At 35.6% G+C, this 72,089-nt stretch overlaps 2 long non-coding RNA genes across 2 annotated transcripts; one reads left to right on the forward strand and one right to left on the reverse strand.

Annotated features, from left to right (window-relative positions):
• Window positions 1-1,960: 1,960 nt before the first annotated feature.
• LOC143534174 (uncharacterized) lies at window positions 1,961-14,664 on the reverse strand. The gene is made up of 2 exons (XR_013135487.1): window positions 14,625-14,664; window positions 1,961-2,287 (listed from the first exon to the last, which is right to left on the reverse strand). It is a non-coding gene; the product is annotated as an uncharacterized LOC143534174 (long non-coding RNA).
• Window positions 14,665-39,723: 25,059 nt separating this feature from the next.
• LOC143534175 (uncharacterized) lies at window positions 39,724-41,407 on the forward strand. Its single transcript, XR_013135488.1, has 3 exons — window positions 39,724-40,134; window positions 40,587-40,694; window positions 41,165-41,407. It is a non-coding gene; the product is annotated as an uncharacterized LOC143534175 (long non-coding RNA).
• Window positions 41,408-72,089: the final 30,682 nt, after the last annotated feature.

A 72,089-nucleotide genomic window follows, 5' to 3' on the forward strand; every position in this document is an offset into this window, starting at 1 on the left:
TATGTATGTATGTGTATGTATTGTACGGCATCCGATTAACTAGAACTCACTCAGCGTAGCTGACTTTTAGTATGCACGCAGGTGAGTAGAATGAGACAACTGGCTTGAGCGGACACATGGTGGGCGAATAGGAGACTGGCATCTGAAGACTCGAGATGTTTTAATGTAATTGACGTTTATTTTGAAAGACAAGAATGTTTAATTAAGGCAAGTTTTGGATTATTGTAACGTTTCATGAAAGTTTTTATATTCCGCGAAAGTTTTAATGAACTCTGATTTGTAAGAACTGTGTTTATGAGTAAATCCGACGCTAAAGTAAGGCTACCGGGTTCGGGGCCTTACATCATCTTCTCCGGTCACTATTCTGAAACAAGATCACGGATGGTTTCTAGGGTTTGGTTAATGATTTAAATTAATGTAATCCATTAAAATTAAATGAACGTTATAATAAAACTTAAGAATTTCTCTCAATTTGGTGACCTATGGTTTAATTTCTTAAACAAAGGTATTAGCTATTCAAATTGATGATTAATATATGCATGACTTATAATTCCGCATCCTACTTCCTATCAATTTCGAAATTAGATTGATGACTGATTGGAATCAACTTATTTAATATGAATTATGGTTTACGTTATAGATGAATAGCCTCCTTCTTATTGATTTCAACTTTTAATTGGCTTTGATTTGATCTTATAATTTTGAGTTCTGCTGAGGTTTTGGGGTGATTAATCTAGGTATGAGGATATGTCTATGTAGTCAAGTAAGATATTATTATTTTTTAAGAGTTTAGTTTGGCCAGATATGAATGTGTATAGGTTTAGTAAATTATTGTTTGGCGAAGATACATCTAGAAGTGGCAAAGGTGTTTGCACAACTTTAGCCATCTCAAATGCTATCACAAATCTTTTTGGTAGTTACTTAATTACACATTTTGTATTATCATCTTCTCCGGTCACTATTCTGAAACAAGATCACGGATGGTTTCTAGGGTTTGGTTAATGATATAAATTAATGTAATCCGTTAAAATTAAATGAACGTTATAATAAAACTAAACAATTTCTCTCAATTTGGTGACCTATGGTTTAATTTCTTAAACAAAGGTATTAGCTATTCAAATTGATGATTAATTTATGCATGACTTATATTTCCGCATCCTACTTCCTATCAATTTCGAAATTAGATTGATGACTGATTGGAATCGACTTATTTAATATGAATTATGGTTTAGGTTATAGATGAATAGCCTCCTTCTTATTTATTTAAGCTTTTAATGGCTTTGATTTAATCTTGTAATTTTGAGTTCTGCTGAGGTTTTGGGGTGATTAATCTAGGTATGAGGATATGTCTATGTAGTCGAGTAAGATATTATTATTTTATAAGAGTTTAGATTGTTTGGCAAGGGCTGAACCATTAAGAGGTCTGAATGATTAAGAGACTCTGAATCAGTAAGTGTTGCTTGTTTGAACCTCTAAATGGCTGTGCAGAATGACTATTTTACCCCTCTGAACTATATTAAACTGAATAAAAGATATCTGTTTAGTCAGAGCTATTAGTAACTATATTGAGTGACCAAACTTTCGTTATAACCAAACTTTGACTATAACCAACCAAAATACATCTTAAAAATAATTCACTGTTAGTGTGCATCAATTGTAAGAGTACTAATGGTAATCCGACTACTAATTAAAAAGCACACAAACAATATTCCTCAAGGTTTTTATGAACTTAAATAAACAATAAATAGTTTAGAACACACTTGATCAGTTAAAGTTAACAGTTGTTGCAGAGAACACCACATGCACATTCAATAACATTTGCTTTAGGATTGGGAATATCACATTCAAAACACCATATATGCTTTATAACATTTGCGTTAATGATGTGAAAATTTGGTCCCAAATTAGGTAATTAACAAAACCATTAAAATATCATAAGAATCCAACATCAGACATCCCATGAAACACATTTGTTAACTATTACATACAAAAGTTTTGGGTTTTCAAAAGCCATGATGTTGTTAAGTTCCTCTCTTTACAAAAAGACTTAACTACTAAATCATTCCTTCGGTATTCGAACATCAAAAGATAAGACTTGAACTTGAGCTGTTCATCTTCAAAAGTTATGTACCTTTGTTGGTTGATCCTTCAGTAGCTAGCATCTTTCCACTACATTGTTGACTTTGACTTTCTGAAGACAACACCCGTGTTCTACATTAGATCATAATTCATCTTTGTAACACCACATCATGAAGACTTTTCAGGGCATGCTCAAGCTTTTGAAGGCCTAATGTAACGATTCCGGCAAATTCAGGTATACCCTAGCCGGTATATACTATTTACATGTTATTTAATACTGAATATATGAATTATAATGTGTTTATACGAGTATATAAGATTCACAGTACGAATTATACTCGAATGTACAGCTAGTCGTATTGGAATTACGATTAACCGATGAACGGATATTGAAACCCGAACGAATCGGGGATTACATTATAGACGAAATATATGATGTTTATTAAAGTTTACGAAGTATTAAAGCTTCGGGATAAGTGAATTATAGCACAGAAAAAGGATTTCGATATAATGGTACGTCGGTGCGTTAAACGAAACCTTTAATATCAAACCAAGCAAGAGACGATCGATCAAGCCGAAAAAGATGCACAATTACCGACAATATGATGTGTTAAGTCAATAAATCTCATGGTTTAAGTTTTTAAAGTTTTTAAATCGGTTTTATATAAATTTCATTTTTAAGCCGAAAAACGACCGTTTTAGCCTCGTTTTAAGCCAAATTAAACGTTTAACCGAAAAACGAACTGAACCAGATTATCCACAACATTATCCGGATTACACAATCCGAATGTGTGGCCAAGATTTGAGGTGTGGGCCCCACCCCACACCAATACTAGGACCGATCGGTCCCCTTCACACACATTAACATTCCATTTTTCTTTTTTTCTATCACCACACTCCCAAAATCCTCTCAACCCTTTACACATTCAACCAAAAACCTTCGATTTTTAAGAAGATCCACAAGGTATAAACATGTTGTTATGGTTTAATCTTGGTTTTTAATTCCAAAATCCTGAGAAAATGAGGTTTCTAGTGAAAAATGGGTGAAAACCCGAGATGAAACCGATTCTTGCATGATCAAGTGATGTATACAAGTTATACAAGGGATCTTGGTCCAAGAAAGGAGTTAAAAGAGTCAAAAACGAATTTTTACGGTTAAAATCTTTGTTTTGATGTCTTAACCGAAACCATGAAAGAAATGGCTTGATTGTGGGTGTAACTTGCTTGGTGTGGTGTTGTTGTGCTTGTAGGTGTTGTATCTAGTTGCTAGCAAAGGCTAGAAAGCAAGATCTTTGCGATCTAAAGCTAGAAACACAAGGTAGTTCGGTTTTTCGTATGATTTGTATGATTTGGACAGATTGTGGTAGACTTAGAGTTGGGTCATGAAATTTCACAGAGATGATCTACACATGAAAATACGAGATCTGTGAAAATTTGGTAATTTTTGGATAAAGGATGAATATTTGGTGAATTTAATGCTCGGTTTTGGCTAAAAATGGTGAAAAATAGCTAAACATCATGAAAAATTCTGGAAAATTTCAGATAAGCTTTTTATAACATATAAAAGTCACACACAAAATTTCAGGTCCATTGGAGAAGTCTAAGGAGGCTTTTTGGTAAAAACAAGTTCTAGGGTTTTCTAGCTCGGTTTTGGTGAAAATGGCATGAAAAATGAGTTTTTGGTTCTGGAAAAATTACTGGGAACTATGTGGATGGCAGGGGTCATCCCAGAATAATTTAGGATTTTTCTAAGGTCTTTTGGTATTTTCGACATATTTGGTGTTTAAATGACGTTTAAAAATAGATAAATAAATGTTAAATATAAAAATTAATTCTGGAAATATTTTTATAAAATTCCTTACTGTCAAAAACTGATTTGTGCAAAATTTCAAGATCCGAGACTAAACGGATAATTATTTGTGCTAAACAGAACATAAAAACAAACTTTTAAAGCTTAAAACGCGTAAACCGGCAAATTCGCCTAAGCGAGCTGACTGGTGTATAAAAACCCTAAAAATGGACTATTTTCATGAAACTAAGTTAATCAAGTAAAAAATAAATCATCCGAAAGTAATTCGGATGATTTGGGTAATTTTACCCGATTTAGCAGTTTCCGGTATATTAAAGACGGAAACGGGCCCCGCGGCCAAACGGGGTGTCTAAACCGAGCTCTAATTTCACCACTTTAATTAAAATATCAGTAACAACTATTTTCGGGTCGTATGTGACCAAACTCATTTTTGAAAACATAAAGACGGATAACCGTGCTAGGCACGCAAAACGAGAAAACAAACTAATGGTAGTTTTGACTAAAGACCTCTAAGTGATATCACAATCTAAGTCCTGAGAAGTGTTTCGGGGTTAACATTGTCCCCGGATCGTGTACGGTACTGGGTTAACAGTGTCCCCAGACGTACCGGTTAACACGAATTTAAGTTATATTAATAGAAATTGTGTAGTAACGACTTAGGGATCGTATTACAGATCCGGACCGGTAGCCGCGCACAGTATTACATCTTTACTCACGAAAAGGTGAGTTTCACGAGCCCCTTTTTACTGAACTGTTTTAAATATTTTCCCGGGGCGGAAAGCATGTTTTTTATCAAAGTGTTTAAGTACATGCCGATCGCATGGAAATGAATGTATTTATATAATGTTTATTGTACGGGAATCGTACGGTAATGTATTAAGATGGTAATTGTCTGAGTTGCTAATATTGTAAGGCCCGAAACAGTGTTCTGGGTTAACAGTGTCCCCAGAGGTTATTAAATGTATTTCTGGGTTAACAGTGTCCCCAGAGGTTATTAAATGTGTTTCTGGGTTAACAGTGTCCCCAGAGGTTATTAAAAGTGTTTCTGGGTTAACAGTGTCCCCAGAGGTTACTAGATGTGTTTCTGGGTTAACAGAGGTTTCACTTGTAGGCTCAGCATAATTACATCGCTAATTTATGATTATTATAATGATTTGTCATGGTTTATTTAAATTAGTGAAACTCACCAACTATTCGTAGTTGACCCGTTTTCTTTACATGCTTTCTAGGTACACCCAAATTGGAATGAGTGATACGTGCTTGATGATGTGTGCTATTTTGTGGAAGCTTAAGGGTCTATATTTTGTATTAAACATGTTAACGTACTATCGGTAAAACTTATGTGATAACGCCTAGACGGTAATGAAACTCGGAACAATGTAATACGTTTAAATTAATGTAGTGGTGTTCTTCTTTATAAGCAATGCTGTTGATATCAGATGTGTCTGTTGCATCCCGTTTACGTTTCCGCTGCGGTTACGGGGTGTTACAGATTTTGGTATCAGAGCCATTGGTTATAAAGAATTAGGACATCTTTAAAAGATACCTAAAATATAACCAGTAGCTCAAGTGTTATAGGATCTGAATATCAACTAATAATTTATTGTGACAAGGTCTGGATGAACTTGGATGGACAAGTGAGTTATTATGGTCCGGAACATAATAACAGACTTGTCCGCACGAGGGAATTCAGGGGAAGTCACGGGGGACTTTAATAGGTAAAATTGGCAACATATGTGCAAATATATGATAATATTGTTATGTGGTCAAGTTGTATAAGTAACTGCATATTAATTTGATTATGATTTACACTATGGAAAGAACTATATGTTTGTTAACTTGTGTGCAGGTAAGAATGTCGAGAACTCCTAGTTTGTCGGTGGAGGAGGACCCGGAGGAATTCAGCTCCGGGAACTCTGGGAGCCTACGCGTATCATCCAGCTCTGAGCCTAGCGAGGCTAGTCGTAGGAGCTCTGGCCAGTCCTCCCCAGTCAGGATTGTCAGATCCCCTACCCCACCCGCACCACAGGCCATCCCTGTCCCTCCCGGATTCGGACCCCGCCTCACGGCGCGGATCAGTGTCCCTCATGTCCCACCTACCTCGCCTCCACCCAGACCTGCTACCCGCAGGGGCGAGTCCTCCCGCTCCCAGCCCGAGCCTGTGACTCCACCTGTGTGGGGTCTCCCTAGGCAGGAAAGGGACGCGGCGGCATGGCTTGGAGTGCTCACCGAGCAGGTGAATGAGCACTCCGCCGCCTTGACAGTGGGAGTGCAGAGGCGGATGTATCTGGGGGACTGCATACTGGACCACCAGTATGCGATTGCGCAGCTAAAGAGGGAGTGCTCATACTCCCAGTGGATGATCGGCCGGATGGAGACGCGGATCCGGGTTATGCTGGCTGTGATGGTGGTGTTGGTGGCTGTGTTGGTGGGGTTGGTATACCACCGTGTTTAGTGATGTTAGGATGGTAGAAGTCATGGACCGCTTTTTGATACTCTGTGTAAGCAGTTAAGTGGTGATGCTAACATAGAGTGAATCTTGTGTAGTTATAATACAACCACTGGCCCTTAGGGGGTCTCTTTTGGGGTATATCATTATAGATACTTTTGGGTATCATTCAAGCACTGACCCATTGCGGGTTATGTCGAGATGATGCCGACATAGGCCCTATGTATGAAAACTTAACTTATGTAATGATGACAGGAAAGTATGTGAACTGACATGGATGTAATATGTACTAATGTTTGTTAATGAATGGAATGTTTGTTGTGTTTTATGATTGGAACTTGTATTAATTATATGTATTTTCTTGATGATGTGTAGAATGGCACCAAAACGATCAGCTCAAATGTCGGAAGTAGATGTGAGCCGTTTGATTGCTCAACAGTTAGAGGCGGCGATACCGGATATAGTATCGCGCATCGCCGCCAGTATTAACAATTCGACCAATCCAACCCCTCCGAGTAATCAAACGACCACCAATAATGACGGGGAACAAAATGCTAATCCTACACTGAATGATAACACGATTCCGAGTAATGACGCACCGCCTAGGGTGGTCGTTACGGACAGTAATGGCCCTATACCAACTGTAGAGACGAACCGTACTGAACCGATTCCTGCATCCAGGGGATGTTCGATCAAAGACTTTATGTTGTGCAAACCTCTAGAGTTTAGCGGGTCTGAAGGACCAAATGGGTTGGTTAAGTGGATCGAGAAAATAGAATCAGTTGTGAACATCAGCAACTGCCCCGAGGACTGTGTTGTAAAGTACGCCACCTGCACATTCACGGACCATGCCTTGACATGGTGGAACACGATAGTGCAGACCCGGGGTCAGGCGGCGACAAACCGCATGACCTGGATAGAGCTTAAGGCTCTTGTACTGGAACATTTCTGCCCGAAAAACGAATTGCAGAAATTAGAAAATGAATTGTGGAACCTGGAGATGCAGGAGGCAGACCATTTGGGTTATACGAACCGGTTTAATGAGTTGTCGCGATTGGTACCATGGTTGGTCACCCCAGAGTCGAAGAGGGTTGAGCGTTATATTTGGGGGCTAACTCCAGTTGTAAGGAGTATAGTCAATTCTGGGGGACACCAGACGTATGAGGGTGCGGTGACGCAAGCTGGTATCGTTACGTATGATTTCGTAAGGAGCGGGTCACTGAAGGTGGCGGGAGAATCCGCTGGGGGAAAGCGGGGTACACATGACCATAGGATCCAGGAAAAGCAGCAAGGTAAACGTGCTAGGCCCGCTGCCCAGAACTACGCCATGACTAGTTCGGGCGGAAGGCAGGAACCGCAGACAAGGACGTTTCCTAGGTGTGGGAAATGCGGTAACCAACATGGAGGCGAGTGCAGGGTGGTAGTGTGCCATCGGTGTGGCAGGGAAGGGCACTCCGTACCGAGATGTAGGACAAACCTGAACAACCTGAACCGACAACCGCAACCTATCTGTGCGCAGCCATTTAGGACCCAACCAGCCCGACAACAAAACCCACAAGGAAATCAAGTGATGACCACCAGCCGTGCTTGCTTTGAATGCGGCAGCATAGAGCACTTCAAGAGAAACTGTCCGAAACTGAACCAGGGAGGAAATGGGCGGCAAACCGCGGGTCCGGCATCGTCGTCCAACCCGGCGCGAGGCCGAGCATTCGTGATGGGGGCGAACGAAGCACGCCAGGACCCCAGCGTTGTGACAGGTACATTCCTCATCTCTGATCATTACGCTTCTGTATTATTTGATACAGGCGCCGATAGAAGTTTTGTTTCTGTTAAATTCCTATCGATTGCAAACCTTCCAATTAGTGAAACCATAGAACCTTACACCGTAGAAGTCGCTAACGGTAAAACCATGATAGTTAATCAGATAGTTCGGAATTGCCCTTTTATTCTGAACGAACAATCCTTTCTGATTGACTTGTTACCGGTAGAATTGGGTAGTTTTGACGTGATAGTGGGAATGGATTGGTTAGCACGTAACAAGGTAGAAATAAACTGTGAAAAGAAAATCGTCAAGATCCAGGTGTCGGATGACGAAGAGGTATTAGTGCAGGGTGAGAAGTCGGGCAATATGATACCGTTTATATCCCACCTCAAGGTGTTAAAATATATACGCCAGGGATGCGTGGCGTATCTAGCGAGCTTGACGGCCACGAATCCTGAGGAAAAACGGGTGGACGATATCCCAGTGGTACGCGAATTTCCACAAGTTTTCCCAGAGGAACTTCCTGGATTACCGCCAACCCGACAGGTCGAATTCAGACTCGATCTATTACCTCAAGCTGGCCCTGTTGCTAAGGCACCCTACCGACTTGCACCATCAGAGATGCAAGAATTATCCAACCAGTTGCAAGAATTGTTGGATAAAGGATTTATACGTCCTAGTTATTCCCCGTGGGGTGCACCTGTACTATTCGTGAAAAAGAAGGACGGGAGCCTTAGAATGTGCATTGATTACAGGGAGTTGAACAAGTTAACAATCAAAAATAGGTATCCTCTTCCCCGAATTGATGACCTGTTCGACCAACTGCAAGGTGCGAGCTACTTCTCAAAAATTGATCTTAGATCGGGATACCATCAGGTTAGAATTCAGGAGGAGGATATCCCAAAAACCGCATTCCGGACTCGCTACGGCCATTACGAGTTCTTAGTTATGCCTTTTGGGCTAACAAATGCGCCAGCAGTGTTCATGGATCTCATGAATCGAGTCTGTAAACCCTACCTCGACAAATTCGTCATCGTGTTTATTGACGATATTTTGATATACTCGAAGAGTAAAGAAGAGCACGAGCAACACTTAAGATTAATTTTAGAGCTTCTTAATCAGGAGAAGTTGTGTGCAAAATTCTCCAAGTGTAACTTCTGGTTACAAGAAGTGCAATTCCTTGGTCACGTTATAAACCATCAAGGAATACACGTTGATCCAAGTAAGGTTGAAGCAGTTAAGAATTGGCAAGCGCCTAAATCGCCAAAGGAAATCCGCCAATTCTTAGGCTTAGCTGGATACTATCGTCGATTTATAGAGAACTTTTCCAGCATCGCCCAACCTTTAACCCTTCTGACCCAAAAGGATCGAAAGTATGAATGGGGTGAAGAGCAGGAAACGGCGTTTCAAACGCTAAAACAAAGATTGTGCCAAGCGCCGATCTTAAGTCTCCCCGACGGAGACGATGGTTTTGTCGTGTATTGTGACGCGTCCCGTAGAGGGTTAGGATGCGTGTTGATGCAGAATAATAAGGTCATAGCCTATGCTTCCCGACAGTTAAAAGTACACGAGAAAAATTACACTACTCATGACTTAGAACTGGGAGCGGTTATCTTCGCACTTAAAATCTGGAGACATTATCTCTACGGTACAAAGTGCACCATCTTCACCGATCATAAAAGTTTGCAACACATATTCGATCAGAAAGAACTGAATATGAGGCAAAGAAGATGGGTCGAGTTGTTAAGCGACTATGACTGTGACATCCGTTATCACCCCGGCAAGGCTAACGTCGTAGCCGATGCCTTGAGTAGGAAAGATCGAGTTAAACCATTGCGTGTGCGAGCGCTGGGGATGATAGTCCAGTCGAACCTTTCGGATTTGATTCGAGTCGCTCAACGCGAGGCGTTGAAAGAGGAACAAATGGAAAACGAGGGACTTTACGGCAATGAGAAGAATTTCGAACAGCGCGAGGACGAAATTCACTATTTCAAAAATCGGATTTGGATCCCGACCCCCCATGACCTTCGTGAATTAATCATGGACGAAGCGCATAAATCGAAATATTCCATACATCCGGGATCGGATAAGATGTACAAGGATGTGAAGGAGTTCTACTGGTGGCCGGGTATGAAAAAGGATATAGCCACATACGTCGGCAAGTGTACGACGTGTGCGAGGATTAAGGCGGAGCACCAGAAACCCTCGGGGATGTTACAACAACCGGAAATTCCCGAATGGAAATGGGAGCAAATCACGATGGATTTTGTGACACATCTCCCTAAGACGTCCCGTGGACACGATGCAATTTGGGTAATCGTGGATCGATTAACCAAGTCGGCACATTTTATTCCAATTAGAAATAATTATAACACCGAGAGACTTGCGCAGATTTATATAAATGAAATTGTGTCTCGTCATGGGATACCCATCTCCATCATCTCCGATCGAGATAGCCATTTCACCTCCAATCTTTGGCGAGCTGTACAAGAAGCGTTGGGAACGCGTATTGATCTAAGCACAGCTTACCACCCTCAGACCGACGGTCAGTCTGAGAGGACCATCCAAACACTGGAGGATTTGCTTCGTGCATGCGTACTAGATTTTAAGGGAAATTGGGATCAACATCTCCCACTCGTGGAATTTTCCTATAATAACAGTTACCATAGCAGTATAAAGGCAGCACCTTATGAAGCATTGTATGGACGGAAGTGCCGATCACCACTCTGTTGGACTGAAGTGGGCGACACACAGGTTATTAGATCAGATCTGGTCCAGGAAACGACCAGCAAAATCCTTGAAATTAAGAACAATCTGAAGGCCGCACGGGATCGGCAGAAGAGTTATGCCGATGCCCGTAGAAAACCGTTATCATTTGAGAAAGGTGATAAAGTGTATTTGAAAGTATCACCTTGGAAAGGAGTAGTCAGATTTGGAAAGGCGGGGAAGTTAGCCCCTAGATACATTGGACCATTCGACATTACTGCAAAAATCGGTCCTGTAGCATACCGATTAGAACTGCCTGATGAATTAAGTGCAGTTCACAACGTGTTTCATGTGTTGAACTTGAAAAGGTGTCTGTCGGATGAGACATCGGTGTTACCACTAGAGGGTGTCCAATTAAACGATAAGCTTAATTTCGTAGAGGAACCCATAGAAATAGTGGACGGGAAAATCAAGCAACTTAGACACAATAAGATCTCGTTGGTCAACGTTAGATGGAACTCGCAACGAGGCCCAGAATATACATGGGAACGAAAGGACGAATTTCGGAAGAAATACCCCCACCTATTTCCTCAAAAGGAAGTAGTTGACGCGTAAAATTTCGAGGACGAAATTTTTGTAACGGGGGGAGAATGTAACGATTCCGGCGAATTCAGGTATACCCTAGCCGGTATATACTATTTACATGTTATTTAATACTGAATATATGAATTATAATGTGTTTATACGAGTATATAAGATTCACAGTACGAATTATACTCGAATGTACAGCTAGTCGTATTGGAATTACGATTAACCGATGAACGGATATTGAAACCGAACGAATCGGGGATTACATTATAGACGAAATATATGATGTTTAGTAAAGTTTACGAAGTATTAAAGCTTCGGGATAAGTGAATTATAGCACAGAAAAAGGATTTCGATATAATGGTACGTCGGTGCGTTAAACGAAACCTTTAATATCAAACCAAGCAAGATACGATCGATCAAGCCGAAAAAGATGCACAATTACCGACAATATGATGTGTTAAGTCAATAAATGTCATGGTTTAAGTTTTTAAAGTTTTTAAATCGGTTTTATATAAATTTCATTTTTAAGCCGAAAAAACGACCGTTTTAGCCTCGTTTTAAGCCAAATTAAACGTTTAACCGAAAAACGAACTGAACCAGATTATCCACAACATTATCCGGATTACACAATCCGAATGTGTGGCCAAGATTTGAGGTGTGGGCCCCACCCCACACCAATACTAGGACCGATCGGTCCCCTTCACACACATTAACATTCCATTTTTCTTTTTTTCTATCACCACACTCCCAAAATCCTCTCAACCCTTTACACATTCAACCAAAAACCTTTGATTTTTAAGAAGATCCACAAGGTATAAACATGTTGTTATGGTTTAATCTTGGTTTTTAATTCCAAAATCCTGAGAAAATGAGGTTTCTAGTGAAAAATGGGTGAAAACCCGAGATGAAACCGATTCTTGCATGATCAAGTGATGTATACAAGTTATACAAGGGATCTTGGTCCAAGAAAGGAGTTAAAAGAGTCAAAAACGAATTTTTACGGTTAAAATCTTTGTTTTGATGTCTTAACCGAAACCATGAAAGAAATGGCTTGATTGTGGGTGTAACTTGCTTGGTGTGGTGTTGTTGTGCTTGTAGGTGTTGTATCTAGTTGCTAGCAAAGGCTAGAAAGCAAGATCTTTGCGATCTAAAGCTAGAAACACAAGGTAGTTCGGTTTTTCGTATGATTTGTATGATTTGGACAGATTGTGGTAGACTTAGAGTTGGGTCATGAAATTTCACAGAGATGATCTACACATGAAAATATGAGATCTGTGAAAATTTGGTAATTTTTGGATAAAGGATGAATATTTGGTGAATTTAATGCTCGGTTTTGGCTAAAAATGGTGAAAAATAGCTAAACATCATGAAAAATTCTGTAAAATTTTAGATAAGCTTTTTATAACATATAAAAGTCACACACAAAATTTCAGGTCCATTGGAGAAGTCTAAGGAGGCTTTTCGGTAAAACGAGTTCTAGGGTTTTCTAGCTCGGTTTTGGTGAAAATGGCATGAAAAATGAGTTTTTGGTTCTGAAAATATTACTGGGAACTATGTGGATGGCAGGGGTCATCCCAGAAAAATTTGGGATTTTTCTAAGGTCTTTTGGTATTTTCGACATATTTGGTGTTTAAATGACGTTTAAAAATAGATAAATAAATGTTAAATATAAAAATTAATTCTGAAAATATTTTTAAAAAATTCCTTACTGTCAAAAACTGATTTGTGCAAAATTTCAAGATCCGAGACTAAACGGATAATTATTTGTGCTAAACAGAACATAAAAACAAACTTTTAAAGCTTAAAACGCGTAAACCGGCAAATTCGCCTAAGCGAGCTGACTGGTGTATAAAAACCCTAAAAATGGACTATTTTCATGAAACTAAGTTAATCAAGTAAAAAATAAATCATCCGAAAGTAATTCGGATGATTTGGGTAATTTTACCCGATTTAGCAGTTTCCGGTATATTAAAGACGGAAACGGGCCCCGCGGCCAAACGGGGTGTCTAAACCGAGCTCTAATTTCACCACTTTAATTAAAATATCAGTAACAACTATTTTCGGGTCGTATGTGACCAAACTCATTTTTGAAAACATAAAGACGGATAACCGTGCTAGGCACGCAAAACGAGAAAACAAACTAATGGTAGTTTTGACTAAAGAACTCTAAGTGATATTACAATCTAAGTCCTGAGAAGTGTTTCGGGGTTAACATTGTCCCCGGATCGTGTACGGTACTGGGTTAACAGTGTCCCCAGACGTTCCGGTTAACACGAATTTAAGTTATATTAATAGAAATTGTGTAGTAACGACTTAGGGATCGTATTACAGATCCGGACCGGTAGCCGCGCACAGTATTACATCTTTACTCACGAAAAGGTGAGTTTCACGAGCCCCTTTTTACTGAACTGTTTTAAATATTTTCCTGGGGCGGAAAGCATGTTTTTTATCAAAGTGTTTAAGTACATGCCGATCGCATGGAAATGAATGTATTTATATAATGTTTATTGTACGGGAATCGTACGGTAATGTATTAAGATGGTAATTGTCTGAGTTGCTAATATTGTAAGGCCCGAAACAGTGTTCTGGGTTAACAGTGTCCATAGAGGTTATTAAATGTATTTCTGGGTTAACAGTGTCCCCAGAGGTTATTAAATGTGTTTCTGGGTTAACAGTGTCCCCAGAGGTTACTAAATGTGTTTCTGGGTTAACAGTGTCCCCAGAGGTTACTAAATGTGTTTCTGGGTTAACAGTGTCCCCAGAGGTTACTAAATGTGTTTCTGGGTTAACAGTGTCCCCAAAGGTTATTAGATGTGTTTCTGGGTTAACAGAGGTTTCACTTGTAGGCTCAGCATAATTACATCGCTAATTTATGATTATTATAATGATTTGTCATGGTTTATTTAAATTAGTGAAACTCACCAACTATTCGTAGTTGACCCGTTTTCTTTACATGCTTTCTAGGTACACCCAAATTGGAATGAGTGATACGTGCTTGATGATGTGTGCTATTTTGTGGAAGCTTAAGGGTCTATATTTTGTATTAAACATGTTAACGTACTATCGGTAAAACTTATGTGATAACGCCTAGACGGTAACGAAACTCGGAACAATGTAATACGTTTAAATTAATGTAGTGGTGTTCTTCTTTATAAGCAATGCTGTTGATATCAGATGTGTCTGTTGCATCCCGTTTACGTTTCCGCTGCGGTTACGGGGTGTTACACCTAAAGCGGATAGAAAAACGGGGGCCCTTCTAACAAATTATTGCAAATTTAGTCAGCAAACACAACAATAAGTTACATACATGCGTTCATGATATTTTTAGTTGCAAACAACATAATAAACTTATATTTTTAGACAACAAACTACAACCACAAATTTAACATACTAAATCACCATTGATGGCTAATATGAAATCATCATCACATTAGCAACTTATGCATGTTCAGTTATTCACACCACAACTAATTTTATCAATCTTCATACTAGTAGAATTCGTATATGACAAACCCATCCAAATAAACCGAACCTACCCTGCCCATTTTTGCAGAAGATTGCAGCCTAACTAAGGCTATCGTAGTCCCAACCCAATCCGTTGATTCCCAGGCCCATCCGCTGTACCCAATTCCAAAAAGATATAGGTTGACGATATGATTATTGCATCAATCTGTCATTACTTAAGCAGATGCAGATCACATAACAAGAGATAAAGGTATTGTTTGGTCTCGTAATATCGTTATAAAAAGAAAAAACTTTATGAATTAGATCAATCAAATAAATTGGATTATATATATATTTGTGCATATCGATGTACAACAATATATACAATCAAAAATCAACAACTTGAAAGAAAAGGAGCTGAAGCAATTCTACAAAGTGTTGTAATCCAAAAGGAAGAATCCACACACACACACATATATATATATATATTCCACTACCAAACACAATGAAGAAAGAATACTATTTGAAGACTTGCATACACCTCAAAGCAAACACTCGACCAAACATATGTAGCAGATCTTGATTTAACCAATTTAAAACAATTAGAACCCTAGCAAAACGAAGCATATCTTTTTTGATCGATTAAATTCAAAGCAATTTGAAACAATAAACCGATTAAATAACGAACAATAAACATAAGATGAGATGAGAACCTGAAGACACAGGCAGCGGATCCGAAACTGAGAGGCTGCGGCGTCCGACGGTGAGAGGTGGCAATGTCCGAAAACAGTGAGAAGTAGTGAATCGGTGGTGTAGAGAAGGAGGGCACTGCTGATGAAGGAGGGGTATATTTGGACTGATTTTCATTCAGCGATGGTTTTTAGCTGAATGGGTAAGAGCCCCATTCAGTCATTAAAATGTTATATTTTGATGAAACAAACGCTCTTAACTCTGACCGAATCAGAGCTTATTCATTAAGAGGTACGTTAAGACCCAAACAAACAGGCCCTTAGGTTATAGATGAATAGCCTCCTTCTTATTGATTTTAGCTTTTATTGGCTTTGATTTGATCTTGTAATTTTGAGTTCTGCTGAGATTTTTGGGGTGATTAATCCAGGTATGAGGATATGTCTATGTAGTCAAGTAAGATATTATTTTTTAAGAGTTTAGATTGCAGATATGAATGTGTATAGATTTAGTAAATTATTGTTTGGCGAAGATACATCTAGAAGTGGCAAAGGTGTTTGCACAACTTTAGCCATCTCAAATGCTATCACAAATCTTTTTGGTAGTTACTTAATTACACCTTTTGGTAATCCTATGTTTTGGTGATTTGACTTTACTTATTTTTTTCCCAAAATTAATATTATTGACATGGGTTCTCATTTTTATATATTGAGTTTTCCTTTTATTAGAATTATGTTAATCACCATTAGGAGTCATGCATTTGTTAAGTTTATAAACTCTATGATTGTTGTTTGACGGGTTGCTGTATATGGATTCTATTTTGTATGGTTTTGAATTTAATGCTTAGTTAATCTATTACTCTGTTTTTTTTATACACTTGATTATTTTTTTCCTCATTATGTAGATAGTTGCTTTGGTTTTCTAACTAATTACTAAAGTTTGGGTTCCGCAGGTTTTGTTTAACACTAGGTTTTATAAAGAAAGGGATCGATGTTGTTGCAGCCACATGTCATGCGACAACTGATGCTGGTATATGTTCGGTTTGTATAGCGAACCGCAATTTCGAGCCTCTTCATTGTTGTAGGCATATACTCACCCTTAGTCGCCCCCTTTAATCTAACCCTGGAATCTCATGTGGTTTCTTATCAACCTAATTAAATTGATGGTGCAGCCATTGATAAAACATTCAACATAATTCATTAATTCTACGGTATGTCATCTCCTTTATCTTTATATTGTAATTTTATTTCATGTTATACAAAAGGGAATATGGTGGTAGCAACTCAGGGGAATCATAGTTTTTCTTAGTTCATTAAGGTTGTGTATTTCCGACCAGAAAACAAATGTATATAGTCCAATTCATAGCACAATCTCTGAAAGTGAGCATCATGCATCGCATGAAACATCCTTTCGCAACCGATAAACATGTAAAGTTCTGGATAGGTTCCATGCTATGCTCATATAACTTTCTATTCCCAGTTTGTGAAACTAAAAAATGATTACAAGAAACTGGCGCAAAAGGAAGTTTTTGAGGGTGATTGCTTATGTGGTATGGGGCAATTTAAATCAAAGATACTGTCTGATGTGGTTTTGTTGTTTGAAGTTGTAATAGTAATAAAATAATCAGTTTTATTGAGCATTTGAAAAATTCGGCTATTTAAGGAATAAGTGCAAATACGAAATTTGCATGACTAATATAACTAGAAGCTGATTATTTGCAGTGATTATTGTTTCTTTTTTAGGGATTCATATAAGTGAGCATGTCCATACAAGAAAAGTTTCTATTTGAGATGCACTCATTAATATATGGCGAGAAGGACATTGATATTGTTAGAAGGAATGCCGATGTGGATGAAATATATAAAAGAGTGTGTTTTATAAGTAAACGTGTAGAAGTTGTGACCGGTAGAAAATGAGCTCATGTTGGCCCGTGTCATTTTTAGCCAAAATTTTTAGATTTTGACCATTTGATGCATTAGCTATTTTGTTATAACCTGAACCAGCTCTTTCATAAGTACACGTGTAGAAGTTGTAACCGGTAGCAAACAAGCTCATGTTGGTTTGATACAGCTCATGTTAGTTTGACCACAACGGCTAGAAATTATGACTTGTGAAAGTTGTAATTATAAAACTCATGTTTGTTTGACCAAAATACTTTTTTTTTATCAAACGTTATTTACATTTAGTAAAAGTTAACATTTTGAGTAAAATGGTTTTAGATCCATTCACTTAAAAAGGAAACAAGTGAAGCTAAGCTGGTTGGATACGTTTGTAATAAGTTTTCATATTCTTTGTTATGTTCAATGGAACTTGTGTTTCTATAACCCATGTAATATTATCGGTTGTCTGACATGGGCAAGAAATATCTGGTTGTGTTTTTGTTCATTCAAGTGGTTTTATTGGTGCAAACAAGACTTACGAGGGGTGCACTCGCCATAGCAAGAGCTTCTTTATCTACTTAAAGCTATAAGGTCCAATAATCCAACCATTTTGTTTAAATTGTATAACCATAGATAGTTATAACAGAGAAAACTAGGTGTGAACTTTGAACTTTGACAGGGTATTGATTTAAAGTTTCTTTTTTCATGGGCTTGGCGGGTATTGATACAAAGTTGTATGCATTATTTGCATTGTTCTCAATCAAGTTTCATATACTTGGCATATAAATTCTTTGTTGAAGGTTACAAAATATATACATGCTAATATAATGACTCATTTGTTTTTGTAGGTTGGATTTTTATACTTAAGATATGCTGCAGAACCCAAATGTGGGGCTGGTTTGAACCACATATTAATGATTGTGAGGTACTTTTTTTGTGTTTTTTATTTTGACACATTTGAGTTTGGTCTATAATGTTACTTATGTTGACACAAAGTGGTTGGTTATATGTTCTGACTTTATTGATGTCTTGGGGCTTGCCTGAATGATAGAGATCTTTGTGTCCGAGTTTGTAACATACATGATGTACATTCACTTGTAATAGTTGCAACTTATTCTTTTTAGATATAAGTCACTTTGCCTTCTGTAGGAGCTGTTAAAACAATTAAGAGACTAAGCGAGTATTGGGGAGACACATTGTTACCCAGTTGTATTAATAATAGCAACTTTAAAATTTTAGTTGGTTTAATTTCTGAAACATGTTTTAAGTTTTATATATTCAGGAATCTAAGTAGCTAACACAAACAAACAAAAAACCGATTAGAAGTCTTATTGTTTAAGGCTAGAAACTCATGAAACTATCATGATCTGACTACTAAATTGAAGATGGGGTTGGAGCTTGTACTACATGTTCAGTTAGTTAATCCAAATGAAGAATTATCTATTTTGAGTATATGTCAGATAATTTTGGTTTTATTTTATGATATTAAATGATAAGTTTGGATATTTAATAATTTTTTCTTTCTTTTGTACTCATTCAAGAGTTCTGGCAATAACGCATTGCTCACAAGTCAAACTTGCAATTCTTGTGCCCGCCTTATTTAGAGGTGGTTATATGTTAGTTGGTGTATTTAGACATATTCTTTATTAAAGTGCACGAGTCATCTGTTATTTTTTTATTGTTACTTCACATGAATATCAAGTGCATTTGTTTTAATACATTATTTATGTTTTTTTCTTCTTTTCGTTGGAGTTCTCACCTGGATCTATTGTTAGGTTGACAACAATGGATGAGTATGTGTGGTACCTACTTGGACAATCTAGCTTTTTTGAGTTTTTCTACAATTTTAGATTTAAAATATATTTCTTTAACTGTTTTTTTTAATATAAACTGTGTATAAAATGCTTATTAAATTGGTTTTCTTCGGCTGTAATATTACTTTGACACACTATTCCATCGCATTATTGTCCCCGTATTGTGGTCGATTGCACTGAACAATGAAAAACTGAAACTCTCCACTGAGCATTTAGTGGAAACATAGGAATCCACTCGTGGATCTGAACACATGGCACGTCGACTACCGTCTGTCAAAGTAGCACTCTCAGTTTTCTTTTGGTCAATGGGCCTCTCATATTGCATCCACACGGCCACACGGGATTCCTCACTCGTGTTCGTTCAGTTCAATTTGAATCGGGTGGTGATTTTGTATCCAATTCGATTGTTGCTATCCGTTTTTCAATTTAACACAAGTCCAACCCAACTATAATTCTAGCCCATCTACACCTAAAAGTTTATGTTTAAATTGAAACATAAACACATCATAACCAAAAACACTACATATACGTTATTAATAATAATAATAATAACAAAAAAAATATTTACATAAAACTCATTCAAAAAACTTCAGTGATGTATTATAGTCTCAAAAATTCTTTCAAAAAATTAAAAAAACATGGTACAACCAACAAAACATAATTTATTTGTTAAGTTCATGTAACATTTAATTTAATACAAAAATCTTTAAACGCTATTCACAACATCAGTTCATTTGCACATCAAAGTTTGCGTTTAATTTGAAATCTAAACAAAGCATAACATATTTAAACAAAAAACTAAAACTTAATGAGTATTAAAAATTACCAATACCTAAAAAATCATTAAAAAAAATGTATAACATCGGCTATAGATAAAATGGAAAACTGACATAAAAACATCAAACATTAAACCACCTAGACTGGACTATAGAGAACAATACAGTAAACATGATACAAATAACAAAAAACATAAGCTCATTAAGTATACTTGAATTTAAATTCCATCCAACAATACATATAATCTGTGACATTCGTCAATTTCGGGTCTTGTTTGTATTCGTATTTGTATTGTTTTATGTTGTAAACCGATGAGTTTTGTAAACCGAAACTCATGATATATAAAATATTGGATTTTTATGTTACCAAAAAATTGTCATTTGTTCAATTTGAAAACCTCTTTTACGAATTCGAAAACGGCCTTAAAACGAACAAATTACATCAAAAACGAACTTCTGTACGCAAAACGAACCACAAAAGACGAACTGAGCCACCCCCCCCCCCCCCGGGCACGCCGCACCGCGCGACCAAGGGCAAGGGTGAGGCCGCGCGGCGTCTCCTGGCATCTGCAGCATTATTTCGTTTTTGTTTGTTGTTTTGTGCTTTGCTTGTTTGTTTAACCAATCTATTTTCATGCAAAACATAAAAGAGAACCTTGTAAATAAGCCTTGACCCTTACCCTATATATATACACCCATCTTCTTCATTTTTACACTTGCTCTTACTCCAAACTCTCTCTCAAAACTCCATAGATTCAAGGTTGTTATTTTAGTGTTCTTGAAGGTTTGACTTCCAAGAGTCGAACCAAGTTTAATCTTTCATTCTATTTAGCTTATGTAGTATATTTGTTTATGGTGGTACAACATATATATAATACACACCCTTTGTTACCTTTGGTAGTTACTTCTCCGACTCCGGTTGGTTAAGTTTCGGACCTCGTAAGGCAAGACTTCATGGAGGACTTCGTGTTCTTGATATATATACACACACATAACTTGTTTGCACATATTAATCTTGTTTAACTTATGCTCTTTTTAGTTTGTTAGTCATATATATGAAGTTCCATGGTGGGGGTATGTAGAGACTAGCCTCGGTTTAACCGTAAATAGTCCAAACCGTGAACCGAACGTGTTACTAGTTTTGTTAAATAATTGTTTTAAACATGCTTTATATTAGATTTAAGTTTTTAAAATTTATTTATACAAGTTCTTGGTTATTTGGGCTTGTGGAGACCATCAAGGAACGTATTGTGAGATCGAAACCGAACCGATCCGATTTTTACTCGCTTAAAACACACAAGTGTGTTTTTATCTATCAAGACTTGTATATTTCTTTAAAAATAGTTTACAAACTGATTTTAATTATTTTCTTAAGTACTTGGAAATGTTGGATCCAACTTGATCTCATAACAAGGTTTGGACCGACAAAACCGTGCACTCGCTTAACGTAAGTTGTTAGTTCTAAAACAATAGATCGACATACTTGGTTAAGTCTTATAAAGTTTTATTGAGTTATCTCATAACATTCATTATTTTGGAAAGTTGACTTTCGGTTTGACCAATTATCAAGACCCGAACCAACAACCCGAACACTCGTTAAAGACCCATTTTAGTATCTTTGTCCCAAAGGAACTTGCATTTAGCATTTCTCACCTTATTACTTAACCTAGGTTAAGTAAATATTAAGGTTAGATACTTTAACCCGGTTTCGAGCAAACTTACATTTTTAAAGGGTTATTATTATAAATTCTTAAATAGTTACATTATAAACCTTGAACTTTAATTGTTTACTTTTTGCAATAATTATTTTATTTAAAGATCTTCAAGACAACCTTTCTAAATTCAAGACTTTCTTTTATTTAGGCTTTATACGTTAATTCGTTGTTCAGGCAAATCTTCAATTACCAACTTTTCAAGTTTATTACTTGAACGTGAGTACATTCATTTCTTGTTTTCCATCTTTTATTGGGGGGGGGGGGGGGTGGTGACATTTCATACTTATTAAAATTAAATGCTTTATATTTGAGTCTTAAACCACAAACATTATTGATGCTCGATTTGGTGTTTTATGCTTACATGATTATATGTTTATGTGTTTACCGCTTTTGAAGGGTTGAATCATAAATCCGTGAACTATATGGTATTCTCTTATAGCACGGTGCCGTTAATGCATTCTTATTAACGACCTCACGAAATCAGAATCTATTTGGTATTCTCTGATAGACAGTGCCTATAATGTATTCTTATTAGCGACCTCATATTATTCAAATTATTGCTATTTATTTGTTGTTTTGTATACAAGATTGTGGCTTTTCTTATTATATACATATTTTTCAAAACCTATGAATTGCTCACCAACTTTTGTGTTGACAAACTATAATTTATGAAATGTTACAGGTTTGCATCTAGGTTGATTTGGAGTATGGAGGAGAAAACGTCTCAAATACCGTTAGGATATTAGCAAAAATGAACAATATTTGATTTGCTATGTTTTGTTGTATTTTGTTATATTTGACTTATGAATATTTGGTTATGTGACATTTTCGATGTTGTGAAATGAAATGAGTTTGTTAAATATTGTCGTTTTAAATAGTGTCATGCGCTTATAGACAATCCGTCGCATCCGGCATGTTCCGCCGCCTTTGGTCGGGGTGTGACATAATCCATCTCGGCCGAAAATGACATTAAAAGTGACACCTATATTCCATTTAGGTTGATTAAAATGATATAAAACATTATATATTCAACTCAACACATAAATCATAAAATTAAAATAAAAAATTAAATATTCAAAATAATGTTAAAAATAAAAACCTAAATAAACCCGCGTAACATGCGGGCTAAAAGATAATACACACACACACACATACACCAGCTTTCATCCCCCGTATTACGGGGTTTGTTTTACATTATTCGTTTCTAATATTTATATATTTATTTGATTTTAATTTTATTTATTGATAATAAGTTAATAATATACATAGAGTTTGATGATGAAATGGTTTAACAAATAAATAAGATCTTATAAACTGGTTTAAAAACTATCTAGGTTTGATGATACCCATGAACCACTTATTTTTTTTACTATAATATTGTTTCTTTACTATAAATAATATATTTTTTTAAAATAGATATTAATTTTTAGTTTATCCATATTTTATAGGATTTTCATATCAATTATTTGGTGATATTAATTTTTAATTTAATGAGATGTTATAACCTGTTTAAGGGCTATCTGGCTTTGATGAGACCAATACCCGTGAATACGGGTCAAATGCATGAGAAGCCTCCATTAACGTATAAATAAAGCAATATGGTGGCTTAAAAAAATATATAGACCAACCAGAGAGGTTTTAAAGGTTTCGTTTATATATATTTAAGATATATATATATATATATATATATATATATATATATATATAGGATTGATTTCTTTTGAGAACCACTTTGAGTTTTAAGAACTCGAAAGAACTCAATGTAATAATTTTTTTTATAAATTTTTTTTACACATATGTAATATGTAAGTGTAAGTAAGGTAAAAAAATTACAGATTTTTTTACACACCGAATCGACTTATTACACATGTGTAACTAACATTTAAACTTGTGTAATCATCAAAAATCTTTATTCTCTCTCCTAATTATTTTTTAATCAAATTTATTCTTAGCCACATATTCAATACCATATTGAGTTTTAAAGTTCTTATAAGTCATCAAATTATCAAAAGATCATTCCCCCTATTTGGATCAATTATAAATGAAATTAATGTGCTAAACATGAGAATCAAGTAGATTAATTATATATACAAGTAGAGTAATTATGTAATTACTCTATGATGTAATTACATAATAATTCTACTTGTATATATATAATTACTCTACTTGATTCTCACGTTTAACACGTTCATTCCATTTGTACATTAACCTTTTCATTTATATATATATATATATATAGGGGAGGGTTATCCTAAAAATAAGTAGTTTCCTAGGAAGACTAAGAATAAATCATAGCCATTGGATCATATCAATCAATTGTTGAGACTTAAAATTACCAAAAACCGTTATAGTTTCCTAGAATTACTCTTTCACAATTATAACCGACATAGTTTCCTAGAATTATTCTTTCACCATAGGTTTTAATGCCAAATGTCAAAATTCTATTGGTTCTTACCATTCCTAAGAAACAACTTCTTTTTATTTGAACCCTTTTCTATATATATATATATATATATATATATATATATATATATATATATAGGGTTGGTATCATTTAAGAACTCTAAAAAAGTTAAGAACTCTTAGGAACCCTTAACAACCAAACAATTTCTTAATTTTTTTTATATATTAACATTATTTAAGAATAGTTTTATCATATTTTATATAAAAAAATTTGATTACATATATTAATCACAAGTTTACATATATGTAAATTTATGTACTATCAAATTTACATAGGTCTAAAATAAAACATATATATGTATAAAAACTAATTTTCAAAACTGTAATCATAGATATAGATATAAAAAATGATAAAACTACTCTCAAAGAACATTAACATACAAAAATTTTTATAAAAAATTTTAGTTTTCAATGGTTCCTTCAAGTTCTTAAATAATGTAATAGTTCTGTAATGATACTCATCCTATATATATATATATATATATATATATATATATATATATATATATGAGTAAGATCAAATGAAAACTCCTCTTGAAGAGAAAACTTAAAAACTCCTAAAAAATTAATTTTAACTTTAAAAAAAAATGTTTTATAGTTTCTTTTTCTTCCATTATTCTTATATGTTGATATTGTTCAAAATCTTCGGTGTAGTGCATAGGTACAATAGTGTGTATTGCAAGAGTATTGCATTGCATATAATACAAGAGTATTGTATTGTATATAATACAACAATATTGCACATATTTGATACACACTATTGTATAAGTGTAATATAAGATTAATGCGCAAATCAAATACACACTAATACACATGTGTAATACAATACTAATGCACATCTTCACTACATCAACTTTTTATTTTATATTTTATATTTTTTGCATATAACACAACACTACTACACATATATAATACACATATCTCCCGATATAATAAAAGAAGACCTGTTTGGACACGTGTCAGTAGAAATTAACTTTACTATCGTGTTCACCATTTAGGTTATCCACGTCTCCACCCTTTACAATTTACATAAATTCCTTCCTGTGAAAGCTTCACCCTTACAAACTACAGTATCTTTCTGTCTTCCGAAAATCCAAAACTGAAATTGAAAGCCTGCTGCATATGTTTCCCCTTCCTCATTTGCAATTTCAAAATTCTAAACACAAATCTCTACTTCCATCTCTCTTTTGAAAAGTATTGAACTCTCATGTGTTTGAGTCCACGATTCTCTGATTTCTCTAATCTCTGCTTCAACGCTAACATTACACCCAATCTCAACAAACCGTAATTCGGTCGTTTGTGTTAGTGCACAGTTTCGGTGTCCGTAGCAATTGAATAAGTTATAGGCGGTCTCGTATGTGTATTTAATGTATATTGTAAAATGGGCTATAAATAGGGAGCTCATGCTCATAATTTAGGTGAGAACTTGTACATAGATGTAAATTATCCTCTCCATAACTTATTATTCTCTCTAATGTATTCATCCATATTTATCAATAAAGTATATATTTAAAGTATTCTCTCTATCACTGTTCACAATTCGCTAAAACTGTTTACAGTTCGTTACATTCACTGTTCTCCATTCGTTAACCTTATTTTTCATAAGTCATCCTTGAATTTTTGAAATTTGTCAAAAATGGCCAGTATGTATGCATTAGCTTCTCAAAACATGTTGATGCAACAAATGTTACAACTTGATACTGAGATAGGTTCGCATTCGAAATGCCCAAGGTTGATGAAGTTTAGTGACTTTACCAAGTGGGAACCTCGATTTCGTGCTCATCTAGGATCTGTTCATCCTGACTGCTCATATTGTTTAGATGAAGTTTATACCGTTCCTATGATTAGGGATGAGACTATTGGATTTAGACCTGAGGCTATATCTCAATACTCACAGGAAGAGAAGAAAGCATTAGAAATAGAGACAAAAGCCTATTCTACTTTAACCATGGCTTTACCTGAAAATATCTTTCACCAAGTGGGTAGTATAAAAATATGTGCTTCTTTGTTTCAACATATCCGAATGAGAAGTATGGGAAACACTACTGAAAGAAAAAAGGTTATGCTTAAGTTTCAATTAAGAAACTTTAATTTACTCAAAGGTGAGACGGTTGAAGAAATGACAACGAGATTCAATCACTTGATTGCAGAGATGGATAAAATGAAGTTGGAAATTTCTGAAATTGACAAGATTGATACTATTAAGAGTGCACTACCAAGTTCGTACTCTACTTTTCTAATGGTATTAAAAGAAAACAGTTATTTCAATGAAGACTTAACTGCAAGTGAGTTTTTACAAAAGATTGAAGCTCGTGAATATGATCTCAAGTGTCAAAAATCATCCAAGGAAAGTCAAGATCCTGCTTTCTATGGTGGTAGCATGCCTTTAAATTCAACCATTTCACCGATTACTGCTTTTCTTACACAGAATGCTAAAGAAAATGAAACAACCATCTATAGTGATCCTAGAGCATGTTTTTATACTGCTGGTAATTCTGGATCACCAAATGTGTGTGCTGGTTCAGGAAGTTCATCTACTACAAATCAATACTCATCACCTCCAAATGTCAACATGAAAGAAGCTGAACAAAATTTTACCTTTTTATCAGCTTTCATGACTTCTTATGAAAATTTGGTGAGTAGCAAGATTGCCACTAGTGATTTGACTGATGAAGACTATGATCAGATTGATCCAGATGACTTAGAAATTATGGATTTAAAGTGGAACATGGCAATGATTGTTCGTAAGGTGAAAAGGTTTATGCAAAGGACTGGAAAAGATCTTCCTGTCTTGAACAAGAAATTGGGATTTGACAAGTTAAAGGTGAAATGTTATAATTGTCAAGAATTCGGACATTTTGCAAAAGAATTTGACAAACCGAAAAAGGAGTATACTGGTCCTCGTGGTCAAAATCGAAATTCTTCAACAACACGAGGTAATGATGCTGAGAAGAAACCATCAAGTTCTGGGTCACAAGCAATGTTAGCTGATGGAAATGATTGGTCACAACGACTATTGTGTAATGATAATCAAGCTAATTTGGCTTTGTTTGGGTTGACTCAAGATTTTCATGATACTAGTGGAAGTGAGGTGTCTTCTGATAATGACTCTGGATCTGATTCTGATGACTCATGTGACAAGCCTACAACTGTCTTTGCGTGCATGGCTAAAATCAATGAGGTTAGTCATTCTATTTCTGCTACATCATCAGTTAAAGTAACTTATGTTGAATGTGAATCTAACAAACCTAAGTTAGAATCTTTAAAGAATCACAATGACAATTTAGTTAGAGAAATTGCTTCACTAAAAGATACTTATCGACAATATCTCGAATCTCAAATGCAATCTCGTGAAAAGATTGAAGCATTGTCGACAAGTAACCATGATCTCAAAGCTGAGTTATCTGTGAAAATGACAATTAATGACCAAAAGTTTCAAGAAATCTTGAAACATCGTTCAAAGATAACCGAGCTTGAGAATGAGGTTCTTGAGTTAAAGAACAAATTGGGTAAATTTCGAAACTCTTCGTTCTTGTTGAATGAAATCATTGAAGTATCTGGAAAACAAAAGGATTCAAAGAAAGTCATAGGTTTTGTTGAAATTCCTCCACCATTTCACAATGATTATAAAATTAATCCTTTTGCTAAAAAGGAAGAGGAGTTAATTATGAAAGAACCTGTGATTTTAGAGAAACCTAAACTTAGTAAATCTGAATCTGTTAAAACCCAATTTGCTACTCAAAAATCTCATGTTCAAAGCAACAAAGTTTATGTTGAAAATGTTGACAAAGTTATCATTGAGGATGTGTTCGAACCTGAAATTATACACAAGAACAAGAACATTCCAAGTTCTAATCACATACTTTGTGAACCTCATGAATTTGAGGAGGCTGTGTATGGTTCGCACACAACTAAGGTGAAACAAGATGCTCATGTTAATGTCAAACCAGTGAAGGCTAAGAAATCAGAAAAACCCAAAATTTCTGATGAGGATTTGTTGCGTTTCATAAATCCTAATGCATCTAAGCCGACATATGCTCGTGTGTTTAAGTTAAAGGGATGGACACGATGTTCACTGAGAAAGACATTCCAATAAGTATCATTAAACCTGAACTGATTAAGAGTGTGTTTCACAATGAAACTTCCAAGATTCATGAACTTGAACGTTAATATGCTCAAGCAAAAACATCAGTTTCATCTGATCCATTGACTAAAGCAAAACAAATTTTAAAACAGGCTAAGAAAATTCAATTTGTAAAGTCAACTGGAACAGATACATTGAAAAGTTTTTCAAATTGTTCTAATTTAGATTTTTACTTGAAAAAGAAATCTGAATTATCTGATGAGTTTGCTAAGAGCATGACCAAAAATGTGAATCATTATCCATCATCTATGTCACATGTTCCGAAAAATTCTCAACATCATCATGTTGACATGCGAAGTTGTTTCCTTTGCGGTCAACAAGGTCATGTAGTGAGAAATTGTGGCCAAAAGACCAATCAGAATCTTCACCCTTTTATCAAGGATCATTCTAAACCAGTTCCTTTGGTAAAGGAGATTCTGAAACGTCCTGTGTCATATGCTGATGATACTCATATTATGTTCTCTAATGTACATCCTCGAAAAGTTGTTCATGTGAATGAAACTCATGGTTCCGTTAAACCTAAGTTTATTCCAACTGAACCGTTATGAAAAAATGTTAATTCAAATGTAGTTCAAGCTGCGTATCTAAGACGAAAGTCTAAGAAACCTGTAACTTATTCTCAAGTTGCTGAACGACAATTGAATGCAACCAAGGTTAACTTTTCTCAAGATGACCAAAAGGTGCCCAAGACCGAGGCCTGGGCTGCCTATTTTAACTAATCACTTTTGTTTGTGTGTAGGGTACATCCAAGACCATTTCTGGTGAAAACTGGATTATGGATAGTGGATGTTCTCGTCATACAACTGGAAATCTCGACCTCTTAACAAATGTGAGACATATTCAAGGGGGTTATGTGGCATTTGCTGGGAATTTTGGGGGTATGATTACACAGGAAGGTGATGTTTCGAATGGGAAGATTACTTTTGAGAAGATTAACTATTGTGATAAAGTGGACCATAGTTTATTGAGTGTGTCACAAATCTGTGATAAGCAATACACCACAGTATTTACAGATAAATAGTGTCTGATTTTGAAACCGGGTTATGTGATTCCCGAGGACATGGTTGTCATGCGATCACCTCGATCAAATGATATTAATGTCTTGAATATGAATTCTAAAGTATCTACATCGATCGAAACGTGTTTTGTCTCGAAAGCAACCGAGAAAGACCCTGTGCTTTGGTATCGAAGAATGGGTCATATACATGTTCGAAAGACGAACTACCTGATGGCAAATGACATGGTAGAGGGTGTGTCGTTAAAGAATTTTAAATTATCTGATCACTGTGTTGCTTGCAAGAAGGGCAAACAGCAAAAGAAACCGCACCCATCTAAGTTATTAAATTCCATTGATACTCCTCTTGAACGACTTCACATGGATTTATTTGGTCCAGTGAATCGTGCGAGTATTTCTGGAGACTGGTATTGCCTAGTAGTTACAGATGATTATTCACGATATTCATGGGTCTTGTTTATGAGCTCAAAAGATCAAACACTGGGTCTTGTTCAAAATCTAATCACTAAGATCGAATCACTATACAAAAAGAAAGTGAGGAGAATTCGAAGTGACAATGGTACTGAATTTAAAAATACTGTATTGGATTTCTTTTGTGTACATAAAGGAATTCATCTAGAATACAGTGCTCCATATGTACCACAACAGAACGGTGTAGCTGAAAGAAAGAATAGAACGTTGATTGAAGCTGCTAGAACGATGCTTGCTAATTCAAAGCTTCCAGTCCAGTTTTGGAATGAGGCGGTGAATACTGCTTGTTATACGCTCAATCGAGTTCTAACTGTCAAAAGACTCAAGAAGACCAGTTATGAATTATTGAATAATCGTAAACTTAATTTAAAGTACTTGGGACCATTTGGGTGTCCTTGTACTATGTTGAAAAAGGATGTGGGAAAGTTTGATGAAAAAGCCACTGAAGGTTATTTCTTGGGGTATGCGTCACCTAAGAAAAGAGTGTTTAACTTTACGTCTGGTTGTGTTGAAGAATGGTACCATGTGGACTGTCAAAAGTACACTACTCCTTCTCAAGTAAAAGGTCCCGACTGGATGTTGACTATGATGGCTTATTTATTTCATTTACTCCAACAACCGATCATCCAGATGAAGATTTAGTTCGTGCTTATTTTGAACAACATTTGGAAATTCCAAGGTTTGCAAGTTCAAATGATGTTGAAGCTCCAATTGTTGCTCCAACTGAAGAACCTGATAATGAGTCTCCTGTTCATTATGATAATGCTTCTACTTCATCTGATGATAATGCAGTTGTGGATCAAGTTATTGAACTTGATAGTGATGTTTCATCTCCTGAATTGGGTGAACATTACACTAATTTATTTGAAAATGTTGCTGTTTCTGAGAATCCTACTATCAGGATTCATAATTACCATCCATAAGAAAATATTATTGGAGAACTTGATGTGGGAGTTCAAACACGACATCAAGTTGCTTCATCAAGTGAAAATAATGTTCTATGTGCTTATGCTGATTTACACTCGTCTGGAATTGTAAATCTTGCTAAATTCACTTGTTTTGTATCTCAAGTTGAGCCAACGACTCCTCGTGTGGCACTTAAAGATCCTTCTTGGGTAGAAGCCATGCAAGAAGAATTACAACAATTTGCACGTTTAATTGTTTGGGATCTTATCGATAAACCTGCTAGAGTCAAGAAGGCAATTCCGACTAAGTGGGTATATAAGTGTAAGACAGACGATCATGGGGGTAATTGTTAGAAACAAGGCACGATTAGTTGTGCAAGGTTTTCATCAGCAAGAGGGTATTGACTATACTGAAGTATATGCTCCAATTGCAAGATTAGAGTCGATTAGAATCTTTCTGGCATATGCTGCTTACAAGAATATTAAAGTTTATCAAATGGATGTCAAGAGTGATTTTCTCAATGGTGAACTTCAAGAGGAAGTGTTCGTTTTACAGCCTCCAGGTTTTGAAGATCCTGATAATCCTGACCGTGTTTACCGATTAAACAAGGCATTATATGGTCTACATCAAGCCCCGAGAGCTTAGTATGGCACGCTCGCCGACCATCTGACGGATAATGGTTTCAAACGTGGAACTGTCGACTGCACTTTGTTTTATAAGAATATTGGTGATGATTTTCTCCTCGTTCAGATTTATGTTGATGACATAATCTTTGGATCTACAAACGACACGTTGTGTAAGGAGTTTGAGAAATCAATGCAAACCAAGTTCAAGATGAGTTCGATGGGAGAGATGAATTTCTTTTTAGGGTTGCAGGTTCATCAGTCTTCGAAAGAATCTTCATTCATCAGACAAAATATGTGAACGACGTCTTGAGCCGATTCAAGATTACTGCCGGAAAAATCCCTTATACTCCTCTTCCCGTGGGTCACAATTTATCACCGGATGAATTAGAGGATACCGTTGATCCGACCCTTTATCGTGCTATGATTGATTCTTTAATGTATCTAACTGCTTCTCGACCCGACATAATGTTTGTTGTTTGTTTATGTGCTAGGTACCAAGCTAGTCCCCGAGTGACTCACCTGGCAGCGATCAAGCGTATTCTGCAATATCTAAGGGGCAATCCTGACATCGAGTTATGGTACCCCAAGGACAATAATTTTGATTTTACCTTTTATTCTGACTCAGACTATGGAGGATGCAAGATCAATTTCTAGTCTACTACAGCGGGATGTCAATTCCTAGGAAGCCGGCTTGTTTCCTGGCAGTGTAAGAAACAGGCAACAGTCTCCACTTCAACCGCTGAAGCTGAGTATGTTGCAGCCTCGAGTTGCTGTTCCCAGGTTTTGTGGATACAACATCTTCGTGACTACGGATTGAAGTTTCTTACTACTCCCATCTTGATTGATAATTCTGCTGCTATTAGTATCACCAAAAATCCCGTACAACATTCTAAAACGAAACATATCAAAATTCGATATCATTTTATACGGGATTGTTATGAAAAGAAATTAATTGATCTTGAGAAAGTACATACTGATTTTCAGAAAGCCGATCTATTTACCAAAGCTTTTGATAAAACACGTTTTCAATTTTTTCTTGGTTTAAATTGATTGAAGACCCTTGCTGAGATCCTAACCTTAGGATAATAATCTTTTATTTTAGTTTGTTCTAGTTTAAATTTTATTTTGTTTTTAGGTTTTAGGGGGAGAATCTTAGAAAATACAAAAATATTGTGCGTTTCGTTTGTATAGATAAAACCCAAAAACATTAGAAAATTTTGAAAAATCAAAACTATTGTGATCTTTTCTGTTTTCAATATTTGAAAAATCAAAAACATTTTAAATTTAGAAAATACAAAAAGATTGTGTTTTCTGTTTGTACAGAAAATTTTGAAAAAGTCAAAAAGAATGTGAATTTCTCGTTTTGTAAAGAAAAATCTGAAAAGACCAAAAGATTGTGTTTTTAGTTTGTAAAGAGAAAAACCAAAAAGATTTTTGCTTATGTTCGCTGAAAATTATGTCATTTGCTTCTATGTTGAAGGACATATACTTGTATATGTTTGGTCCTGATAATTTCTTGTAAATATTTGGGTTAGCCATTTATCTGACAAATGGAAAGTACTTGGGGCGTTCGTTAAGCTTTCTACTTTATTTAGGTTTGTGGAGCATGCTTGCATGTTTTGGTCTTGTTCTCTACCCGTAGAAGGATATGATAGCCATTTATCTATAGACTCAAAGTAACTGAGGCGATTAAATTCATTTTTATTATGCTCCTCAAAATTTTGAGTTTTTGAAGCAAAATGAGAAAATGATAGTACATTGATTATTTGACTCCAAATCCAGTAAGAAATAAGCTTAAAAGACTGTGTGCTTAATCATTGGTGCATTGATAGGTCTTAAACAAGCTGTTAGAGGAAAGTAAGTGATATAAACCTAAAGAAAAGCCAAATTGAAAGAGGTGTTAGTCTCTACCAAAAATCTCGGTGAGGATGGCAGAAATGTAATAACCAGTCATACTCAAGCCTTATAGTTGTTGATCACCCATAAATATAATAAAGCAAATAACAAGCGTTAGGTTTTGGACACAATGAGTCTCTATGCGGCTTAATCATCTGGGTATTCATATGCATGAATATTTCACTCGCTTTTAGAGCAAACCCAAAGTCATTAAACTTGATCACTGTTGTACTTCGTACAATCCAAATTACTGACTTTCTCAAAATCTGCTCTTAGTCATACAATTGTTCCTCCCTTGCGCGCGTCTCAATACCAATAAGAAATGGACCCCAGGGGATACAATGTATGTAAGCCGACAGATGGACTCGTGCATACTCACTCACAGTAAAAGAAACTTAATGCATTGCTCAAAATTATAAAATTTTCAATTGGTATTCAAAATTTTGATCAACATTATAATGGTTTAAGTCAAGTTGGGGTGATTTGGCAAAAATCAAATTAAGCTTGAACCGAGATTAGGGGCTGATAGTTTCTGATATTCTGTGCGCTAATTGAACCATAAATCATATCACAAAAATGCTCGAAGGTTTGTTATAAGATTTAAGTGGACAACAATATCAATGACCGACTTAACGCCAGTCAAAATATCGCTAAAATATAAAAACTATGATGGAAGGGCATTTTGGTCAATATGATTCTCTGCTCAAATTCAACAAAAATACAAAACTATGTACTGCTTTTTAAAATCATAGAAAAACACAAAAAGATTGTCTATCTTTAGTTCGGATACTTTCGTAAATACATTCTTTAATTTTTAACAAAATACCAAAAATATTCTATTTTTTCATTTTTACATATTATTTAAATTTCTTTTATTATGTTTCGAAAATGTGAAATGTATTTAAAGTATTTGATTATCGGGATAAAGGTGCTCGGTAATTACTTTTAAATTAATTAATTTATTTATTTATTGGATATTTTTTTTATAATAAATACTTTTCATTTAATTATTTATTCTTTTAAAAAATTAAATAATGTTCAATTCGTTAATTATGGATAACGAATTAGGGTGTTGTTTTAGCGAACTATATTCTAGTTCGTTCCTCTAATTCGCTTCCGCACTCTGTAAAGAAACGCATCCAATTCGTTATACATATTTAACGAATCAAAACACGATTCATGTCTTATTCGCTACTCTGCAATAACGAATTGCAATAACGAATTGCTTGATTCGTTAGTTTAAAATTCAAACGAATCACTTAATTCGTACATATAGTACATTGGGTAGCGTGTAAGAGTATAAAAGACAGGAGAAACGAACCGTCTCTCACTATTCACCTATCTTCCTTATACCTAAAGCAACCCTGTTCAAATTTTCTCTGATTTTTCGACCTTCGAAATTCAAACTTTCGAGTATACCATTGTGTTGCAAAGGTATAGATGATCACTTCTATGTGATTTTTGTCAAAAATGTCACTGTATAGATAGGCTAATTGGAAAATTTTGTTATAAGGGTTTTACGAGGTTGAAACTCTGTGCAATCGATGCTATACTGTATTAATCTAGAATATTTTGTTATCATTATGATCGGAATGTGATTTCGAGACTCTTGGTGGACTTTAATCAAGGTTTGATTATTGTTTGCCGGGTCATTTGTGTGTTTATGTTTTCGAGGGTTTATGCTCTGTTAAAACTACGAGTACACTTAAATTATTTCACGTTGTTGAGCCTCAATTGCAACACCATGTGCTTCGTATCGTATTTCCGAGATCGCTAAGCCTGTTGATTCGGTTATCCAACGATGATTATGGATTAATTGATACTGGGTTAATATTGTTGACTTTCAGTGTTCTTAATCTAATTTTGACTTTGACCATGAGAGTCAAAGATCAAGTCTTTATTGACCATTCGTTAACCTTAGCGAATTGGAACTGCTTCGTGTCCAATTCGTTAAGGAAGCACACGAATTAGCTCAGCGAATCATTTTTTCAACGAATTAATTGTGGATTCATCAAATTTGGAATGAACTGGAATTTAGTTCGTTAATATTTATAGTTAATTCGCTGTGTCTATTTCGTTAACTTATTTACCTGATAGCGAATCAGTTGATTCGTTACATGTGTGTAACGAATCAGATTGGTGATCACACGAATGACATTTAAAAAAAATGACATTACATACACCCGTTAACTGGAATTTTAAAATGTAATTAATAAGTTATTCCAACCATCTAAACGCGTCGATATATCGATTACACACGACATATAAACTTACATACACCATCTATAGATAAATATATATATATATATATATATATATAAATGTTAATTGTATTATATCTCCACATTACTTATATTTGTTTTAAATTTTATTCAGTTTCAGTGGCCGATCAAATGGACCAAGATCCACCCATTGCTCCTCAAGAACTAGAACAACCCCAAGATCAAGAACAACCTCAGGAACAAGAAGAGGTTCAATTGCTATCATATGATAAGAAGCACAACATATGTGCTTATGTTGATTCGGATGTTGCTGACGTAGCCACGTTTGGAGATATTTTGGCATTTTTACGACGTTCAGTAATACATTATGCCATCACTGCCAGACCTACGGTCTATCTGAGTATTATCAGGCAGTTCTGGAATACTGCTGAGTTCATTAACACCGAGAACCACATTCGAGCAACAATAAATCAAACTCCTATCATTGTGGATGTTGAAGTGATTAGGAGAGTGCTTCGGTTTGGGGACAACGATAATAACCCGAGTGAGTTTGACAAGAGGTTAATCAAGGGCTTATTTACACGTGTACGATATGGTAGAGATGTCAAACAATCTATGCTTAACAAGAATGGCCTCTACCCACCTTACAAGTATCTTTTACATGTCCTAATTCATTGCATGGGCGGACGTAAAGGGGAATTTGATGAATTTCGTATAAGTCTGCAATCGGCATTTGTGGCTCTTATTCTCAACAAACCATTCAACTATTCAGAAATGGTTTTTGATCATTTGAAAGAGCAAGTCCAGCAAACGATTCAGACGAAGAAGTTTTTGATGTACCCCCGATTTCTGCAATTGATAATTCAAGATTTGATACCAAACCTGGTTATTGATCGAACTTTGGTGAACGATGTGCTTCCTTTGGAACAGATGAAGGCTGACACTGTACGTCGAATGATGATTTACCGTAAGGAGAGGCCTCGGGACAAACGTATGATTGGTCATATTAGTAACCCAAATTATGTATGTCCTCCCAATGAACGCTGGATCCACGATGACTCGGATTTCGAGCGTGAGGGGGGAGAAGGTGGGAACGATGATGATGGTAATGATGATGGAGATGAGGGTGGTGGTGGTGCTGGTAATGCTGCTCTTCAAGAGCAACAGGATGCAGTGAATGCTGCGTTAGCTGCTACCATTGCAGTTCAACGTGAACGAAAACAAAAAGACAAAGCACCAGCTTCTGAAGTTCCAGCTAAGAGACGAGTATCAGTTGGAGCTGGTGTGATTATTGGTGTACCACCGCCTCGTCAAACAATGCCTCAACGCCCGGTAGTGCTGCCTACTACTAGCACTCCGGTGCTCACATTAACAACAACGATGGTCCATCATGAGCAGCTGGGTTTGATTCCACAGATGGCACTTGCTGAAATACCATTTCCCTCTGCTACATCTTCCACTGTTCCTCCAACACCGTCAATGAGGCCTCCTCCACCTAGTGATGTCTCATTTATGAGAATTACAAGGCCTCAGGGACCAATTCAACCTGTCCATCCATCCTTATACAACATGCCACAAAATCGTCAGACAGACATGTTATTGAACTTGCTACACTTGTATGAGAATCAGATATCTGTTGACCGACTAAATCAGGAACGTCTCATGGAGAACCAAAAGAGACTAATGGGATATGTCTCCTTCTGCCAGAAAGAAACGAAAGCCCTACGTGAGATTGTTACGTCTCAGGGGGTGAAATTAAAAGAGCAGGAGGAACTTATTCTACAATTAACTTGTAAAGATGATGCACTGAAAAGACTCAAGAATGACGATGAAGATCCTGATGAGTCTGGTGCTGGTGGTGAGACGAAACAAGCTCACGACTCATCTACAGGTGCAAGTGCATGTACGAGTGGTGGTGATGACTCGGGTAAGCAGGTAGTTGTGTATCATGATTCAACTGCTGTTAAATCGATTGAGATGATAGAAGCCAATACCGTCATATTCGTGGATGGATCGGGAATGGTTAGGAGCGTGGTAAACAGGGATGAGATTGAGGTTGGGGAGTTCGTTGATAGGTATCTAACACGAGAGCATATTTCCATACTGCTAGGGTTGAATGATGAACAATTAACCGTGTTAGAGACAGAGCCTGACGTTGAGGTGGTGAATGAGGAAGGTATAACAGATGATCCGTCAATTCAAATGAATACGGATTTTATTTATGAAGAAGAGGAATTTGAGATGGAAGATGTCACTGCTGAGGAGTATCCTGACTTGTTTCAACACACAAATGTTGATCAAGGTGCTCCAGTGTTTAATGAGCAAACGGTTAAAGCAGTTGAGGATGGGAAAGACGTCCAAGGGTAAAAAGGTTGTGGACACTCGTTTCAACTCGATTGAGAACCCAACCGATGCCGATATTACTAAGTGGTTTAGCTATAAAAAGGTAAGTAAGATTATCAAGGCGTATCGGTATGTTGATCAAGAGCGAAAAGACGTAGTTGCAGCTTGGGTCAAAGCAAACCAAGTGACTTCTTTCAAGACTGTATCCAAGGTTCATGGTGATATCGTCTCGTGGCTATATGATTCCGAGCTTAAGGTATGTATAGTTAAATGGGAGAAGGGAATCCAGTACTACGAAACGATAATGGACGTTCTTACAGTACCGCGTTGGGATGTTCGTACCCTCGCGTGTCGTCCATTTATCAATCGTGGTGGTGACCGGTCAGCTGAGTGGTTTTATCAACACTTGCTGTTCGAGGTCAATCATGGTTTCAAGTTCTTCAAGCCCCAGGTCCCGAGACGTAAACGTATTGACGAAATTGATCCAAGGACTGGCTGGAAGAAACTTGTTCTTAAGGTAAAGCCGCCGAAGACGATGAAGCGGGTGTCGGTGAAGACGATGCACCAACACATGCATCTCTCGTTTGACCGCTGGTACTACGACAATCATACTGGCGAGGCTGTCATTGTGCTTGGTAAAGGACTGAAGACTGAGCTTATCAAGATTATCGACCCGATGTGGTTGATTAATTTATCTTAAACAGATAATGATGTGCTTCATAAGAACAAGATTCTGATTGAGCGCAATGAAGACTACGATCTGGCTATGCAATTCCAACGCATCGTGCTTGTTTGTTATGAAAACGGAATTCATAGTTGCAGAGATTGTCAGTCCAAGCGTTTCAAGTAAAGACCAAAGGCAAAGAGCTCAAGACGAGGGGGTGTCTGTTAGTGCACGGTTTTGCGTCTTGAGTCTTTGTATTTATCGTTAAATGTATTTGTCGTTTTGTTTAATGTAATAAACAATTATTAAAGTTTGTAGTTCATTAATGAATTAGTCTAGTTCGCTAAGGATGTTTAGCGAATTAGATATAAGTTAAGACCCTCCTGATTCATTAAGGATGTTTAATGAATCAGGGGGTGACTCGTTAAGATTATTTCACATTTATTGTATGTAACGAAGTACACCATAGTTCGTTAGGGGATGTTAACGAACTAGGTCTATCTTCTATATATAGTGACCTGGTCACTGTTTAAGTTAAGATTTGAATGTTAATTAACGAAACCCTGTCCGTTCTCTCTCTCAATCTTCATATTAAGTTTATTAATAATATTTATACTACTGATAATATATACACATATACAACATATAATCAATCGTGATAATGAGCTAGATCCGTATTTAGGATTAACCATATACATCAGATCTGTGATTTGTTAATCGTTAAGTGTTAAATCAGAGGAACAAAAGTTTTTCGTCGGAGCAGTTGCGTTGATAGAGATGAAGTATGAAAGGCGTTACGGTGGAAATCGTCAAAGAAGGTTAAAAATGGTATGCTTTGTGAAAATTATGGTTGAAATTTTGGGTTTATTTTCTTAATTGGCACTAATTTTGATTAATATGTTGAAACTTGAAAGATGATATTATTTTAGGTCACATTTTCCTCAAATTATTGAACTGGGTTATGATTATCTTTGAAATAGATTTATTTTTTTGGTTGTAATAAAGGGAAATTACTTTGAGTAACTAGAAACAAAAATACAAAGTATGAGTGAAAAAAGTTTTCGATAACCTTCTTCGGTTTTAGTGGAAAAAACATCTTGCAAAGATAGATTTGTATTAACCGGTCAGTGTTCGATAATTCGGTTTTTGGTTAACAACATGTAGGTTGGTTTTATATTTGGTCAATTTGTTAAAACCGGGATAATTTATTAGAAAAAATTTAACTGATATTATTTGACTACAAAATGATATTCTTTTTATTGCCTGAATTCTTTCTATCAGCTATGGGGGACAAACAAACAATTCAACAATGACAATGCTTTATTAAAATATACTAATCTACGTTCATAATTTCAACTTTTTTGCTTCTCTTTCGTTTGGCTACTTAACGACCAACATTTTTAAGTAAAATTATGTATGATATTATCTTTTAGGTGTAGCAAAAATGTAAACAAATTGGTAAATATTTGTTGGTTTTATGTGAGTGTAAAATTGAAAGTAATTAGTACTTTTTGATGTAGTAGTATGCCAGTATGTTTACAAATTCTCAATTGGTTTGCTTTTCAGGACAGAGAATGGGTGATGATGGAAAACCATTGATGTGGGGACAAACAATTAGAAGCTATTGGATTATGAATTCTATATGCTTAGACAAAAGAGGGCCACGGAAAGGTACATCACGTTGATCTTTTATTACTTCATGTTTTTTATCTTATACATATATGTGCTTCAAAGGTAGATGATTTGTCGTCCAATCCGATTTGACCGTTAACAATTGATGTTTTAAAGAGGTGTGAGTTATATGAATAGAGCACTAATATGCTTTTTGACCCATATGCATTTTGCAACTGAAAATTGAAACATAAATACAGTCATAGTAACTGAACTTTTATGCAGCCACTTGGCGATGGAACCTAGGCCTTTTAGCACTCATACGCAAGGGCATTTATGTCAATTTAATTTTATAGGCTGGCCCAATTTGGTCCATTCGAATCTAAGGGATGCGTTGGTTTGACTTTTAGAGGTCAAACATTCATGCATATGGTTTGGTTTTGTGAAGACAAAAGAAACTATTGTGATTTTTTTATGTTTATTCTACTTACTTGAATGCTTCCTTAATGTAGGGATTCTTGGTTACAACTGCATTGAAGCCAAGGATGGAACCTCGGGATGAAGTAAAGCTCAAAGTTTTGTACATTCGAAGAAAAATATCCGTTTTGAAATGGAGTTAGGTACATAAAATCGTATTGTGTATTATTTTTATGATTCTTTCTATATAATAGTTGCTTAATCATGATAAGTTTTTTTTAAAAGAACATATATAAAACATATTACTTTGGGTTGTAAGTTTTCAGTTGATTGAAGTTGCTATGCTTTTATTAAAACCCAATAGTTTTGAACAAATACAACCACCAATATACTCAGTTAACCAACTAAGTATACATTTTAAAATTGTTGTAATGTTTTATTAGGGCATGTCTAATTTTCAAGTTTTTGATACCTAATTTGGCTTAATATGTTCGAATTGAGAGTTTAACTCTTTTGGTTTGAGTATTTGAGTTAATAAGTAATTCAGATATGGGTCAATATTGGTGTCAAAGACTCTAGACCTAGCGACTATGAAAGCCCGGGTCAACATAAGAAGAGTTATTTTTTATTCTAATGGTGGTTTGTTTTTTGTGTTTGATATGTTTAAATGAAGCTTGGTGCAACAACACAGTTTTGGCGTGGAGGAGAACACCGCTACAAATCGAACTCATTGAAGAAATATGTAGGAATGATGAGACAAATAGATAGTGGATCTCGCCAATTGCTGGTTTTCATAGCCACCTCACCATCCCCAAGATGCAAAGAGCTGAAGTTTGTACCCAAGCCGTTTTTTTCTTTCACTTTGTGTTGCTGACATGTTGTTAAGGGATTGCAGAGATGAATATGCAAACTATGATTTTTGTTTATGTGCTATTTGTCAGGAAAGAAACAAAATGTTCTTTCCAACAAGATGAATAAATAGAAGTACCAAATAATTTCATATATTATATTTATTAAAATGTTTTAAATATATTTTTTTATAACCTGTGTATCACATGGACAAATAGACCAGTAATAAATATATGTAATTAAACACTACTGAACATAAAAATACACATTAATGCACATGTGTAATACAACAGTATTGCACACTAATACATATGTGTATTACATCGTCTTTTTTTTATATATTTTTTCCGATGAATGGTAATAAAATATAAGAAGAATGGAAGAAACAAAAGTTGAAAATATTTTTTATTTTTAATTAAAAGTAATTCTTTAGAACTTTTAAAGTTTTATATACGTATATGCATACGTATATGTATATGTATGTATATGTATATGTATAGATAAATGATCCAATACATAAATCCGTTATCGTACATTACGTACGCGACACCCTTAACCCTTGATTTCAAAAACACGCTAACACTAGAATCACAATTGCGCGATCTGTTCGCCATCTACCAACTCTGTCGCCCCGTAAAAGTCCACCGTCGTGAGTACTGTCTGAAGCTTCAATCGATCAATTTTGAGTTTTAAGTGATAGGTTTTAACCTCAAATGTACCAGGATTTAAGCTTGGACGTTTTAGGTTTTAAGCCTGAACGTTTTAGATTTTGGAATTTGGCTTGAACGTTTTTGTTCTTTTCTTAACATTGAACATATTTCGCATACGTAATGTACATTAAGCGATTATTGTACGTAAACTCAATCCTATAGATTAACTTTTTTGAAAAAAATTACCTTAGTAAGAGTTGGATAGTGTTGATTCCTTAAATGATCCGTCTCTCTATCCCTTTTTAGCAAAACTTGAAATGCAAGAAAGAGGGTAAGCCTTTTATAGGAGGAATCTTTCGCCGATAAACAAAAATATATCAAGTATTACTTTTGACAGACTCTCCAAACCCTGGATTAAAAATTAATGCATAAATAAACAATAATATCCTCATGTGCTAAATGTAATTAATTATTTCTTAAGATGTTCCTTAAGGTTCGTATCACTATATACCTAACAAATTCAAAACTATCTACCGTTTGTTTCTTGTGTTCAGTGAGATTAGTGATGAATAAAGAGAAGGGAGTAAACGAAGCCGAAGAAGTCGAGGAAACGAGTGTCTCTAATGACTACGATAGCGATAGCAACGTTGAAGGCCGCACGGATTCACTCCCAGAAAAGTTAATTCACCATAAATAAAATATAACAAGAAGTCTTATTGTTAATAATATAGTACGTGGATTAGATATTTGTTAATACCATGATGCATGCTTGAGTGTATATATTCAATACGTTTGGTTTGGTTTATACATAGTAATGTAATGTATGACCTCGTGATATGTAAATTTTAGTTTTAAAAGACTTGCTTTTGCTATGACTAGCTAGTTAGTTGCCCGCTTGCCTTCTATATCAATGTAAACACTATCTTTTAACAAATGAAAAATACCAAAAAAATAAAAATAAAAAGTTTATTGTTGGAATTTGGGCGTTTCTAACATAGCAGTTCAGATAGCCAAAGATGAATTTTTGGTATTAGAAAGTGAGGCCTCTATCTATATTTGTAATTATCAACCAATTTTAATTCCATAGGTTGAGGTTGGCGGTTCTCCACCGTATAACATTCAGAGAAAGCTTGGGAAAGGGGGATATGGGACGGTACATGTTGAACGACGTCTTAAATCTTAATGAACAAGAAACAGCTCCGTTAGAGGTATGGTTTGTCTACATTTATGAATGCTATCGTATGTGATTCACTGATTCAAACTATATTATATTATAGGTTGCAGTGAAGTTTGAACACTGTAAACCACCATACGAGTGGGAAGTTTAAAAGTAACCATTTTTATGACATTCTAATTGTCATATGTAGCTAAAATTTATAATATGTTTGGTTGCCAGTATTCTAAGTGGAACTCCTGGTGTGCCACGTGTTCATTATAAAGGCAGGCAGGGTGATTATTACATAACGGTACCTCTAGCTAGTTTACTATTTATGTATTTGTATTTAAGTTTCGACAATACTCTTTGCTAACGTTGTTGTTGTTGATAATTGGTCAAGGTTATGGATATGCTTGCAGTGGTGGACCCATGAATTTTTTTTTTGAGGGGCGGAAATTTTTAAGCATCGTATGAGTATCACAATATAATAATATGTTTTTCAATTCATACCGGGTCAGGTCGATCTGAGAGACATGATAAAAAATTAAAACTGAACTAAATTTCACATAATTATATTTATGTTTATATATATATATATATATATATATATTAAAACATGAATGTGCCTATTATATGAACTCCACAAACTAGATGTGTAGTGTTATACTAAAATAATAGTAACATAAATAGCAAATTTCAGATTAAACACCAAAAAGGCAAAAAGCATAGGATAATAAAGAATTTGGCATATTATTAATTCATTTAAAAAGTAATAAAGTAATTACAACTTAGGTTACAGATTGTAAGTTTCCGGCCCATATATAGTGTTAAAAATAGACTTTTTATTTTAATTTTTGGTTGGGCTTTATTTGAAAATGCCCATCTTATGCTAGATAAAACAATTATTAACCCTAACAAGTACAACTTATCTTCTTCCTCCTCATCTGCATGTTCTTTGCATTCAACAACAGAGAAACCAATGTGCACCGCCACTGTTTGCCGGAAAAATTCAGATGAGTATGTGCTAAAAGTTTAGGGATTTGGGGCAACAGGAGACCTTAACCAGATTTTTTAAGAAGGGCAATCAGGATTTTCACTTAAAAGTTACACTATATATATATTTTTTTAAGGGGGGCGGCTGCCCCCCTTCCTATACACTTGAGTCCGCCTCTGTATGCTTGGACCTAGCTTAATGGATGTCTTGAGTAACAACCAACATATGTAAATCTATTGCAGATGCAGATGTCTATGTTTATTAGTAAAACATTAACTAACCAGTTGCAGTCTTATTATTATTATTATTATTATTATTATTATTATTATTATTATTATTATTATTATATCTTCGATTTTTCTCATGTGCGCTTAGGATGTCGATTGAAATGGTTGCGTCCATAGCTATAGAAGCCATCTCTATATTAGAGGATATACACTCTACAGGGTAGGTTTTGTTTGTGCTTTATTTTACACTTGCTTACTATTTCTTACATGGTATTGGATGTAAAACTTCACAGCTTCGTACATGGCGATGTTAAGCCCGAGAATTTATTGTTTGGTTGTCCAGGGATATCATATGAGAGGAAACTGTTCCTTGTTGACTTTGGTATATTGTAAATCATTCTTTTTGGTCCTTTTTGATCCTTAGAAAAGTTTAAAACATTTAAATTTATTATGTGCAGCCACCAGGTGACGAGAGGTTTCATCCGGACTGAATATGATCAAGAACTGGGTGTGTTTAGGTATGTTGATCACATCTTTTTCCATTGATTCTTAATGATTGTTTGTCCATTGATAATTATATTCTTTTGTTAAGGGGTACTACAACGTATGCAAGTGTACATGCTCATCAGGGGCGGCTTGGGCATAGGGCGATGTGGGCGACCGGCCCGGGCACTTATTTTCGGTTTCTTGACTAGATTGAGATTGGTTTCGGTTCGGGTTTTGACCGGTATTTGCTCGGTTTTGGCCGGTTTCGATTTTGAAACGGTTTTGGTGGAGAAAATTACAAAACAGTTTCATCTTAATCGGTTTCAAACTGGTTTGGTTTCAGGTTAATTTTTGGGTCGGTTAATCGGATTATTTTCTCACCTCTAGGCGAGGGTGGGTGATATTAATAGATCTACATTTATGAGTTTTATTTTTCAAAATTTATTCCATATATATATTAAAATAAAATTGCATAAACTAAAAGGTTAAACTGGATCCTTGAATGGATGTGGAGTTGATGTTTAATAGTTGGGGAATGGATGTGGAATGAGAATCACGGCAGGTTATCCTATAAACGGGAAGAAAAATGAGAAGGTAAGAATAATTTGTGGTCACAAAAAATCCTCAAAAAATTATTTAAAGATTCATAACTCAAAATAAAAAAAAATATAAAAACAATAATGTTTTTCTTGTCTATCTCGCTCTAAAAAATACAATGTTAGGAAAAAAGATCATCGTGTCTTTTTGTTTATCATTGTGTTTTTTTGTTTATTTTCGTCATTGATTGTGTCTTTTTCCTTAAAATTGTGTCTTTTTTTTATATATTATGTTATATTACTCAACATTGTGTTATAATTTGCAATTTATTGTGGATTTTTTTATTTATAATTGTGTCTTTTGTTAATCTTCATCATTGTGTCTTTTATCTCAGCATTGTGTCTTTTCGTCTTTTTTTTAAGCGGGAATGACGGGGGGAAACATTTTGGTTTTTTTTTTCTGGTTTTTATGTATATTTTGAGTTATGATTTTTTGGAGGGGTTTATTGTGTGACCACAAATCCTTCTCACACTTCTCATTTTTGTCTTCCTTTTTAATTTTAACTTTTCCCTGAAAAGCATTCTATTATATATATTATCGTTGCCAATGCAAGTAACCATATTTTGTTTGAATCTCAACCCTGGGATGAAGCTGCTCAGCCGTTATAAGTCATGAAAAACTTCTAGAAGGGAAGGTTAGGAGCAGTTAGCTTACTTTCAACTCTCTCTCACGTCGCTCGCTCCCGATAACACTACTTCTCCCCCAACTCTATTATAATATATATATATATGTGTATATATATATATATATAGATAAAGTATCCGACACATTAATCCTTTATTGTACAATAGGTACACGACGATGTCGAACGTTGATTTAGAAACCCTAAACAACAATTACCCTCATCTGCCTGTCCTCTCCCTCAAGCCATATCCACCACCACCAATCCACCACTCGTCGGCATCATCAAACGTCCTTCACCATCACCGGTGTCGATAACGAGGGTCCGGAAACTCTCCAGAAATACACGAACGTCGCTCCCCTTGTTTCACAAGTTATGTCTTGGTTTTCCAATAATTTATATTTTTCGTTTGAGAAAAGGAATAAGAAAGATAATCGGAAATTTTGAGTAGTCAGTTTAAAAAATAATGGTTAGGATGGAAGGATATTATTTCTTTGCGTACAGTTGTTCACAAACCGGTTTAAAAATCAAATCCGGTTTGGGTTGAAACCGGTTCGGTTTGGTCAACAAAATTCAAAACCGGTTTATGATCAGTTTTGTTCGGGTTGAAAGCGGTTTCTTGACCAGATTGAGATTGGTTTCGGTTCGGTTTTGACCGGTATTTGCTCGGTTTTGGCCGGTTTCGGTTTGGAAACGGTTTTGGTGGAGAAAATTACAAAACAGTTTCTTCTTAATCGGTTTCAAACCGGTTTGGTTTCAGGTTAATTTTCGGGTCGGTAAATCGGTTTATTTTCTCACCTCTAGGCGAGGGTGGGTGTTATTAATAGATATACATTTATGAGTTTTATTTTTCAAAATTTATTCCATATATATATATTCAAAAAAAATTGCATAAACTAAAAGGTTAAACAGGATCCTTGAATGGATGTGGAGTTGTTGTTTAATAGTTTGGGAATGGACGTGGAATGAAAATCAGGGAGGTTATTCTATAAACGAGTAGAAAAATGAGAAGGTGAGGATAATTTATGGTCACAAAAAACTAATAAAAAATTCATAACTCAAAATAAAAAAATATATAAAAACTATAATGCATCTCCTGTCTTTTTCGCTCTAAAAAATACAATGTTAGGAAAAAAGATCACTGCGTCTTTTTGTTGATCAATGAGTTTTTTTGTTTATTTTCTTGTGTCTTTTTCCTTGACATTGTGTCTTTTTTATATATTATGTTATATTACTCAACATTGTGTTATAATTTGCGATTTATTGTGTATTTTTTTACTTATAATTGTGTCTTTTATTAATCTTAATCATTGTATCTCTTATCTCGGCATTGTGTCTTTTCGTCTTTTTTTTTAAACGGGAATGGCGGGGGTTTTTAATTTTTTTCGGTTTTTATGTATATTTTGAGTTATGATTTTTTGGAAGGGTTTATTGTGTGACCACAAATTCTTCTCACACTTCTCATTTTTGTCTTTCTTTTTAATTTTATCTTTACCCTGAAAAGCATTCTATTATATATATTATCGTTCCCAATGCAAGTAACCATATTTTGTTTGAATCTCAACCCTTGGATGAAGCTACTCAGCTGTTATAAGTCATGAAAAAGCTTCTAGAAGGGAAGGTTAGGAGTAGTTAGCTTACTTTCAACTCTCTCTCACGTCGCTCGCTCCCGATAACAATCCTTCTCCCTTAACTCTATTCTAATATATATATATATATATATATATATAGATAAAGTATCCGATACGTTAATCTTTTATCGTACAATAGGTACACGACAATGTAGAACGTTGATTTTTAGAAACCCTAAACTACAATTACCCTCATCTTCATGTCCCTCTCCCTCCAGCCATATCCACCACCACCAATCCACCACTCGTCGGCATCATCACACGTCCTTCGCCATCACCGGAGTCGACAACGAGGGTCCTGAAACTCTCCGGAAATACACGAACGTCGCTCCACTTGTTTCACAAGTTATGTCTTGGTTTTCTAATAATTTATATTTTTCGTTTGAGAAAAAGAATAAGAAAGATAATCAGAAAATTTGAGTAGTCATTTTAAACAACAATGGTTAGGATGGAAGGATAATATTTTTTTGCGTACGGTTGTTCCCAAACCGGTTTAAAAATCAAATCCGGTTGGGTTGAAACCGGTTCGGTTTGGTCAACAAAAGTCAAAACCGGTTTATGATCAGTTTCAGTTCAGGTTGAAACCGGTTTTTTGACCAGATTGAGATTGGTTTCGGTTCAAGTTTGACCGGTTTTTGCTCGGTTTTGGCCGTTTTCGGTTTGGAAACGGTTTTGGTTGAGAAAATTACAAAACAGTTTCTTCTTAATCGGTTTCAAACCGGTTTGTTTCACGTTAATTTTCGGGTCGGTAAATCAGTTTATTTTCTCACCTCTAGGCGAGGGTGGGAGATATTAATAGATATACATTTATCAGTTTTATTTTTCTAAATTTATTCCATATATATATTAAAATAAAATTGCATAAACTAAAAGGTTAAACTGGATCCTTGAATGGATGTGGAGTTGTTGTTTAATAGTTGGGGAACGGACGTGGAATGAAAATCAGGGCAGGTTATTTTATAAACGGGAAGAAAATGAGAAGGTGAGAATAATTTGTGGTCTTAAAAAATTATTAAAAAATTCATAACTCAAAATAAAAAAAATATATAAAAACAATAATGTTTCTACTGTCTTTTTCGCTCTAAAAAATACAATGTTAGGACAAAAGAGTATTGTATCTTCTTGTTTATCAATGTGTTTTTTTGTTTATTTTCGTCATTGATTGGGTCTTATATTTCTTGACATTGTGTCTTTTTTTATATATTATGTTATATTACTCAACATTGTGTTATAATTTGCGATCTATTGTGTATTTTTTTATTTATAATTGTGTCTTTTGTTAATCTTCATCATTGTGTCTTTTATCTCGGCATTGTGTCTTTTCGTCTTTTTTTAAACGAGAATGGTGGGGGTTTTTAATTTTTTTTCCGGTTTTTATGTATATTTTGAGTTATGATTTTTTGGAGGGGTTTATTGTGTGACCACAAATATTTCTCACACTTCTCATTGTTGTCTTCCTTTTTAATTTTAACTTTACCCTGAAAAACATTCTATTATATATATTATCGTTCCCAATGAAAGTAACCATATTTTGTTTGAATCTCAAGCCTTGGATGAAGCTACTTAGCCGTTATAAGTCATGAAAAGCTTTTAGAAGGGAAGGTTAGGAGTAGTTAGCTTACTTTCAACTCCCTCTCACGTCGCTCGCTCCCGATAATATTCCTTCTCCCCCAACTCTATTCTAATATATATATATATATAGATAAAGTATCCGATACTTTAATCCTTTATCGTACAATAGGTACACGACACTGTAGAACGTTGATTTTTAGAAACCCTAAACTACAATTACCCTCATCTTCCTGTCCCTCTCCCTCCAGCCATATCCACCACCACCAATCGAACACTCGCTGGCATCATCACACGTCCTTCACCATCACCGGAGTTGACAACGAGGGTCCGGAAACTCTCCGGAAATACACAAACGTCGCTCCCCTTGTATCACATGTTATGTCTTGGTTTTCCAATAATTTATATTTTTTGTTTGAGAAAAGGAATAAGAAAGATAATTAGAAATTTTGAGTAATCATTTTAAAAAATAATGGTTAGGATGGAAGGATATTATTTTTTTGCGTACAGTTGTTCCCAAACCGGTTTAAAAATCAAATCCGGTTGGGTTGAAACCGGTTCGGTTTGGTCAACAAAAGTCAAAACCGGATTATGATCAGTTTTGGTTCGGGTTGAAAGCGGTTTCTTGACCAGATTGAGATTGGTTTTGGTTCGGTTTTGACCGGTATTTGCTCGGTTTTGACCGGTTTCGGTTTGGAAACGGTTTTGGTGGAGAAAATTACAAAACAGTTTCTTCTTAATCGGTTTCAAACCGGTTTGGTTTCAGGTTAATTTTCGGGTCGGTAAATCGGTTTATTTTCTCACCTCTAGGCGAGGGTGGGTGATATTAATAGATATACATTTATGAGTTTTATTTTTCAAATTTTATTCCATATATATATATTAAAATAAAATTGAATAAACTAAAAGGTTAAACTGGATCCTTGAATGGATGTAGAGTTGATGTATAATAGTCGGAGAACGGACGTGGAATGAAAATCAGGGCATGTTATTCTATAAACGGAAAGAAAAATGAGAAGGTGAGAAAAATTTGTGGTCACAAAAAATTCTCAAAAAATTAATAAAAAAATTCATATCTCAAAATAAAAAAAATATATAAAAACAATAATGTTTCTCCTGTCTTTTTCGCTCTAAAAAATACAATGTTAGGACAAAAGAGTATTGTATCTTTTTGTTTATCAAAGTGTTTTTTTGTTTATTTTCGTCATTGATTGTGTTTTATGTTTCTTGACATTGTGTCTTTTTTTATATGTTATGTTATATTACTCAGCATCGTGTTATAATTTGCGATCTATTGTGTATTTTTTTATTTATAACTGTGTCTTTTGTTAATCTTCATCATTGTGTCTTTTATCTCGCCATTGTGTCTTTTCGTCTTTTTATTAAACGAGAATGGCGGGGGTTTTTAATTTTTTTTCCGGTTTTTATGTATATTTTGAGTTATGATTTTTAGAGGGGTTTATTGTGTGACCACAAATCTTTCTCACACTTCTCATTTTTGTCTTACTTTTTAATTTTAACTTTACCCTGAAAAGCATTCTATTATATATATTATCGTTCCCAATGCAAGTAACCATATTTTGTTTGAATCTCAACCCTTGGATGAAGCTACCTAGCCGTTATAAGTCATGAAAAAGCTTTTAGAAGGGAAGGTTAGGAGTAGTTAGCTTACTTTCAACTCCCTCTCACGTCGCTCGCTCCCGATAACATTCCTTCTCCCCCAACTCTATTCTAATATATATATATATATATATATATATATATAGATAAAGTATCCGATACGTTAATCCTTTATCGTACAATAGGTACACGACACTGTAGAACGTTGATTTTTAGAAACCCTAAACTACAATTACCCTCATCTTCCTGTCCCTCTCCCTCCAGCCATATCCACCACCACCAATCCACCACTCGCCGGCATCATCACACGTCCTTCACCATCACCGGAGTTGACAACGAGGGTCCGGAAACTCTCCGGAAATACACAAACGTCGCTCCCCTTGTTTCACAAGTTATGTCTTGGTTTTCCAATAATTTATATTTTTTGTTTGAGAAAAGGAATAAGAAAGATAATTAGAAATTTTGAGTAACCATTTTAAAAAATAATGGTTAGGATGGAAGGATATTATTTTTTTGCGTACAGTTGTTCCCAAACCGGTTTAAAAATCAAATCCGGTTGGGTTGAAACCGGTTCGGTTTGGTCAACAAAAGTCAAAACCGGTTTATGATCAGTTTTGGTTCGGGTTGAAGCGGTTTCTTGACCAGATTGAGATTGGTTTCGGTTCGGTTTTGACCGGTATTTGCTCAGTTTTGGTTTGGAAATGGTTTTGGTGGAGAAAATTACAAAACAGTTTCTTTTTAATCTGTTTCATACCGGTTTGGTTTCAGGTTAATTTTCGGGTCGGTAAATCTGTTTATTTTCTCACCTCTAGGCGAGGGTGGGTGATATTAATAGATATACATTTATGAGTTTTATTTTTCAAATTTTATTCCATATATATATTAAAATTAAATTGAATAAACTAAAAGGTTAAACTAGATCCTTGAATGGATGTATAATAGTTGGGGAACGGACATGGAATGAAAATCAGGGCATGTTATTCTATAAACGGAAATAAAAATGAGAAGGTGAGAAAAATTTGTGGTCACAAAAAATTCTCAAAAAATTAATAAAAATATTCATAACTCAAAATAAAAAAAATATATAAAAACAATAATGTTTCTCCTGTCTTTTTCGCTCTAAAAAATACAATGTTAGGACAAAAGAGTGTTGTATCCTTTTGTTTATCAATGTGTTTTTTTTATTTATTTTCGTCGTTGATTGTGTTTTATGTTTCTTGACATTGTGTCTTTTTTTATATATTATGTTATATTACTCAGCATTGTGTTATAATTTGCGATCTATTGTGTATTTTTTTATTTATAATTGTGTCTTTAGTTAATCTTCATCATTGTGTCTTTTATCTCGCCATTGTGTCTTTTCGTCTTTTTTTAAACGAGAATGGCGGGGGTTTTAATTTTTTTCCGGTTTTTATGTATATTTTGAGTTATGATTTTTTGGAGGGGTTTATTGTGTGATCACAAATTTTTCTCACACTTCTCATTTTTGTCTTACTTTTTAATTTTAACTTTACCCTGAAAAACATTCTATTATATATATTATCGTTCCCAATGCAAGTAACCATATTTTGTTTGAATCTCAACCCTTGGATGAAGCTACTTAGCCGTTATAAGTCATGAAAAAGCTTTTAGAAGGGAAGGTTAGGAGTAGTTAGCTTACTTTCAACTCCCTCTCACGTCGCTCGCTCCCGATAACATTCCTTCTCCCCCAACTCTATTCTAATATATATATATATATATATATATATATATATATATATATATATATATATATATAAAGTATCCGATACGTTAATCCTTTATCGTACAATAGGTACACGACACTGTAGAATGTTGATTTTTAGAAACCCTAAACTAGAATTACACTCATCTTCCTGTCCCTCTCCCTCAAGCCATATCCACCACCACCAATCCACCACTCGCCGGCATCATCACACGTCCTTCACCATCACCGGAGTTGACAACGAGGGTCCGGAAAGTCTTCGGAAATACACAAACGTCGCTCCCCTTGTTTCACAAGTTATGTCTTGGTTTTCCAATAATTTATATTTTTTGTTTGAGAAAAGGAATAAGTAAGATAATTAGAAATTTTGAGTAATCATTTTAAAAAATAATGGTTAGGATGGAAGGATATTATTTTTTTGCGTACAGTTGTGTAACATCCTAAAATTTTAATGTTGAATAAAGAAAGTTATGTTTAGTGATTTCGCGTTAATTATTGGATATCGAGTAAGGAGCGGATCATGGACTTGGATTAATTGAGATGGGTTAAATGAGAATGGGCCTTAGGTCCATGGGATTTAAGGGATATAAATATCCCCCAAACTCTAAAATATCTTTCATTTCACCATATTCTCTTACACTCCAAAACACACACACCTCACACCAACACCGCCGCCGGCCGAGGGAAGAACCGAGCCAGATCCTAGAGAGAGAGCGATTAGTTGTGATAACAAGTTAAACAAGATCCAAACAAGCTCAGAAAGGTATGATTCTTGATCTTTGAAGTTTAAAGATCCAAGTTTTATAGTGTAGATACGACCGAAAAAGGTCAGGAAGCGTAGTGGGTGATGTCGAACCTTAACAAGGGTGTTAAAATCGCCAAAATGCTCAATAAAAACCAAAACAGCGGCTGATCTAGGCAACTTCGCCTGCAACTGGGCAACTTCGCCTTCAAAGCGATAACTTCGCGTTCAAAGTGATAACTTCGCCTGAGGCCAAGTTCACCTAATTGATAACTTCGCTTACAGCTAAGTTCGCCTGATGACAACTTCGCCTAGAGCTAAGTTCGCCTGAGGCTTAATTTCGCCTAAAGCCAAGTTCGCCTGATGACAACTTCGCCTAGAGCTAAGTTCGCCTGAGGCTTAACTTCGCCTAAAGCCAAGTTCGTCTGATGACAACTTCGCCTAAAGCTAAGTTCGCCTGAGGTTTAACTTCGCCTAAAGCTAAGTTCGCCTAAGGTTTAACTTCGTCTAAAGCCAAGTTCGATTAGAAAATAAATTAAAACCTAATGAAAAATGTGTTAAGACAGCTCGACCCCAGCCAGGGGCTCTGCCCCTTGGACCCTGCTAAGGGCTGCCGCCCCTAGACCCCGCTGCCAGGGGCGCTGCCCCCGGACCCCCGTTCGTTGTGGGTACTAGTTAAGACTAGAAAGATGATATGAGAAGTGATAGTTAATTGATACGTATACTTGTTATACAGTCAGCCGTGCACAACTGAAGAAATGGATTACGATTAACGGTGAACGTAACCGTGTTCAGGTGAGTTCTAGCCCCATTCCTTGTTATGTTTTCGGGGCTGTGTGCATACTTGATGTGTTGTTAATACATTTATCCTAAGTGATAAGTGTATGCCATATGTGATATATGTGATATGTATGAATGATTGCTTGATGGTACGTGAACGATCTTCGGATATTGCACGTACTGTCAGGTTGTAACGTTATAAATAAGGTAAGTATGATATGTATGTTTATGTGTATGAACGTAATAAAGTTAATAAAAGAAGGAAATGACGGTTGTATGGTTGTATGGTTACGAAAAGGGTACCGAGCCCTAATAATACTCGAGGTATGATGTATGGTTGTATGGTAACGAAGAGGGAATCGAACCCTTCTAATATTCGAGAACTAGGAACCAGACCCTTATAATATCTGTGATGTTAGGGACCAGACCCTTATAATATCTGTGATGTTAGGGAATCGAACCCTTCTAATATTCGAGAACTAGGGACCAGACCCTTATAATATCTGTGAGGTTATAGGGCAAAAGGCTCTTTAAAACGTATGATTATGTATGTAAAGAAAGTATGAAGGTAAAAATGAAAGTATAAGCACTTAGGTGTGTATAAAGGAAAGTTAAGAGGTTAAGTATGAAATGTAAGAATGTATTGTATGATTATGTGATTAACTAGAACTCACTCAGCGTAGCTGACTTTTAGTATGCACGCAAGTGAGTAGGATGAGGCAGCTCGCTTGATGAGACACGTGGCACTGAATAAGAGTCTGGCATCTGAAGACTTATGATGTTTTAATTTTAATGCTTTAATGTTGTAAGACAAATGATGCTTTGAGACAAGTTATGAATTATGTAATGTTTTATGAAAGTTTTATATTCCGCATAAATGTTTTAATTAACACTGATTTTTAGAACTGTGTTTATGAGTAAATCCAACACGAAAGTAGGGCTACCGGTAAGGGGGCCTTACAAGTTGTTCACAAACCGGTTTAAAAATCAAATCCGGTTGGGTTGAAACCGGTTCGGTTTGGTCAACAAAAGTCAAAACCGGTTTATGATCAGTTTTGGTTCGGGTTGAAAGCGGTTTCTTAACCAGATTGAGATTGTTTTCGGTTCGGTTTTGACCGATATTTTCTCGGTTTTGGCCGGTTTCGGTTTGGAAACGGTTTTGGTGGAGAAAATTACAAAACAGTTTCTTCGTAATCGGTTTCAAACCGGTTAGGTTTCAGGTTAATTTTCGGGTCGGTAAATCGGTTTATTTTCTCACCTCTAGGCGAGGGTGGGTGATATTAATAGATATACATTTATGAGTTTTATTTTTCAAATTTTATTCCATATATATATTAAAATAAAATTGAATAAACTAAAAGGTTAAACTGGATCCTTGAATGGATGTGGAGTTGATGTTTAATAGTTGGGGAACAGACGTGGAATGAAAATCAGGGCATGTTATTCTATAAACTGAAAGAAAAATGAGAAGGTGAGAAAAATTTGTGGTCACAAAAAATTCTTAAAAAATTAATAAAAAAATTCATAACTCAAAATAAAAAAAAATATATAAAAACAATAATGTTTCTCCTGTCTTTTTCGCTCTAAAAAATACAATGTTAGGACAAGAGAGTATTGTATCTTTTTGTTTATCAATGTGTTTTTTTGTTTATTTTCGTCATTGTGTCTTTTATCTCGGCATTGTGTCTTTTCATCTTTTTTTAAACGAGAATGGCGGGGGTTTTTAATTTTTTTTCCGGTTTTTATGTATATTTTGAGTTATGATTTTTTGGAAGGGTTTATTGTGTGACCACAAATCTTTCTCACACTTCTCATTTTTGTCTTACTTTTTAATTTTAACTTTACCATGAAAAACATTCTATTATATATATTATCGTTCCCAATGCAAGTAACCGTATTTTGTTTGAATCTCAACCCTTGGATGAAGCTACTTAGCCATTATAAGTCATGAAAAAGCTTTTAGAAGGGAAGGTTAGGAGTAGTTAGCTTACTTTCAACTCCCTCTCACGTCGCTCGCTCCCGATAACATTCCTTCTCCCCCAACTCTATTCTAATATATATATATATAGATAAAGTATCCGATACGTTAATCCTTTATCGTACAATAGGTACACGACACTGTAGAATGTTGATTTTTAGAAACCCTAAACTAGAATTACACTCATCTTCCTGTCCCTCTCCCTTAAGCCATATCCACCACCACCAATCCACCACTCGCCGGCATCATCACACGTCCTTCACCATCACCGGAGTTGACAACGAGGGTCCGGAAACTCTTCGGAAAAACACAAACATCGCTCCCCTTGTTTCACAAGTTATGTCTTGGTTTTCCAATAATTTATATTTTTCGTTTGAGAAAAGGAATAAGAAAGATAATTAGAAATTTTGAGTAGTCATTTTAAAAAATAATGGTTAGGATGGAAGGATAATATTTTTTTGCGTATAGTTGTTCACAAACCGGTTTAAAAATCAAATCCTGTTTGGGTTGAAACCGGTTCGGTTTGGTCAACAAAAGTCAAAACCGGTTTATGATCAGTTTTGGTTCGGGTTGAAAGCGGTTTCTTGACCAGATTGTGATTGGTTTCGGGTTTAGGGTTCGGGTTTAGGGTTTAGGGTTTAGGGTTTAGGGTTTCGGCTCGGTTTTGACCGGTATTTGCTCGGTGTTGGCCGGTTTCGGTTTGGAAACGGTTTTGGTGGAGAAAATTACAAAACAGTTTGTTCTTAATCGGTTTCAAACCGGTTTGTTTCAGGTTAATTCGGGTCGGTAACTCGGTTTATTTTCTCACCTCTAAGCGAGGGTGGGAGATATTAATAGATATACATTTATCAGATTTATTTTTCAAAATTTATTCCATATATATATATTAAAATAAAATTGCATAAACTAAAAGGTTAAACTGGATCCTTGAATGGATATGGAGTTGTTGTTTAATAGTTGGGGAACGGACGTGGAATGAAAATCAGGGTAGGTATTCTATAAACGGAAAGAAAAATGAAAAGGTGAGAATAATTTGTGGTCACAAAAAATTCTCAAAAAATTAATAAAAAAATTCATAACTCAAAATAAAAAAAATATATAAAAACAATAATGTTTCTCCTGTCTTTTTCGCTCTAAAAAAATACAATGTTAGGACAAAAGAGTATTGTATCTTTTTGTTTATCAATGTGTTTTTTTGTTTATTTTCGTCATTGATTGTGTTTTATGTTTCTTGACATTGTGTCTTTTTTTATATAGTATGTTATATTACTCAGCATTGTGTTATAATTTGCGATCTATTGTGTATTTTTTTATTTATAATTGTCTCTTTTGTTAATCTTCATCATTGTGTCTTTTATCTCGCCATTGTGTCTTTTCGTCTTTTTTTAAACGAGAATGGCGGGGGTTTTAATTTTTTTCCGGTTTTTATGTATATTTTGAGTTATGATTTTTTGGAGGGGTTTATTGTGTGATCACAAATTTTTCTCACACTTCTCATTTTTGTCTTACTTTTTAATTTTAACTTTACCCTGAAAAACATTCTATTATATATATTATCGTTCCCAATGCAAGTAACCATATTTTGTTTGAATCTCAACCCTTGGATGAAGCTACTTAGCCGTTATAAGTCATGAAAAAGCTTTTAGAAGGGAAGGTTAGGAGTAGTTAGCTTACTTTCAACTCCCTCTCACGTCGCTCGCTCCCGATAACATTCCTTCTCCCCCAACTCTATATATATATATATATATATATAAAGTATCCGATACGTTAATCCTTTATCGTACAATAGGTACACGACACTGTAGAATGTTGATTTTTAGAAACCCTAAACTAGAATTACACTCATCTTCCTGTCCCTCTCCCTCAAGCCATATCCACCACCACCAATCCACCACTCGCCGGCATCATCACACGTCCTTCACCATCACCGGAGTTGACAACGAGGGTCCGGAAACTCTTCGGAAATACACAAACGTCGCTCCCCTTGTTTCACAAGTTATGTCTTGGTTTTCCAATAATTTATATTTTTTGTTTGAGAAAAGGAATAAGTAAGATAATTAGAAATTTTGAGTAATCATTTTAAAAAATAATGGTTAGGATGGAAGGATATTATTTTTTTGCGTACAGTTGTGTAACATCCTAAAATTTTAATGTTGAATAAAGAAAGTTATGTTTAGTGATTTCGCGTTAATTATTGGATATCGAGTAAGGAGCGGATCATAGACTTGGATTAATTGAGATGGGTTAAATGAGAATGGGCCTTAGGTCCATGGGATTTAAGGGATATAAATATCCCCCAAACTCTAAAATATCTTTCATTTCACCATATTCTCTTACACTCCAAAACACACACACCTCACACCAACACCGCCGCCGGCCGAGGGAAGAACCGAGCCAGATCCTAGAGAGAGAGCGATTAGTTGTGATAACAAGTTAAACAAGATCCAAACAAGCTCAGAAAGGTATGATTCTTGATCTTTGAAGTTTAAAGATCCAAGTTTTATAGTGTAGATACGACCGAAAAAGGTCAGGAAGCGTAGTGGGTGATGTCGAACCTTAACAAGGGTGTTAAAATCGCCAAAATGCTCAATAAAAACCAAAACAGCGGCTGATCTAGGCAACTTCGCCTGCAACTGGGCAACTTCGCCTTCAAAGCGATAACTTCGCGTTCAAAGTGATAACTTCGCCTGAGGCCAAGTTCACCTAATTGATAACTTCGCTTACAGCTAAGTTCGCCTGATGACAACTTCGCCTAGAGCTAAGTTCGCCTGAGGCTTAATTTCGCCTAAAGCCAAGTTCGCCTGATGACAACTTCGCCTAGAGCTAAGTTCGCCTGAGGCGTAACTTCGCCTAAAGCCAAGTTCGTCTGATGACAACTTCGCCTAAAGCTAAGTTCGCCTGAGGTTTAACTTCGCCTAAAGCTAAGTTCGCCTAAGGTTTAACTTCGTCTAAAGCCAAGTTCGATTAGAAAATAAATTAAAACCTAATGAAAAATGTGTTAAGACAGCTCGACCCCAGCCAGGGGCTCTGCCCCTTGGACCCTGCTAGGGGCTGCCGCCCCTAGACCCCGCTGCCAGGGGCGCTGCCCCCGGACCCCCGTTCGTTGTGGGTACTAGTTAAGACTAGAAAGATGATATGAGAAGTGATAGTTAATTGATACGTATACTTGTTATACAGTCAGCCGTGCACAACTGAAGAAATGGATTACGATTAACGGTGAACGTAACCGTGTTCAGGTGAGTTCTAGCCCCATTCCTTGTTATGTTTTCGGGGCTGTGTGCATACTTGATGTGTTGTTAATACATTTATCCTAAGTGATAAGTGTATGCCATATGTGATATATGTGATATGTATGAATGATTGCTTGATGGTACGTGAACGATCTTCGGATATTGCACGTACTGTCAGGTTGTAACGTTATAAATAAGGTAAGTATGATATGTATGTTTATGTGTATGAACGTAATAAAGTTAATAAAAGAAGGAAATGACGGTTGTATGGTTGTATGGTTACGAAAAGGGTACCGAGCCCTAATAATACTCGAGGTATGATGTATGGTTGTATGGTAACGAAGAGGGAATCGAACCCTTCTAATATTCGAGAACTAGGAACCAGACCCTTATAATATCTGTGATGTTAGGGACCAGACCCTTATAATATCTGTGATGTTAGGGAATCGAACCCTTCTAATATTCGAGAACTAGGGACCAGACCCTTATAATATCTGTGAGGTTATAGGGCAAAAGGCTCTTTAAAACGTATGATTATGTATGTAAAGAAAGTATGAAGGTAAAAATGAAAGTATAAGCACTTAGGTGTGTATAAAGGAAAGTTAAGAGGTTAAGTATGAAATGTAAGAATGTATTGTATGATTATGTGATTAACTAGAACTCACTCAGCGTAGCTGACTTTTAGTATGCACGCAAGTGAGTAGGATGAGGCAGCTCGCTTGATGAGACACGTGGCACTGAATAAGAGTCTGGCATCTGAAGACTTATGATGTTTTAATTTTAATGCTTTAATGTTGTAAGACAAATGATGCTTTGAGACAAGTTATGAATTATGTAATGTTTTATGAAAGTTTTATATTCCGCATAAATGTTTTAATTAACACTGATTTTTAGAACTGTGTTTATGAGTAAATCCAACACGAAAGTAGGGCTACCGGTAAGGGGGCCTTACAAGTTGTTCACAAACCGGTTTAAAAATCAAATCCGGTTGGGTTGAAACCGGTTCGGTTTGGTCAACAAAAGTCAAAACCGGTTTATGATCAGTTTTGGTTCGGGTTGAAAGCGGTTTCTTAACCAGATTGAGATTGGTTTCGGTTCGGTTTTGACCGATATTTTCTCGGTTTTGGCCGGTTTCGGTTTGGAAACGGTTTTGGTGGAGAAAATTACAAAACAGTTTCTTCGTAATCGGTTTCAAACCGGTTAGGTTTCAGGTTAATTTTCGGGTCGGTAAATCGGTTTATTTTCTCACCTCTAGGCGAGGGTGGGTGATATTAATAGATATACATTTATGAGTTTTATTTTTCAAATTTTATTCCATATATATATTAAAATAAAATTGAATAAACTAAAAGGTTAAACTGGATCCTTGAATGGATGTGGAGTTGATGTTTAATAGTTGGGGAACAGACGTGGAATGAAAATCAGGGCATGTTATTCTATAAACTGAAAGAAAAATGAGAAGGTGAGAAAAATTTGTGGTCACAAAAAATTCTTAAAAAATTAATAAAAAAATTCATAACTCAAAATAAAAAAAAATATATAAAAACAATAATGTTTCTCCTGTCTTTTTCGCTCTAAAAAATACAATGTTAGGACAAGAGAGTATTGTATCTTTTTGTTTATCAATGTGTTTTTTTGTTTATTTTCGTCATTGTGTCTTTTATCTCGGCATTGTGTCTTTTCATCTTTTTTTAAACGAGAATGGCGGGGGTTTTTAATTTTTTTTCCGGTTTTTATGTATATTTTGAGTTATGATTTTTTGGAAGGGTTTATTGTGTGACCACAAATCTTTCTCACACTTCTCATTTTTGTCTTACTTTTTAATTTTAACTTTACCATGAAAAACATTCTATTATATATATTATCGTTCCCAATGCAAGTAACCGTATTTTGTTTGAATCTCAACCCTTGGATGAAGCTACTTAGCCATTATAAGTCATGAAAAAGCTTTTAGAAGGGAAGGTTAGGAGTAGTTAGCTTACTTTCAACTCCCTCTCACGTCGCTCGCTCCCGATAACATTCCTTCTCCCCCAACTCTATTCTAATATATATATATATAGATAAAGTATCCGATACGTTAATCCTTTATCGTACAATAGGTACACGACACTGTAGAATGTTGATTTTTAGAAACCCTAAACTAGAATTACACTCATCTTCCTGTCCCTCTCCCTTAAGCCATATCCACCACCACCAATCCACCACTCGCCGGCATCATCACACGTCCTTCACCATCACCGGAGTTGACAACGAGGGTCCGGAAACTCTTCGGAAAAACACAAACATCGCTCCCCTTGTTTCACAAGTTATGTCTTGGTTTTCCAATAATTTATATTTTTCGTTTGAGAAAAGGAATAAGAAAGATAATTAGAAATTTTGAGTAGTCATTTTAAAAAATAATGGTTAGGATGGAAGGATAATATTTTTTTGCGTATAGTTGTTCACAAACCGGTTTAAAAATCAAATCCTGTTTGGGTTGAAACCGGTTCGGTTTGGTCAACAAAAGTCAAAACCGGTTTATGATCAGTTTTGGTTCGGGTTGAAAGCGGTTTCTTGACCAGATTGTGATTGGTTTCGGGTTTAGAGTTCGGGTTTAGGGTTTAGGGTTTATGGTTTCGGCTCGGTTTTGACCGGTATTTGCTCGGTGTTGGCCGGTTTCGGTTTGGAAACGGTTTTGGTGGAGAAAATTACAAAACAGTTTGTTCTTAATCGGTTTCAAACCGGTTTGTTTCAGGTTAATTCGGGTCGGTAACTCGGTTTATTTTCTCACCTCTAGGCGAGGGTGGGAGATATTAATAGATATACATTTATCAGATTTATTTTTCAAAATTTATTCCATATATATATATTAAAATAAAATTGCATAAACTAAAAGGTTAAACTGGATCCTTGAATGGATATGGAGTTGTTGTTTAATAGTTGGGGAACGGATGTGGAATGAAAATCAGGGTAGGTATTCTATAAACGGAAAGAAAAATGAAAAGGTGAGAATAATTTGTGGTCACAAAAAATTCTCAAAAAATTAATAAAAAAATTCATAACTCAAAATAAAAAAAATATATAAAAACAATAATGTTTCTCCTGTCTTTTTCGCTCTAAAAAAATACAATGTTAGGACAAAAGAGTATTGTATCTTTTTGTTTATCAATGTGTTTTTTTGTTTATTTTCGTCATTGATTGTGTTTTATGTTTCTTGACATTGTGTCTTTTTTTATATAGTATGTTATATTACTCAGCATTGTGTTATAATTTGCGATCTATTGTGTATTTTTTTATTTATAATTGTCTCTTTTGTTAATCTTCATCATTGTGTCTTTTATCTCGGCATTGTGTCTTTTCGTCTTTTTTAAACGAGAATGGCGGGGGTTTTTTAATTTTTTTTTCCGGTTTATATTTTGAGTTATGATTTTTTGGAGGGGTTTATTGTGTGACCACAAATCTTTCTCACATTTCTCATTTTTGTCTTACTTTTTAATTTTAACTTTACCCTGAAAAACATTCTATTATATATATTATCGTTCCCAATGCAAGTAACCATAATTTGTTTGAATCTCAACCCTTTGATGAAGCTAGTTAGCCGTTATAAGTCATGAAAAAGCTTTTAGAAGGGAAGGTTAGGAGTAGTTAGCTTACTTTCAACTCCCTCTCACGTCGCTCGCTCCCGATAACATTCCTTCTCCCCCAACTCTATTCTAACATATATATATATATATAGATAAAGTATCCGATACATTAATCCTTTATCGTACAATTGGTACACGACAATGTAGAACGTTGATTTTTAGAAACCCTAAACTACAATTACCCTCATCTTCCTGTCCCTCTCCCTCCAGCCATATCCACCACCACCAATCCACCACTCGGCGGCATCTTCACACGTCCTTCACCGTCACCGGAGTCGACAAAGAGGGTCATGAAACTCTCCGGAAATACACGAACGTCGCTCCACTTGTTTCACAAGTTATGTCTTGGTTTTCCAATAATTTATATTTTAAGTTTGAGAAAAAGAATAAGAATGATAATCAGAAAATTTTAGTAGTCATTTTAAACAACAATGGTTAGGATGGAAGGATAATATTTTTTTGCGTACAGTTGTTCACAAACCGGTTTAAAATTCAAATCCGGTTTGGGTTGAAACCGGTTTGGTTTGGTCAACAAAAGTCAAAACCGGTTTATGATCAGTTTCGGTTCGGGTTGAAACCGGTTTTTTGACCAGATTGAGATTGGTTTCGGTTCGAGTTTTGACTGGTTTTTGCTCGGTTTTGGCCGTTTTCGGTTTGGAAACGGTTTTGGTGGAGAAAATTACAAAACAATTTCTTCTTAATCGCTTTCAAACCGGTTTGTTTCATGTTAACTTTCGGGTCGGTAAATCGATTTATTTTCTCACCTCTAGGCGAGGGTGGGAGATATTAATAGACATACATTTATCAGTTTTATTTTTCAAAATTTATTCCATATATATATATTAAAATAAAATTGCATATACTAAAAGGTTAAACTGGATCCTTGAATGGATGTGGAGTTGTTGTTTAATAGTTGGGGAACGGACGTGGAATGAAAATCAGGGCAGGTTATTCTATAAACGGAAAGAAAAATGAGAGGTGAGAATAATTTGTGGTCACAAAAAATTCTCAAAAAATTAATAAAAAAATTCATAACTCAAAATAAAAAAATATATAAAAACAATAATGTTTCTCCTGTCTTTTTCGCTCTAAAAAATACAATGTTAGGACAAAAGAGTATTGTATCTTTTTGTTTATCAATGTGTTTTTTTGTTTATTTTCGTCATTGACTGGGTCTTATGTTTCTTGACATTGTGTCTTTTTTTATATATTATGTTATATTATTCAACATTGTGTTATAATTTGCGATCTATTATGTATTTTTTATTTATAATTGTGTCTTTTGTTAATCTTCTTCATTGTGTCTTTTATCTTGGCATTGTTTCTTTTCGTCTTTTTTTAAACGAGAATGGCGGGGGTTTTTAATTTTTTTCCGGTTTTTATGTATATTTTGAGTTATGATTTTTTGGAGGGGTTTATTGTGTGACCACAAATATTTCTCACACTTCTCATTGTTGTCTTCCTTTTTAATTTTAACTTTACCCTGAAAAACATTCTATTATATATATAATCGTTCCCAATGAAAGTAATCATATTTTGTTTGAATCTCAAGCCTTGGATGAAGCTACTTAGCCGTTATAAGTCATGAAAAGCTTTTAGAAGTGAAGGTTAGGAGTAGTTAGCTTACTTTCAACTCCCTCTCACGTCGCTCACTCCCGATAACATTCCTTCTCCCCCAACTCTATTCTAATATATATATGTATATATATATATAGATAAAGTATCCGATACGTTAATCCTTTATCGTACAATAGGTACACGACACTGTAGAACGTTGATTTTTAGAAACCCTAAACTACAATTACCCTCATCTTCCTGTCCCTCTCCCTCCAGCCATATCCACCACCACCAATCCACCACTCGCCGGCATCGTCACACGTCCTTCACCATCACCGGAGTTGACAACGAGGGTCCGGAAACTCTCCGGAAATACACAAACGTCGCTCCCCTTGTTTCACAAGTTATGTCTTGGTTTTCCAATAATTTATATTTTTTGTTTGATAAAAGGAATATAAAAGATAATTAGAAATTTTGAGTAATCATTTTAAAAAATAATGGTTAGGATGGAAGGATATTATTTTTTTGCGTACAGTTGTTCACAAACCGGTTTAAAAATCAAATCCGGTTGGGTTGAAACCGGTTCGGTTTGGTCAACAAAAGTCAAAACCGGTTTATGATCAATTTTGGTTCGGGTTGAAAGCGGTTTCTTGACAAGATTGAGATTGGTTTCGGTTCGGTTTTGACCGCTATTTGCTCGGTTTTGGCCGGTTTCGGTTTGGAAACGGTTTTGGTGGAGAAAATTGCAAAACAGTTTCTTCTTAATCGGTTTCAAACCGGTTTGGTTTCAGGTTAATTTTCGGGTCGGTAAATCGGTTTATTTTCTCACCTCTAGGCGAGGGTGGGTGATATTAATAGATATACATTTATGAGTTTTATTTTTCAATATTTATTCCATATATATATATTAAAATAAAATTGCATAAGCTAAAAGGTTAAACTGGATCCTTGAATGGATGTGGAGTTGTGTTTATTAGTTTGGGAATGGACGTGGAATGAAAATCAGGGAGGTTATTCTATAAACGAGAAGAAAAATGAGAAGGTGAGGATAATTTATTGTCATAAAAAATTAATAAAAAATTCATAACTCAAAATAAAAAAATATATAAAAACAATAATGCATCTATTGTCTTTTTCTCTCTAAAAAATACAATGTTAGGAAAAAAGATCACTGCGTCTTTTTGTTTATCAATGAGTTTTTTTGTTTATTTTCTTGTGTCTTTTTCCTTGACATTGTGTCTTTTTTTTATATATTATGTTATATTACTCAACATTGTGTTATAATTTGCGATCTATTGTGTATTTTTTTACTTATATTTGTGTCTTTTGTTAATCTTAATCATTTTATCTTTTATCTCGGCATTGTGTCTTTTCATCTTTTTTTTAAACGGGAATGGCGGGGGTTTTTAATTTTTTTCGGTTTTTATGTATATTTTGAGTTATGATTTTTTGGAGGGGTTTATTGTGTGACCACAAATTCTTCTCACACTTCTCATTTTTGTCTTCTTTTTTAATTTTATCTTTACCCTGAAAAGCATTCTATTATATAAATTATCTTTCCCAATGCAAGTAACCATATTTTGTTTGAATCTCAACCCTTGGATGAAGCTACTCAGCTGTTATAAGTCATGAAAAAGCTTCTAGAAGGGAAGGTTAGGAGTAGTTAGCTTACTTTCAACTCTCTCTCACGTCGCTCGCTCCCGATAACACTCCTTCTCCCCTAACTCTATTCTAATATATATATATATATATATATATATATATATATATATATATATATAGATAAAGTATCCGATACGTTAATCCTTTATTGTACAATAGGTACACGACAATGTAGAACGTTGATTTTTAGAAACCCTAAACTACAATTACCCTCATCTTCCTGTCCCTCTCCCTCCAGCCATATCCACCACCACCAATCCGCCACTCGTCGGCATCATCACACGTCCTTCACCATCACCGGAGTCGAAAACGAGGGTCCTGAAACTCTCCGGAAATACACGAACGTCGCTCCACTTGTTTCACAAGTTATGTCTTGGTTTTCCAATAATTTATATTTTTCGTTTGAGAAAAAGAATAAGAATGATAATCAGAAAATTTTAGCAGTCATTTTAAACAACAATGGTTAGAATGGAAGGATAATATTTTTTTGCGTACAGTCGTTCACAAACCGGTTTAAAAATCAAATCCAGTTTGGGTTGAAACCAGTTCGGTTTGGTCAACAAAAGTCAAAACCGGTTTATGATCAGTTTCGATTCGGGTTGAAACCAGTTTTTTGTCCAGATTGAGATTGGTTTCGGTTCGAGTTTTGACCGGTTTTTGCTCGGTTTTGGCCGTTTTCGGTTTGGAAACGGTTTTGGTGGAGAAAATTACAAAACAGTTTCTTCTTAATCAGTTTCAACCGGTTTGTTTCAGGTTAAATTTCGGGTCGGTAAATCGGTTTATTTTATCACCTCTAGGCGAGGGTGGGAGTTATTAATAGATATACATTTATCAGTTTTATTTTTCAAATTTTATTCCATATATATATATTAAAATAAAATTGCATAAACTAAAAGGTTAAACTGGATCCTTGAATGGATGTGGAGTTGTTGTTTAATAGTTGGGGAATGACGTGGAATGAAAATCAGGCCAGGTTATTCTATAAACGGAAAGAAAAATGAGAAGGTGAGAATAATTTGTGGTCACAAAAAATTCTCAAAAAATTAATAAAAAAATTCATAACTCAAAATAAAAAAAATATATAAAAACAATAATGTTTCTCCTGTCTTTTTCGCTCTAAAAAATACAATGTTAGGACAAAAGAGTATTGTATCTTTTTGTTTATCAATGTGTTTTTTTATTTATTTTCGTCATTGATTGGGTCTTATGTTTCTTGACATTGTGTCTTTTTTTATATATTATGTTATATTACTCAACATTGTGTTTTAATTTGCGATCTATTATGTATTTTTTTATTTATAATTGTGTCTTTTGTTAATCTTCATCATTGTGTCTTTTATCTCGGCATTGTGTCTTTTCATCTTTTTTTTTAAACGAGAATGGCGGGTGTTTTTAATTTTTTTTCAAGTTTTTATGTATATTTTGAGTTATGATTTTTTGGAGGGGTTTATTGTGTGATCACAAATATTTCTCACACTTCTCATTGTTGTCTTCCTTTTTAATTTTAACTTTACCCTGAAAAACATTCTATTATATATATTATCGTTCCCAATGCAAGTAACCATATTTTGTTTGAATCTCAAGCCTTGGATGAAGCGACTTAGCCGTTATAAGTCATGAAAAAGCTTTTAGAAGGGAAGGTTAGGAGTAGTTAGCTTACTTTCAACTCCCTCTCACGTCGCTCGCTCCCGATAACATTCGTATCCCCCAACTCTATTCTAATATATATATATATATATATAGATAAAGTATCCGATACGTTAATCCTTTATCGAACAATAGGTACACGACACTGTAGAATGTTGATTTTTAGAAACCCTAAACTAGAATTACACTCATCTTCCTGTCCCTCTCCCTCGTGCCATATCCACCACCACCAATCCACCACTCGCCGGCATCATCACACATCCTTCACCATCACCGGAGTTGACAACGAGGGTCCGGAAACTCTTTGGAAATACACAAACGTCGCTCCCCTTGTTTCACAAGTTATGTCTTGGTTTTCCAATAATTTATATTTTTTGTTTGAGAAAAGGAATTAGAAAGATAATTAGAAATTTTGAGTAATCATTTTAAAAAATAATGGTTAGGATGGAAGGATATTAGTTTTTTTGCGTACAGTTGTTCACAAACCGGTTTAAAAATCAAATCCGGTTGGGTTGAAACCGGTTTGGTTTGGTCAACAAAAGTCAAAACCGGTTTATGATCAGTTTTGGTTCGGGTTGAAAGCGGTTTCATGACCAGATTGAGATTGGTTTCGGTTCGGTTTTGACCGGTATTTGCTCGGTTTTGGCCGGTTTCGGTTTGGAAACGGTTTTGGTGGAGAAAATTACAAAACAATTTCTTCTTAATCGGTTTCAAACCGGTTTGGTTTCAGGTTAATTTTCGGGTCGGTAAATCGGTTTATTTTCTCACCTCTAGGTGAGGGTGGGTGATATTAATAGATATATGTAAGGCCCCGTTACCGGTAGCCCTACTTTCGTGTTGGATTTACTCATAAACACAGTTCTAAATATCAGAGTTAATTAAAACATTTACGCGGAATATAAAACTTTCATAAAACATTACATAATTCATAACTTGTCTCAAAACATCCTTTGTCTTTCCACATTAAAGCATTAAAATTAAAACATCATAAGTCTTCAGATGCCAGGCTCTTATTCAATGCCACGTGTCTCCTCAAGCGAGCTGCCTCATCCTACTCACCTGCGTGCCTACTAAAAGTCAGCTACGCTGAGTGAGTTCTAGTTAATCATACACCATACAATACACATAAACTTATATTCTTTCATTCATACTTTCATACTTTCATACTTTCATTCTTTCATACTATCATACTTTCATTCTTTCATACTTTCATTCTTTCTTTTGTATTAACTTACCTTCATATCTTACGTTATAAAGAGCATTACGCCCTACATTCCTCGAGTATTATTAGGGCTCGGTACCCTCCTTCCTCGAGTATTATTAGGGCTCGGTACCCTCCTTCCTCGAGTATTATTAGGGCTCGGTACCCTCTTTCCTCGAGTATTATTAGGGCTCGGTTTCCCTCTTTCCACGAGTATTATTAGGGCTCGGTTTCCCTCTTTCCTCGAATATTAGTAGGGTTCGGTTCCCTAGTTCTTGAATATTAGTAGGGTTCGACTCCCTCTTCGTTACCATACAACCATACATCATACCTCGAGTATTATTAGGGCTCGGTACCCTTTTCGTAACCATACAACCATGCAACCGTCATTTCCCTCTTTTATTAACTTTATCACATTCATACACATAAGCATACATATCATACTTAACTTACACATAGCGTTACAACCTGACAGTACGTGCAATATCCGAAGATCGTTCACGTACCATCAAGCAATCATTCCTACATATCATATCATTCACATAAGGCATACACTTATCTCCTAGGATAAGCGTATTAACAAACATATCGAGTATGCACACAGCCCCGAAAACATAACACATATATGGGCTAGAACTCACCTGAACACGGTTACGTTCACCGTTAATCGTAATCCCTTTCTTCAGTTGTGCACGGCTGACTGTATAACAAGTATACGTATCAATTAACTATCACTTCTCATAATGTATTTCTATCTTTATATGACCCACAACGAATGGGGGTCCAGGGGCAGCGCCCCCGGCAGCGGGGTCTAGGGGCGGCAGCCCCTAGCAGGGTCCAAGGGGCAGAGCCCCTGGCTGGGGTCGAGCTGCCATGTCAGCTTGGAAAAATTTTATTTCCATTAACTGTCTTAACACATTTTTCATTAGGTTTTTAATTTATTTTCTAATCGAACTTGGCTTTAGGCGAAGTTAAACCTTAGGCGAACTTAGCTTTAGGCGAAGTTAAACTTTAGGCGAACTTAGCTTTAGGTGAAGTTGTCATCAGGCGAACTTGGCTTTAGGCGAAGTTAAGCCTCAGGCGAACTTAGCTCTAGGCGAAGTTGTCATCAGGCGAACTTAGCTTTAGGCGAAGTTGCCATGATGGCGAACTTGGCTTTAGGCGAAGTTGTCATCAGGCGAACTTAGCTTACAGGCGAAGTTCATCAGGCGAACTTGGCTTGCAGGCGAAGTTCATCGCTTTGAAGGCGAAGTTGCCCAGATGAAGGCGAAGTTGCCCAGATAGCCGCAGTTTCGGTTTCTGTCCAACATTTCGAGCGATTTTAACACCCTTGTTAGGGTTCAACATCACCCACTACGCTTCCCGACCATTTTCGGTCGTTTATACACTAAAAGCTCAGATCTTTAAACTTCAAAGATCAAGAATCATACCTTTTTGAGCTTGTTTGGGTCTTGTTTATTTGCTTAATCACAACTAGTCTCTCTCTCTCACACTCTCGGATCTCGCCTCTCTCTTCCGGCCGCCGGCGGTTGAGGTGTGTGGTGTGTGTGTTTTGGAAGTGTTAGAGAGTATGGTAAAAATGAAGATATTTTGGGATTTTTGGGGTATTTATATCCCTGAAATCCCATTCTCATTTAACCCATCTCAATTAATCCAAGTCCAAGACCCGCTCCTTACCCGATATTAATTAATTACGCGAAATCACTAAACATAACTTCCTTTATTCATCATTAAAATTTTAGGATGTTACAAGTCTCCCCTCCTTAAAGAGGTTTCGTCCCCGAAACCTAACTATTACATAAACAAACTAGGGTAAAACTTGCGCATCTCATCCTCGGCTTCCCAAGTAGCATCTGATCCCTTGCGGTGTTTCCATATCACTTTTACCAAAGGTATAATCTTGTGACGAAGCTGCTTCTCCTTGCGATCAACGATCTCTATCGGTTGCTCGATGTAGTTCAATTGTTCATCAACCTCAATATCCATCAATGGCACGTGAGACGTGTCATCAGCTAGACACTTCCTCAGATGAGAAACATGGAAGGTTGAATGAATTCCTTCTAACTCATCGGGTAAATCCAGTTTATAAGCTACTTCACCCACACGATATACAATCTTGAACGGTCCTATGTACCTCGGACTCAACTTTCCTCTTTTCCTAAAACGGATAATCCCCTTCCAAGGCGAGACCTTGTGCATCACATAGTCACCCTTGTTAAACTCAATTGGTCGTCGCCGCTTATCTGCATAAGACTTTTGTCTGTCTTGCGCGGCTTTCAATCTTGCTTTGATCAGATCGAACTTTAAAGACGTTTCCTGAACCACTTCTAGGCTTCCCATTTCTTTCTGACCAATCTCACCCCAACACACCGGGGTTCTGCATCGTCTACCGTAAAGCATCTCAAACGGTGGCATACCAATACTTGAATGGTAACTGTTGTTATAGGAGAACTCTGCCAGATGCAGATGATCATCCCAACTTCCACCAAAATCTAAAACACAAGCACGTAGCATATCCTCAAGGGTTTGGATCGTCTTTTCAGACTGTCCATCAGTTTGAGGATGATACGCCGTACCGATGTTCAACCTCGTCCCCATAGCTTCATGGAATTTCTTCCAAAACCTCGAAGTAAACCGTGTATCTCTATCAGACACGATCGATAACGGTACCCCATGCTTGGTTACAACTTCTTTGATGAACAAGCTTGCTAACGTTTCTGACGAGATGGCCTCTCGTATGGGCAGAAAGTGAGCACTCTTGGTCAAACGGTCCACAATCACCCAGATGGTATCATGTTGCTTAGCTGTACGAGGTAGCTTAGTTATGAAATCCATGGTGATGTGATCCCATTTCCACTCAGGTATCTCTAGCGGTTGCATCTTCCCATAAGGCTTTTGGTGCTCGGCTTTGACTTGTAAGCAAGTTAAGCACTTACTAACATAATCCACTACATCGTTCTTCATTCCTGGCCACCAGTAATCTCTTTTCAAGTCTTGGTACATCTTTGTAGCTCCAGGATGGATTGAGTACCTTAACTTATGAGCTTCATCTAA

The sequence above is a fragment of the Bidens hawaiensis genome, unplaced genomic scaffold, assembly GCF_021521415.1.
Source record: "Bidens hawaiensis isolate Kalapana, Puna unplaced genomic scaffold, B.hawaiensis_p1.1 tig00010099_1, whole genome shotgun sequence".
NCBI lineage: Eukaryota > Viridiplantae > Streptophyta > Magnoliopsida > Asterales > Asteraceae > Bidens > Bidens hawaiensis.